Source organism: Salvia hispanica, chromosome 3, assembly GCF_023119035.1.
Source record: "Salvia hispanica cultivar TCC Black 2014 chromosome 3, UniMelb_Shisp_WGS_1.0, whole genome shotgun sequence".
NCBI lineage: Eukaryota > Viridiplantae > Streptophyta > Magnoliopsida > Lamiales > Lamiaceae > Salvia > Salvia hispanica.
The window spans coordinates 32313177-32381352 of record NC_062967.1 but is presented as its reverse complement, the minus strand read 5'-3'; the positions used below and the strand labels follow the sequence as shown (position 1 = coordinate 32381352).

The 68176-nt window shown below is 36.1% G+C and overlaps 10 protein-coding genes, 1 long non-coding RNA gene and 1 pseudogene across 22 annotated transcripts; 3 read left to right on the top strand and 9 right to left on the bottom strand.

Annotated features, from left to right (window-relative positions):
- LOC125210019 overlaps positions 1-3330 on the top strand; it is a 3437-nt pseudogene extending 107 nt beyond the window's left edge.
- On the bottom strand, positions 3105-6198 carry LOC125210020 (probable pectate lyase 5). Of its 9 annotated transcripts, none has more exons than XR_007174354.1 (4): positions 6066-6198; positions 5630-5981; positions 5464-5570; positions 3105-3486 (listed from the first exon to the last, which is right to left on the bottom strand). XR_007174354.1 is itself a non-coding variant. In XM_048109597.1 (4 exons), exons 1-4 carry the CDS (start codon positions 6176-6178, stop codon positions 3415-3417), a joined length of 603 nt encoding a protein of 200 aa, XP_047965554.1. In that variant the 5' UTR covers positions 6179-6198; the 3' UTR covers positions 3105-3414. The 9 variants fall into 9 exon arrangements, 6 of the variants coding, with proteins under 6 accessions (XP_047965554.1, XP_047965553.1, XP_047965556.1 ...); XM_048109597.1 differs by having other exon boundaries at positions 5464-5572; positions 5673-5981; XM_048109596.1 differs by lacking the exon at positions 3105-3486 and adding an exon at positions 4070-4236 and having other exon boundaries at positions 5464-5572; positions 5673-5981.
- Positions 6199-12472: 6274 nt separating this feature from the next.
- LOC125210604 lies at positions 12473-13799 on the bottom strand. Its single transcript, XR_007174380.1, has 4 exons — positions 13719-13799; positions 13505-13572; positions 12912-13361; positions 12473-12771 (listed from the first exon to the last, which is right to left on the bottom strand). It is a non-coding gene; the product is annotated as an uncharacterized LOC125210604 (long non-coding RNA).
- Positions 13800-14750: 951 nt separating this feature from the next.
- Positions 14751-20252, bottom strand: LOC125213581. Its single transcript, XM_048114205.1, has 6 exons — positions 20050-20252; positions 19677-19744; positions 19089-19608; positions 16569-18965; positions 15818-15860; positions 14751-15143 (listed from the first exon to the last, which is right to left on the bottom strand). The coding sequence occupies exons 3-6, from the start codon at positions 19567-19569 to the stop codon at positions 15020-15022; spliced, it is 3045 nt and encodes a 1014-aa protein (XP_047970162.1). The 5' UTR covers positions 19570-19608; positions 19677-19744; positions 20050-20252; the 3' UTR covers positions 14751-15019.
- Positions 20253-26988: 6736 nt separating this feature from the next.
- On the bottom strand, positions 26989-29601 carry LOC125212057. Of its 3 annotated transcripts, none has more exons than XR_007174606.1 (9): positions 29449-29601; positions 29333-29373; positions 29005-29250; positions 28494-28554; positions 28051-28175; positions 27826-27888; positions 27617-27741; positions 27374-27535; positions 26989-27290 (listed from the first exon to the last, which is right to left on the bottom strand). XR_007174606.1 is itself a non-coding variant. In XM_048112091.1 (9 exons), the coding sequence occupies exons 1-8, from the start codon at positions 29522-29524 to the stop codon at positions 27374-27376; spliced, it is 870 nt and encodes a 289-aa protein (XP_047968048.1). In that variant the 5' UTR covers positions 29525-29598; the 3' UTR covers positions 26989-27290. The 3 variants fall into 3 exon arrangements, 2 of the variants coding, with proteins under 2 accessions (XP_047968048.1, XP_047968051.1); XM_048112091.1 differs by having other exon boundaries at positions 27374-27506; positions 29449-29598; XM_048112094.1 differs by lacking the exon at positions 29333-29373 and having other exon boundaries at positions 27374-27506; positions 29374-29554.
- Positions 29602-35895: 6294 nt separating this feature from the next.
- On the bottom strand, positions 35896-44544 carry LOC125211984 (trans-Golgi network-localized SYP41-interacting protein 1-like). 2 transcript variants are annotated; one of them, XM_048111967.1, is made up of 9 exons: positions 44409-44544; positions 44089-44243; positions 42833-43129; positions 39545-42724; positions 38127-39129; positions 37401-38038; positions 36930-37080; positions 36776-36857; positions 35896-36263 (listed from the first exon to the last, which is right to left on the bottom strand). In XM_048111967.1, the coding sequence occupies exons 2-9, from the start codon at positions 44200-44202 to the stop codon at positions 36161-36163; spliced, it is 5568 nt and encodes a 1855-aa protein (XP_047967924.1). In that variant the 5' UTR covers positions 44203-44243; positions 44409-44544; the 3' UTR covers positions 35896-36160. The 2 variants fall into 2 exon arrangements, with proteins under 2 accessions (XP_047967924.1, XP_047967925.1); XM_048111968.1 differs by having other exon boundaries at positions 44089-44318; positions 44409-44531.
- Positions 44545-46899: 2355 nt separating this feature from the next.
- Positions 46900-50297, bottom strand: LOC125211695 (E3 ubiquitin-protein ligase AIRP2-like). Its single transcript, XM_048111600.1, has 5 exons — positions 49652-50297; positions 47818-47980; positions 47625-47691; positions 47322-47547; positions 46900-47235 (listed from the first exon to the last, which is right to left on the bottom strand). The coding sequence occupies exons 1-5, from the start codon at positions 49741-49743 to the stop codon at positions 47025-47027; spliced, it is 759 nt and encodes a 252-aa protein (XP_047967557.1). The 5' UTR covers positions 49744-50297; the 3' UTR covers positions 46900-47024.
- Positions 50298-55136: 4839 nt separating this feature from the next.
- On the top strand, positions 55137-56843 carry LOC125208923 (E3 ubiquitin-protein ligase AIRP2-like). Its single transcript, XM_048108452.1, has 4 exons — positions 55137-55272; positions 55699-55867; positions 56039-56105; positions 56203-56843. Exons 1-4 carry the CDS (start codon positions 55190-55192, stop codon positions 56595-56597), a joined length of 714 nt encoding a protein of 237 aa, XP_047964409.1. The 5' UTR covers positions 55137-55189; the 3' UTR covers positions 56598-56843.
- An 87-nt stretch (positions 56844-56930) lies between these two features.
- On the bottom strand, positions 56931-60561 carry LOC125211933 (protein WVD2-like 7). Its single transcript, XM_048111898.1, has 10 exons — positions 60269-60561; positions 59382-59882; positions 58934-59290; positions 58787-58845; positions 58587-58661; positions 58305-58407; positions 58152-58217; positions 57951-58046; positions 57735-57830; positions 56931-57394 (listed from the first exon to the last, which is right to left on the bottom strand). Exons 1-10 carry the CDS (start codon positions 60338-60340, stop codon positions 57176-57178), a joined length of 1644 nt encoding a protein of 547 aa, XP_047967855.1. The 5' UTR covers positions 60341-60561; the 3' UTR covers positions 56931-57175.
- Positions 60562-61669: 1108 nt separating this feature from the next.
- Positions 61670-63128, top strand: LOC125215544. Its single transcript, XM_048116987.1, has 2 exons — positions 61670-61903; positions 62812-63128. Exons 1-2 carry the CDS (start codon positions 61775-61777, stop codon positions 62923-62925), a joined length of 243 nt encoding a protein of 80 aa, XP_047972944.1. The 5' UTR covers positions 61670-61774; the 3' UTR covers positions 62926-63128.
- Positions 63129-63217: 89 nt separating this feature from the next.
- LOC125215543 (protein HHL1, chloroplastic) lies at positions 63218-64368 on the bottom strand. Its single transcript, XM_048116986.1, has 4 exons — positions 64228-64368; positions 64099-64146; positions 63630-63796; positions 63218-63479 (listed from the first exon to the last, which is right to left on the bottom strand). Exons 1-4 carry the CDS (start codon positions 64291-64293, stop codon positions 63467-63469), a joined length of 294 nt encoding a protein of 97 aa, XP_047972943.1. The 5' UTR covers positions 64294-64368; the 3' UTR covers positions 63218-63466.
- A 667-nt stretch (positions 64369-65035) lies between these two features.
- On the bottom strand, positions 65036-67963 carry LOC125209732 (probable carboxylesterase 16). Its single transcript, XM_048109316.1, has 2 exons — positions 67126-67963; positions 65036-65823 (listed from the first exon to the last, which is right to left on the bottom strand). Exons 1-2 carry the CDS (start codon positions 67788-67790, stop codon positions 65283-65285), a joined length of 1206 nt encoding a protein of 401 aa, XP_047965273.1. The 5' UTR covers positions 67791-67963; the 3' UTR covers positions 65036-65282.
- Between the last annotated feature and the right edge of the window lie 213 nt (positions 67964-68176).

Below are 68176 nucleotides of genomic sequence, written 5' to 3'. Positions count from 1 at the left end.
AGAAGGCCAATATCGCCGCCGGAAAAGCCGTGGCGCGGATCCTCCGCACCTCTCTCGGACCTAAAGGCATGGACAAGACGCTCCAGAGCCCCGACGGCGAGGTCACCATCAGTAAGCTCCGCCGATTCACCTCATTTGGTCCTTGTTTACGTGTTTACGCTTTTTTTGAATCATTCAGTTGTTTTGCCTTTAGAATTTTGTGCGTTTCTAATTGCGGAGCAACAATGCATGATTGTCAAATTTAGATGTATGTTGGGATGAAATTGATGTTTTTATGGTGTCAGCAAATCATTGATGTTTACGCATTTTTTGAATCATTCAGTTGTTTTGCCTTAAGAAGTTAATTGTGGAACAATGCATGATTGACAAATTTAGATGTATGTTGGGATGAAATTGATGTTTTTTTGGTGCCAGCAAATGACGGTGCCACGATCCTGGAGCAGATGGATGTGGACAACCAGATTGCGAAGCTCATTGTTGAGCTGTCGCGGAGTCAGGACTACGAAATTGGCGATGGAACGACGGGGGTTGTTGTCATGGCTGGTGCTCTTCTAGAACACGCGCAGAAGTTGCTGGAACGCGGAATTCATCCCATTCGCATTGCAGAAGGCTACGAGATGGCTTCGAGGGTAGCTTTTGATCATTTGGAACGTATATCGCATAAGTTTGAGTTTAGTGCGACAAATGTTGAATCTCTCATTCAGACCTGTATGACTACTTTATCTTCCAAGATGTAAGTTTTGTTCTATATGCAGGATTTTTGGCTATTCTATTCTATATTGAACTGTGTGTATATTCGTTTTAGTTGGGTCCCCGGTGTCTGGGATGAGTCCAGAGGGCGGGTTTGTTCATCTGTTTACTGGCTTCGGACCTCCATATCTTGTGCCTTAAGAAATTATGCTTCAAGTGTGTTTCGAGTAATAGTGCATCTCATGCTTTTGTTGTCTGATCTTGTCAAATGTTCTTTGCAGTGTGAATAGGTGTAAACGCAGTCTTGCTGAGATTGCTGTTAAAGCAGTTCTTGCCGTTGCAGACTTAGAGAGGAAGGATGTTAATCTTGACTTGATTAAAGTAGAGGGTAAAGTAGGTGGTAAGTTGGAGGATACTGAACTGGTATATGGAATTGTTGTTGATAAGGATATGAGTCATCCGCAGATGCCAAAGCACATTGAGGATGCAAAAATTGCCATTTTGACTTGCCCCTTCGAGCCTCCAAAGCCAAAGACTAAACATAAGGTTGATATTGATACTGTGGAGAAATTCCAAACCTTGCGCCAACAAGAGCAGAAATACTTTGATGATATGGTTCAGAAGTGCAAGGTAATCTCTTTGTAACAGTGTGTTACTATCTTTATGATGATAGCTTCTTGGGAGAAGGTAACTCATGTTGGAATTTCTGTATGTTTGCGTTATAGAAAGTGGCAGAGGTTTGGATGTTTTATAAGGACTTGGAACTAAGTTGAGATTGCTCCCTTCCACTTTCATTGCATTCTGTTATGAAAAAAGGGTTACTGAACGTCCTTTTGCATTTAATATGATGCATTTTCTATCTTAATCAACTTTTGAAAGACTTTCATTCATACTCTTGCGAATACTACCTTTTGCTTTGGAAAATAAAGGCGTTCATGTAATTTACAAGCCTCACTGTATTGAAGGATGTTGGGGCTACCTTAGTTATCTGCCAATGGGGTTTTGATGATGAAGCAAACCACTAACTGATGCACAGAGACGTGCCTGCTGTCAGATGGGTTGGTGGAGTTGAGTTAGAGCTGATTGCCATTGCTACAGGTTTTTTTCATCCCTGCAGTTCACCATTGTACTCTGTAATTTCTGTTACTGTTTTCGGTTACAGTCTCCAATGATATTTGTGTATTCTGTGAGGTGGGAGAATTGTGCCAAGATTTCAAGAGTTGACACCAGAGAAACTGGGCAAGGTAAAGTTCTAAATCTACGACTATCCGTCCACGTTTTTCTATTTTCAGTGTCCTATACACTCTAAAGTCCAACGCACTAGTACTTTGTAGTTTGCACATTATGCATTGTGTTCATGTGTGATTTTTTCCTGATCAAAAATAATTTTATGCATGATAGGCTGGTTTGGTTCGAGAAAAAGCATTTGGAACCACTAAGGATCGGATGATATATATTGAGCACTGTGCAAACTCAAGGGCTGTAACAATATTTATACGTGGTGGTAGGTTGATGTCCTCCTCTCCCCTTTGTTCAGTTTTGTCCTTTCTATAATCTTTACTTGTAATCCCTATTTTATCTTTCCTTACTTCAACAAATTGTAACTGTTGCTATCTGTAAACCCTGTACTCTTCCATCATTTTATGCAACAAACTTAAAGGGATTGTCCATGGACCTACCATAATTTCTCTAACTACTTTAAATCTGTGGAACTACACTTTCCCAACAGTTTTCTGTGAAATGTACTCTGCTTACCATTCTGTTCCTGTCGTAATGTCGTTGTCCAACGTTTTGGAACTAAGTGTTGTTCTGGGGCGATGCTTTAGGTAACAAAATGATGATAGATGAAACTAAGCGCAGCCTCCATGATGCTTTATGCGTTGCAAGGAACCTTATCCAAAACAATTCCATAGTATATGGAGGTGGATCTGCTGAAATTTCTTGTTCAATTGCTGTTGATGCAGCTGCTGATAAATACCCAGGAGTTGAACAGGTGAGAAACCAACCAGTACTTTTTTCTTACGCATTAGTATATTTGTATGCCTGTGGTATTATTTGCAATATGAGCTTACATTGACATGTTTTTCTTGGCAGTACGCAATCAGGGCATTTGCTGATGCATTAGATGCTGTCCCAATGGCATTGGCAGAAAACAGTGGTCTCCAGCCAATCGAAACTTTATCTGCTGTCAAATCTCAGCAAATTAAGGTAATCCAATTGTTTCCTCTTGTATCATTTTGGTTTTTATCCACCTTGTATTCATGTACGTGCTCCTTGTTATACTGGCTTCACTAGTTTATCTAAAAGGAACTGTATGATTTTCTCATCAGGAGAACAACTACTGCTGCGGGATTGATTGCAACGATGTTGGCACAAATGACATGCGTGAACAAAATGTCTTTGAGACTTTGATCGGGAAGCAACAGCAGATTCTGCTATCAACTCAAGTTGTGAAGATGATTCTGAAAATTGATGATGTTATCTCACCATCTGAATTTTGATTTTTTTCGTTGAGTTAGACACCTGATTGGAGAGCTGCCTTTTCTAGAATAGAGCCGACTAGTGCAACTCTGCTCATGGCTCTTGAAACCTTTACACATGATTCCATTATGGTCACTGTTGAGTGTAGGTGCAAACTCACATGCTTTTTTTGTCGGTGCTGGATGCGTCGTTTTCAGGCATCATGTGCCCCTTCTTCCTTCCTTCCTTCCTTCCTAACAGGTATTAACTACCATTGTGGTGTGCCCTCTTGGTTAAATGTCTGCAGCGGCATAGATGGGCCTTGCATTCATAAATCTGTCACACGACAAGGTATGAATAGTCATGGGGTCGAACGAACTTAGTTGAGTGAGATTAAGTTTGCATGCCCCTGTATTAGAACTTGAGTGTCTGATACTGCATTGATGTTTTAATGGTGAAAGACTCTTTCGCATTAGTTTGTGTTTTGTCGACATTCGTGGAAGAAACAGTGGGTCTGAAATGCCTATTTTCGATAGGGGTAGTTGTCATTTAAATCACGAAGTTGAGTTAACTCCTTGTTAGTCGCACAAGGTTTCAAATTTGAATTTAAGTTGCGAATTTTCAAATTTTCACAATTGTGTCATGATAAAATTAATGTTTAATTTTACTAAGGTATTGCTTATGTGGATTAGTTCAGATGATGTGGCTGATTAAGTGGCATGAACGTCTACTAAATGACGTCGTTTTGATTTTCACTCCCTCACCTCTGTCTATATCTCTTTACCCGAAACACTACCTCCCGTCGGACTGTTCGATTCTAGATCCATCATTGCCATCTCAGCTTCGATTTCACCAAATCAGAATGGTCCAGAGATATTGAAATTTCATGATTTAAATTCAAATTTAAAACCTTGTAACATCAACACAATTTTTGACATTGGTGATTTAAAAAGTAAGTATTCACATAAATAAGATGTTGGATCTTGTCGCTAAAGCTTGCAACAACTCATGCTTTTAGTTCTCTATTGCAGTTGAGTAGTTAAGATATGGTCTCTCATTTTCTCTAACTATACCGACTTTATTTCTCTGCAAAAAAGATCTATTGAAATTAAATTTTGATCAACATTTTGTCAAATAGGCAGCGTGACATCCTGCCAATTCTGTCCCACCACTTATTATAAATCTATTTTGGCTGCACTTAGATTGGACGAAATAAATTCCTAAAATGCTTAAAAATACGCTCTTCAAAAAATAAGTTAGTCTTCTCCAACTTATTTTTTCATGATCTAAAAAATCCATCTATTTTAAAAAATGGGAAAATTATAAAATACTAAATCATAAAAGATAATTAAATTATTGTCTGTCCCACACTTTAAAAAATGGTATTAATAGTAATATTTATAATTTTTGCAATTTTCAGTCTCTTTTCTTGCGAAAACCAACTACCACATCATCGTGTATTTTGTTGGAAAGAAGACGGATGGGCTAACTGCAAAAATTGCAAACTTCATGGTTTATAAAATTTAGTTCTTCAATATGTGGGACATACCGGAATTTAACAATCTTTAGTGATTTATTGGCAATTTACTCTTATAAAAATAGCTCTTCTATAATTTATTATATACATTTTCAGTTTCACCCCTCTTCTATTTTTTATTTATTTAATATTTATAATTCTCTCTTTTGTTTGTAAGTTCAATTATCCAAACACTTAGCACAACTTAGAAGCATTTAAAATAATTTAGCTAAATATCTCAACGTAACTAATAATCACTAAAAGTTAGAGAATGTCTGTCACGCTGATCTCAATCGTAACAAACTCTACCATCAAACATTTCAGTCCATCTAACTATTAAATTTCACAATACATAGTGTATTTATTGATCACCAATAATATTTGCTTTATTATCCATATATAATGTGGCTCCGGCTCCCTACACACTTTATACTTGAATTAATGAGTCATGTCACAATCAAATAATTTATCATAAACATGGATAATTCCACACAAAATAAATATAACTAAAATACAGACATTCAATAGAAATAGGCCCCTCCACAAACACATAACTATGCTTCTTGCTTTTAACATATTATCAAAAATTAAAATCATTGAATTCCATGTGAGTTAGATGGGCTATATATATACCCTTACAATCAATTAATATATATTAATCTATTAACCTCATTTTCTTCAATGTAAATACTCTACGATGTGAAGCAGTGATAAATTATTGGTGCCATTAATTCACACAACTCAACAAAATTCAGTGCAACAAAAATGATCGACAATGAAACATTTCTATAACGTACCTCCTTACTGTGGTCTGTATCGGGAGCGAGAAAGCGGTTGCCCTGGCTGTTTATCGTGGGGGATTGCGTACATTTCCCAATGCGTGTTGACCACGTGAAAGTATCCTGCCTTGAGAAATTAGAAAAACAGAGAATGATAGGAATTAATTTTGATATAAATATAGCTTGGCATTCTTTGAACAAAATGGTTGAAGGCAATGGTGACTTGCATCTTCTTATCCTGCTTGTAGCTGTCGCTGTGGCCGAGCAGCATCACCTTGTTGTGGTGCGTGAGGTAGTTGTTCGAGGCCGTCCCGGCAGTTGGAGAGGGAGAATATGGACACGCCGTCCCCGGCTTGCACTCGTGGATGTTGACCCCGTGGATGATCACGTTCGTCGAGTACTGGCCCGTCGAGCCCACCATCACCTCCTGCTTCAGCCGGATCACCATGTCCCGCCCCGTACCCCAGCAGTCGTCGATGGGGTTGCCTGTCCCGCAGGACAGGAACCCCAGATTCCTCCGGGATGCGTTGATTTTCCTGCAAAAGGAGAATGTGACACATTTGTTAGACTATGAGACTTAATTGAATGTATTTATGTTATATCAAAGTTTGAAATCATACTCATTAACTTCTTGTACTATAAGCTCAGGGTCAGGAAATGGTATAGAGAATGTGAATTTAGGAGATAATAATAATAATGGAAGTAGCATGAAAATGAGGAATTGAATTCCCATGATTATGTTGGGAGAAGAGATGAAAAATGAGCCAAGTTTGTGTTGCTTTGTTAGTGTGTTTGTATGTATATATAGAGAGAGAAAGAATATGAATCTAAATGGGGCCCACCTTCATTTCATGAAATTTAGAACAATGATCTGATTATATTTTTGGAGTATTATACTTACTATATTGGTGTACATGTATCTTAGATCTAAATTGTGCACTCGCACCGAAACAAATACTATATGTTGATGGTCATAATAGAAACTTTTTCTCTTATAGAGTCATATATATGTGTATGATATAATCGTAAATAATATAAAGGTTAATCAACAAGATTGGCTTTTAGTTAGCCTAAACAAAATTTTTTATTTATGTATCCATTTATGTATATATTGTTGAATGTAGTGGGATCGACTGACTCCACTGTCGGTGTTGGAGCACGAAAACTTTGTTAAATTTGGCCTTTTTGAATTGTTACCGACCTTTGTTAGATCATCATCTTTATCAAAGATTTTAGGATGAGCATCATCATTTGGTTCGCGTTGGCTTCAAGATGACGATAATCAGGCTTCTTCAACTAACGGGCAACCGGCGATGGTAGACTCCATCAGCTAAGACTTTCACTATATCTAATCCCATGAGTCTCGATTCTGAATTATCACATAATTTTTAAGCAAAAAAAAAAAAAAAATAGAAGGGTTGTCGGCATCATACATAATGATTTAAACATCGTTTCAATTAGTTAGCTGAAATTAATGCTAAAAGTTTTGATAGGTATGTTAGGACTTAGGAGTCGTGGCTGGGGATTATTACGAATTATTGATGATGGAAACTAGACCACTCTTATTATAATTAAAAAAATAATTTTAGGATGCAGAATGCTCAATTTACATTTATAAAACTCGACACACTTTTGAATATTTTGTTAGCAAATGATTCATTGGCAAGTTTTGTAGGCCCCCCTATATAAAAGTCAAAGTGACTATATGTGTAAATGAAGTAGTACTTTTTTGCATATAAATAAAAATTTAAATAAAAAAAAATCTATTTCAATAGTATTTTTGTCCAAGTTCCCACATGCATAAACGACTTCACCGACACAATATACTACACTTTAATTACCGTCGATTAAATCACCCACATATAAAATTGCTTTTGCACAAATAATAAACATACCAAATGTACTTTTTTTACACAATATTTGAACTTTGTAATGAGTCCATATCTCGAACGAGAATTATGGCTTAGCAAACGGCGGATCCAGGTGTGGTGGGACAATTCATTGTTAGTGAATGATGGCCAAAAAATTAACTTTATTAAATTCGAAATCTTTTGGGATTGTGGCTCATTTTTGCTAATTCATCCATCATTCATAATCAGCAACAATCACAATAATGATTCTATCTTTCGATGCTATGAATGATCAACCTAATAGATTTCGTTTCTTGGATTTGTTAATGCAACAACAAAGATTGGACCACCAATCAAAGCATAAGAATGCATGGTGATATTCTGAAATAAAATAATCTATTGGAAAGAATTGAATCATGTGAGTTCCCAAGCTAAGAAGTCATCACACAATGTGAATTTCGTACACTTCAACATGTAGATAAGTAGATGAATTAAACACAAATATTTAAGGCTACTATGTACATGTGACCGACAGCCACTACTACTAGTCTACTACTTGCCATCATTTATTAATATGAAAAGATTTTATTTTTCTATTATTAATATAGTATAGTAATTTAATTCGATTTGTTCCTCTCGGCAACAATGCTATACTGACAACTATTTAAAAGGCTTCTCTCCCAAAAAGATAATGGGGGAAAGGAATGGTAATAATTTTTCCCCTTTAAAAGGGGCAAAATTTAGTACTCCATTTTATCGATTTTTATCGTATTTCTATCTTAAATTTTAATAAATTTATAAATTATTATTTTTGTAAAATATCCCGCTATATGATATTGCATGGGAAGTTGATTCATATCGCCATAATTTAAGATTTATTTTTTAGTAAAAAAATAAAATACTACTAATAAGGATTGGTACTGTTATTATTATTTTAAATTGGGTGGGGTCTTAGAATTAGAAACTGAATCATAAATATCTATATACTACTATCATAGTAGATATTTAGATATTGAAATGCATATCCTTAGTTCTGTCTGTATAAATACTAGCATAATTTTGGGACGGTTAGATTTGTTTATAATTGTTAATATTATTAAATTATGTAAAACTATATTTTATACGTAGCATCATCCCATTATTAAAGGGCGCATTAAATCATTTTATGATAGGTAGGTGAGTATATTAATAGTGAACATGAGACTATATTGATAGTCTGGTTTATTTTTGTAGTTGTAGTCTGTAGTTTACTCTTTTCATATGTTTCTACATTTGAAGATTAATAGAGGAAAAATATGTAATTTAGAGTCGATAACACATAAATGAACTAATTAAGAGAAATGAATATAATCATAGAAAGTAATAAAATAATTATGCAAAACATATAATAATAATAATTATCTCAATTGAATTTTCAAAGCTCACTTGGGTATAACTGAAACAATTGATTGATGATACTTTAAAGTACGAAATTTAGTTAAGATAACGAATGAATTGCAGTTTAGTTGATTAAATGTTTCCAATATACTCCCCCCGTCCCCGATTAAGAGGCACACTTTGACCGAACATGAGTTTCAAGAAATGTAAAAGAAGTTGGTTGAAAAAGTTAGTGGAACGTGAGACCCATTTTTTTTATATTAGTTTTACAATAAAATGTGAGTGAATTGAGTTAGAGGAATGTGAGACCTACTTACTATTTATGATAAAAATAAAGTGTGACTCTTAATTGAGGACGGACCGAAATGAAAAGGTGTGACTTTTAATCGGGGATGGAGAGAGTATGTAATAAAGTTGTCGTAGTACTTATTTTTTGTCGTATAGGAAGGAGATTTTTTGTTGAGTTTAAGTTGATATCGTGTTCGTATTGTTGTATTGAATGATGTTGGCCAATTGCTTTCGATTCATATAAACCTATTCATTGCAATATTTTCCAGACCTCATGAAATATAGTAGTATGGAAAACGATTTGAATAGTATAATCATATTAAAACGTATGGGTGAGGTGATCTTTGTAGTTTTTGATTTGCGAGGATACATCTGTTTTCTTTTACATCTCTAATTATTTTGATCGGAAGTTTTTTTTATTTTGATCGGAAGTTGGAATCACTATAAACACAGAATAAACAGGGAATCACAACTGATGTACTGCTATTTTGGGAACCCATGTGCCATGTCTTCCACAAAGTATTGTTTTTTGGAGAATAATCCTAGCCCTCCATTTAATCTAATCTCGTGGCTTTAATTTTTTTTACCACAAACTCAATTTAAGCCATTAATGTCCAATGAAATTATCATGCATACTTTTGCTTAGCAAGAGATGACACTAATTTAACTATTCAGGAAATAATATCATGCATAGTTTACCTAATTTTCGTATAACTTCAGTCGAAAATGCCAAAACTATACCTCGATCTCCATAATTTTTTTGAGAAAGATGACATCAAACATTGTCGATTTAGGAGTAACAAAATTATGAAATTAGTTTTATCCTTTATCAAAGTAACAAAATCCTACTCCCTCTCTCATTCGTTAACTTCATGCTGCAAACCGTTTCCACCAAATGATTTTGCCTTCTCTCAAAATTATGTTCTGGATCCATCATTTAATAGTTCGTCGACTTGACTCTGTTACCACTTTAATCAGCTCTCACTTTTTGCTATTGTTATCTTGCATATAATTGTTTGTTTATTTGGATATATGAACATCACAAACTATTGGGTAGTTGTTTGGAAAGATCCATTTCATAATAAATTCGGAATGGATCATCTATATTTGGTATATTGAATTTACATCTTTAGATATAAAGCATTCAATTCATTCACCAATATCACCTCAGTAGTAAATGCAACGCATCACGCATAAAATAATCCAAAATGAGAGTGATGTATTTAAACTTTTCCTTGATAATTAATAAAAGCGATCTCATCATAACAATTAAAACAAATTAAAGTACTAATTCACGATCACTAAAATCTTGAAATCAAAACACAATTTAAATATGCCTTCACAAAGAATAATTTTGTCGTGTCAGATCATGTACTTTAAAATTTAGACCGACCTGAGTAGATTTTAAGTTATTTTTAGAGTAACAGCCAAAACTGGTTATGAACATATGCTCATTTTATGATTTCGGTCTTATATTTTATTTTTTGAATTTTTGCATTGTGAACATTTCAACTCGGATCACAATTGGTCCTACACTAACAATTCCATCAATTTTTAAACGGTTTTAACCCGATTTTGACCGATTTTTAAATGGTTTTAACTCAAATGGGACTGTTAAAACCATCAAAATCAGTCAAAATTGAGTTAAAACAGTTTAAAAATTGACGGAATTGTTAGTGTAGGACCAATTGTGATCCATATTGAAATGTTCAGGATGCAAAAATTCAAAAGATAAAGTATATGGCCAAAATTATAAAATAAGCATATGTTCATGATCAGTTTTGACCTTTAATCTTATTTTTATTATGTTATATTTCAATCAATCTTAATCTAGAAGTTAATTTCTAATTGTGGGTGGTAATATATAGTCGTATGATTATCACAATCACATGCAAATGCCATAATTGTCTCTTATTCAGGATAAAGTTGACTTTATTTGTTTAAGCAAATTGAAAATGAGTAGTTTGCTTTTGTTTTATTTAATAACCACATAGTATTTTTTAATTAATTTCCTTACGACTCAAATATCAAAGACACGGAGATAAAGAATAATTCGGACTTTAATTAATTATTATTTTCTCACCAATTTGATAACTTTTTAGATATAAAAGAATAATACTAATAGCAAAAGCATGAATGTTGAAGCTGAGTAAATGTCAACGCTAATGAAGGCATGTTCCTCCAACGATTTAGAAAAAATCTGGTATATATTTTAGTAATTTCATGTTAAAATCATAAATTTTCAATTTAATTGGTTAAATTTGAGAAAAAGGAACTTATCTCATGCCACATCTCTACCTTTTCAGTTTGTCTCTCTTCTTTATTATTCTTCCTTTTAAAGATTGATATCAAGAATTTATATAAAAAAAGAGGATCTTGGGAGATTGTTAAATTTCTATAAATTAAATTTGTTTCATGTTTTGATTTGAAAAAAAAATCTTGATTTAAAGAGTTTTAGAATGAAATGTCTAACTACTAGCCAATAAACAAAATAATAACATACCAACTTAGGGTTGAAATCTAAAAACTCAATCTTGAGATAACACACTTAAACCAAGTCATTGGAATCCTCCTCATGATTTGTATACAAGTCATGTGCAAAAAGATTAGAAAAAAAGAATTGACAATTATGGAATAGTTTGCATACATTGAATATTTTTTTGAATGGAGAATCTTACATGTTGAGTAGGTCATGATGTCCCAATTATCGCATATTATCTCCTCTTATTATTACTTTATCCTCAACTTTTCAATTTCATTAGATTTAAATGCACATGCCAAAATTCAACATTTTGATGATTATATTTGATACTTTAGTCCTTGAGCCACAAATAAATAAATGAATTACTACTACAATAAATAAATTCTTTATCTTTTAACAAAAATATCTCAACTAATAAATAATTGCAATCAAACATCAGATCTTTTAAATATCAAAGTTTGTTGACAAATCTAGCTTGAGTCTTATAAAGTTTGAAAATGAAATATTGAACGATGAAGTTTCAATTTTTCTCAATCATCTCATCTGTAGACAAAGTTATATATTTTGGTAATACTCAAAATGACATTTCATTAAAATGAAAATTCTTTTTATTTTCTTGTAACTTTTCTTCTTATTCAAATTTAACATCACTATTTTGACCATCACCAAAGATATTTTGTACTTAGTGGGACAATTGCGATAAAAATGAAACTACATGGTTTAATAAAATTTGTTCAAATTTCATAAAATGTAACAGAAATTTGATCAAACTTGGTGATTTAATTAGCTATTAACAAAAGTGTCCACATATAAAATCACTAAAGATATTATAAAAATGAAACTTCCAAAAACGGGAACCACCGGGTCATGGTTCAAAACAAAACCATATAATCTCTCACAAGTCGGTTACGGTTCATGTCCACCGAACACGGTTTCACAACCGTGAGCACCTCTAACAGCTAAACTATAGAATCAAATTAAACTGAATTGACTAAAAGAGCTCCACAAACATTTCATACATGTATTAGAATCAAAGTATACTTTGTGTGTGTTTTATTTCAAAAAGGGAGTCGCAAGTAACATATCTAATATAGGAAGAATTTCCCAACTCATACTCTACATTGCTACAAAAATCACTAGCTCTCTCTCTCTCTCCCTCTCTAGTTGTATACATTCTCACCTCCAATGAAATATACATGAATCCAAGTAACAGCCAAAGCTCATACATTCTTCAGCAACTGAGAGCCTCTCTCTGCACTGGCTCAGTTGCGCTCTCATTTTCTTCTCGAACATGTCGCTGTGCTTTAAAATGTAGCAAGGGGCTTAATCCTGGATATCAGGTCAAAACATGAGACAGAAAGTGAAGGATACCGTTAAACATACATAATGAATGAAGGGAAAAAAACAAATGTAAACCTATCCTTTTCGATCATGAAGAGTGGTGCAAGTCAAATCAAAACAGAAAGTACCTTCTCAGTATTTTTGTCCATAGGATCATCTCAAATATCAGGATTTTCTTCTGTATCAGCAGACGACCTCTCATCGTCCTTCGATTCTGGCTTCACATTATTAGCATTCACAGAGCATATACCAGTAAACGAGCATAAACGATGAGAGGAAAGGAAATTATTTGAATAGGACAAGTAGCACAAATGCTGAACAGCTTAGCAGTAGAGGCTTAAACCAGAGAGAGCAAAATATCCAATCATCAATGGTAGTAACTTTGTTATGGCTTGAGAATTTTACTTGTAAGAATTTTGGAATGACTAGTTTAGTAGTATGTGAGAAGACCTGTGGAGGTTGCATGATCTGTAGAGAGATGTATTGAGTAACAACTTCCCCAAGGTGATGGTGGAGTTTACCTCATCGGCTGCATTAGAAAGAGCTCTATAAACTCCAATCCATATGGGAATAACATCCTATAACAAATAGAATCACAGGAAAAATGAGTTTATACTAACATTAAATTACTCCACTGTTACAACAATTAATAATTTAATATTATTCTTCTCCATTTTTACTTTTGTGTTCTTCTAACAATTAACAGGAGGGATTTCACAACCTGCCAATGCATTTATTATTTATACCAGCTAGTTTGTACAGCCGAGCTGTTTCGAGTTGAATCCTTTCCTGCAAACACAGTTAAATTAACATCAGAGCAAATGTAAAAAGGGTACTATTTAAATAAGACTGAAAAGAATCCAACTCTATATATACTAAGTTGCTCTTGGAATAAGAACGTTTGGGAGAACTAATAGTGACAAAGGCAAAATAACCTGTTTCTTTGTAAAGGAAAATTAACAAGCACCGTCAGTAAAATGATATATGCAGAGTGGAAAGCCCATCTTTAAGAATCTGAAAAGAGGAAAAAGGTTTATAAACTTATATCATTGTAGAAATAAATATAATCAAGCTGAAACATTTGTTACACAACTACCATGTTTCAAACATGAAATATGTCTCAGCTTGAGACAACAACTAAGATAACTAATTGCCAAGTTCAGATTTCAACATATAGTTTAGTTTGTGTGAATCTTCATGCTTTTCTATCCGAACTAACAGATAACCTTTTGTAATTCAGATTATAGTGTTTCTGTTGAGATTTCCGAGCTCAACTATCAATGCTTTCAATGAATCTAATTCTGCTCTTGCAAGTTAACAGAAACAAAGAACAAATGCAAACAACTTGAATAAAACAAGAAATAATTCATTCATAATCCATCAAAATCCAAACTTTTTTTTTTATTTTTTTTTTTTTTTTTTTTTTTATCTCTGACAATTCACAATAATTCACCAGTCCCAATCTTCATGATTCCAACAAACCTCTTCAATGAATAACAATATTCATAACAAACCTTCAGAACAACTTCCATGGCATTCGTAAATCCAGAAAGCCAATCACTATTCTGCTTGGTTGTAGTGACAGCATCAGCAACTGTGTATAGAAGCGCTTCAGCTCTACCAAACAAATCCCTGATTAAGAAGTCAGCATTTTCCAGGTCAGGAAATGGAACCTGACCCGATCCCAAAATTGCGGCCCCACAGTGAGGGCTTCTGAAAACGGAGACAGTGCGGACATCATCAAAATTGTGTTTCTCCGCCTTTTGGCATGAAATGGATAAAGGTAAAAGGAAGAGTGAGGCAGTTGTGAAAAATATGCAAATGGAAGTTGGCGGGAGTTTGTTGTTGTGGTTTATGAGAGGGAAGTTTGGGAGCTGAAGAAAGGGAGAGTTTTCGCTAAGAAATTTCTGTTGCCCATTTCAAGTTTCACGAAATGGTGCCATTTATTACCTGTTTACCTTGCCACATTAACATACATATCCTTCATTCATCCACATCACCAATTTTTATACATATACGCACCAACTCAACAAAAAGAAAACTAAAACGATATCAATTGTGATACAATACATACTAAAGAAAACACAAAACGGACATTTCCCTCGCTAAAAACCCCAAAATTGCGAAGCTAATCCTTCCCAGGTATGAATAAAGTCTACGGCATCTTCCTCGGTAGTGAAAATATTAGTATTTCCCTTGCACTCAATTTTTTTTTACATCGATTCCGGCAACAAGGTTAAACGGGCTGACTATCAGGAACCAAATCGATGGACTGGGATTCTTCGATCTGGGTGGCGATCTCCTTCGCCTTCTTGAACCGCTTCGAGCTTCTTAGGATCACATCCATCGTCACATTCTCCCTGTTGCAACATGTTAACAGTCAATCAAATCCTAATCACAGTAGCAATGCAATACTACACCTATCACAAGCTTATATGCTGCACAAGCAAATGAAGATTTGGGAGCCCAATGCATGACTTTATAATATGGGTGATTCGAGGCTTCGAGTTGCACCTCATCAAGTTGGATATAACCTATTCCGCAGTTCGTACTAGCACTCGGGGGCAGTTTATGGATTAGATTTATAATTATCACTCCGTCCCTAAAAAATGAGCAAATCCCCTTTTGCCAGTTTGGTCCGTCCACCATAATTAGACGCTAACAATGATGTGGGTCCTACTATCTACTAACATCAATTCAACTACTTTTTCTCTTTCTCTTTCTCTCTCTTACTTTACTAATTTCGCATTAAAACTCATGATGTCTCCAAGTCTCCATTTTTAGGGGATGGATATTGCTTACAGGATTGGGTATCTGAAAGACAAGCTCAAATTTGCTCAGTCCATCAAAGTATCTTAATTTTTATTCATCCAATTCCAAACTATAACTGAAGTAAACATCTGGAATAATATAGGATTGTGCATGGACTATATAAAGAATGAGCAAAAGAAATAAAATATAGGCATTTCATGCTTTATAGAGCCTAAAATCATTAGAGAAACCTCAAGGATCAAAAAGCAGATAACGAACTTACTCTTCTAACATAGCCAAAGTTTTTCCTTTTGCAGCACTGGATCCTGTAATTACAGCATTTATAAAAATGTTAAGCATAGAGGCCAAGACAACACCAATAAATAGGCAGTCATCGGATAACATACAAACAAACTATACCAATTCCCGCACCTCTAAAACCTATATGAAGACATTTCTTATCACAATGTGAAATAAAAATCACATCACCTAAACATGCTAAGTTCATACTGTATCATAGCTCAAATCTCAACGCCGGTGTGTGGAAATAAAATGTAGTTGTTGTCGTTTGTTTACTTGTAAAATGAATAAAACAAGAGAAAAAATGTAGCCAGTAAATTCCTAAACTTCAAGGAAAAGTAAGTGTATCAGAAAATCATAACTGCATCTAATACAAACACATACCAACTTATAAAAGTAAAGCAGGGCCTAGGCAGGATTTTAAATTTTACTTGATTTTTTCTATTTTTCAAATTTTAGTAGAATTGTACAATAGATATATCGGTTTCTTGTAAGTAATATAGTTTGATCTTGACAACATTAGTACTGATTGATACTGTCTAAAGACTAAATAACGAAAATATACATTAAATTAACAGGGCTAGTTCTTAAACAGCAGTCGTCTAGGTGCTAGTCCTGCTGCCCCATGGGCCCTAGTGAAGATATAGAAATTACAAAATAAATGAGATACACATGAAAGGAAGTTTTCCTAACATCAAACATTATATTCAATTTTAGTGTTATATGAAGCATACCTTTGTGAGTAGAAATCTGGCTCACTTCACTTTCCCCTTCCGAGTCATCACCTGACATGGATGAACTATCCGATGAAGTGAGGGTGCGATCATCTGAAAACAAGGTTCCATTTTCATCCCCAGAACTTTCACCACTATCATTATGAAAAATTGTTCCCGACTTTGCCAACAAAATCTTTTTCTTCGGAGTCTTCATGGGCATCGTTTTTTTAACATGTGAACGCAAAAGCGTCCTTTCATTTCCCTTATTGTTGTGCAATGTCACGGACCTTTTCGAGCTTGATTTATCCAAAGATGGATTCTTCTTATGGGAGGATGAGGGAACAACAAATTCATTGGGTTTCTGACGAGGCATCTCACACAACTCAGAAGGACTAGAAGTTTTCACCAGTTCATTATCTTTAGCTTTTGAACTCTTCAACTTGTTTTCCTTTCTTACCTTGTTACTGATATCGACTTGATTCTGGAGTTGGTCAGCCACAAAGTATTGCTTGAAGTTGATTCCTTCACTGCCCTTTTCAGTATTTTCTTTGAGACCATCAGTGTTTAGGACAAGCTCGTAATTCTCATCTAACTTTTCTTCGCTCTTACGAGACAAAACTTGGGATGACTCTAAATCTCTGGCCGCGAGTTCAGAATTTGAAAAACCAAATGAAGTTTCTTTTGTTGCTAAAGGTTCAACACTAACCTGTTGATCCTCAACTGGCAAATTTTCTTGGACATCTGGTGCAGTGTGCTTTTGCTTCTTCCCTTTCTTTTTAGTTTTTCTAGATTTATTCTCAGTATTCTCATCATCCTGGTTCGTTTGATTGGGCTTCATGATGGTATTTTCTGTTTCGGCAGTGGGCAAAGCAGCATGGCAAACATCTGGAAACGTTTTGCTCTTTTCCATCATCATTGTATTTCTATCGCTCAAATCTTCCGAAATTCGCCCTTCTTCTTTTCTATTTACATCCCATACTTTTTCCTGAGCATCATTGTTAGAAGCATCCAACAGTGTCATCTCGACATCCATTCGTTCATTGAGCCAGGTGCTTTCATCCTTTCTGATTCCCGTGGTGATACGATCCCCTGATGGAGAAGACAAGTCCAAAGAACCTCTGGTGCCATTCTGAGTATCGTTGATGCCTGGATTCTCAATATTTGTGCTGACAGAATTCTTGCCAATCCTCTTTTTCTTCGTCTTCTTAATGCGACTGGAAACTTCAGGTTCCATTACAGCATCTGCATCCCGCATAATCATGGTATTATTTGTTTCAGTGGTGGGCAAAGCTGCATGGCAAACATCTTGAAAGCTTTTGGTCTTTTCCCTCATCATTTCATTTCTAACGCTCACATCTTCCAAAATTCGCTCTGATTGCATCTGTGCCAGATCTGCTTCTTTTATATTTACATCCCATACTACCTTCTGAGCATCATGGTTTGAAGCATCCAACGGTCTCACCTCAACATCCATTCCTTCATCAAGCCTAGTGCTTTCATCCTTTCCGATTCCCTTGGTGATATGGTCCCCTGATAGAGAAGACAAGTCTAGAGAACCTCCGGTACCACTGTGAATATCTTTAATGCCCGAATTCTCTATATTTGTGCTGACAGAATTCTTTGCTCTCTTTTTTTTCTTTATCTTCTTAACGCAACTGGAGATTTCAGGTTCCATTACAGCATCTGCATCCCCAATAATACTGGCCTCTTTCAATGCTAGATCCGGACCAACATGGTCAGGAGCTTTGTTATCAGCAGGCATTATAATTTCATTATCAAGGTCCAAAGATGCACCCTTTTCTTCCAACCTAGTAGTTTCTGTAAGAGGCTTATTCATTTCACCAATTTCAGTATGTGCCACATCACTTGTATGCTGGACTTCTGCAGTTTTGTGAACTTTCTTTTTCTTTCTTTTCTTCCCATCCGATTTCACCTCCCCTGTTCCGACTCCAGCATCCATTATTGTAGCATAAGGATCTGAAATGTTAGTGTTAACACCTCCTGAATGCATTGATGGAACATCCTTGCCTTCATAATCTATTTTACTCTGTAATGCATTGTCTTCTTTTCTCTCATCAGAATCTAAACGTTTATGGGAGTTCTGATCAATAAAACTACTCTTTTCTGCATTCTGCAAAAGGATTTCTGCCTTCGGTGATAAATCTGGAATAACATGGTCTGAAGCTTTGTTGTTTGATGGCATTAAAACTTCATGATCATTCTCTAATGACAAACCCATTCCTCCTTCCATTTTAAGAGTAGAGGGCTTGGTCGTTTCACCTTTTCCAAACTGCTCCATATATTTTCTATCATGATTGTTTTCTGCTGTTTTCTCAAATTTCCTTTTCTTTTTTTCCCCCAATGTGTTGACATCTCCACCTTCACAAGAGGCACCCCTCATTCCAGCTGAAGAACCTTGTACAAAATTGGAAACAACCTCATTGTCCAGTTCATTTACCACACTCTCAAACCTATTGTCCTCTTTTGGTCTATCAGTACCATTTAGGTTCTGGTAGTCCAAAATGCTTCCAAAATTACCTTTTTCTGCTATGTTGGGTAGGTAAGTTCTGTCATACAGAAGCCTCCCCTCATCATCATATTCGTCATTCTTTGGACCTGAGACCTTAGCAATTGAGTCGAACATATTAGGCTTCACATCTTTATCATTTGAACAAAACATGGTGTCGCCACCTTCGAATCCAGAATTATGACTTTCATCTTTTGTGTGCCTCACTTTACATTTCTTCTTCACAGGAGACTCGGTTCCCATACCATGTTCCTCTGCATAGATACTTCTGTGAGAATCAGTGGTCTGCGGAACAGCATTATTTTGAGCAGCACATGCCGGCAACGTAAAAAGAACAATTGCATTCTTGTTCCTATCAGATATGATACCGTTGCAATCATCATCAATATCATTCATAGAGCTTCTTCCTGAGAGATGTCTGGGGACAATGGAAGCTGTGACCGAAAGAAACCAATTTCTGTTAACCTCGCCAAACGCAGTCCAAACAAGCATATCGTCTGACAGATGATAATAGTTTGATCTCTGTTCCAACTACATAAATAGCAGAAAATCATCAGACGCGAAACTCCACCATCAGACCTCTAAAATAAAGCATGTACCTTCACAGAGTGGACCTCTATCTCACCAATTTCCGGAAAGGATTGCTTATGAGCCACAGTCACCTTCTCTGCGCGTTTATAGAATCAGTCAGCAAATGCCGGTGTCATACATTATCTCAGCAAATTATGAGCTCAATTTGCGGAATCAACAGAATACAAACTTCTCAACATTCAATGCTTATGCGATTAGTATTCGCCAAAAAAGGATTACATACACAAATTATGCCGCAATCGAGTTCATATACACAATGTTTGCGTGATCAATAGCACATATGATACATTCATGAAAAGCGATTAGCATAAATTAAATTGCTGACTGATTACAGAAATTGTGAAAAACAACGACGGAAATAGAGGTAGAGAATCGATATACTTTTTAAGTCTGAAACTGTGTCGGAGCTGCATATACGGATACGGCGATGTGAGTACCGAGGCTGGTGTCTATGAATACAGAGTTGAGCTCCGCCGTGCCTGCAGCTGCGCCGTCGTGAACCTGCGAACGGTGTCGTTTCGCCATTGAAGAAGGCGGGGTTGTCGTTGCAATGTTGGCGCTGAAGCTGCGGTTGTAAAGGTATAGGGTTTTAGTCTTATGGAATGTTTATCTGGGAATTGTGGGATTTATATTTATAAATTAAAGAAAAAACACTATTTACTTTCCCTAAACACGTTAAACTATAAACACTATTTCCAAATTTACTTTTAAAATTTGTTGGTTTTTTTTTTAGTTTTCAATTTTCAGTATCATTACTATTTATATAAATGGTCGGCTCTTAATAAATAATTATATCTTCGAAAGTAAAATAACTAAACTCCAAAACTAAAATCATAAAAATTCCGAAAATTTTCATTAATAATTAAAATACATAATTATTATATAATTCAAATATCGAAAATTATAAATCCAAATTAAAAATTACGTAATTATTCATTCATTGATGGGGCACGCTCAAGTTTCTTCGATGAGACTTTATTCGAATTGATCATGAATTCATTCTTCACAAACAGAAGCACACTAACATTAACATTATCAAAATTGAGCCAGGGCACGTAGGGATGAGTTGTTGCCAGGGTTGTCGAGCTATTTGTGCTTCGTCAACTGCCCATATTGTTGTGTTTTCTATCTCACTAGTGTTAGCCCACGCGCGTAGCGCGACACATAATATTTTTGTTCTAATAATTAAACCTTGTAAATAAACTAAATAAAATAAAAATAAATCATTAAATAATTAAAAAAATATGGTATTATAAAGTGACAATATGTTAAATAACTATAGATATAAAATAAAATTAAATAAATTTTAAATTAAACCAATATGAAAATAGTATTTGTTAAGTATGACACTTTTAGGTCTCTACAACGAAGAAAAATATCATCCTTACAAATACATACTTCAATATTAAAATGCTATCAACATTAAATTGATTAAAATATTTACAAAACAATTAAAAAACACACATATATAAACATTGGAATAATAAAACAATAGTTCGTAAGACATAAAAAAACTTATATGTGAACAACCTTAATTGTCAATAATAAGAATAACAAAATAAAGAAAAAAAATAATAATAAAACACAAACTCCAATATCTCATTTACTCTTCTCAGTCTTATTTTGCCCCTTAATTCTCAAATAAATGATTCATGCATATGCACGAAAACAAATGTGATAGTTTATGATATTCGTCTTCTTTGCTTCATTTCGTCATTTTGTTGTTTTAGTGTTTTCTTTGCGTGAAAACAATGGAGTGTCGAAGTTGACGACAAATGTGTAAAGTTGTATATTCAAAATATTATCGATAGTTAGAAGCTTATGTGATTTCTATATTTGTGAAAAAGAGATTATTATATCCTTGACGGAAAAATTAAAACAAAACTAACAAAAAAATAAAACAAACTAACATTAAGAAAAAATATAAATATGAACTAACATTAACAGCTAATTAATAGTATTATGTTTGAATTATAGTACTCCCTCCGTCCCACAAAAGATGTCACACTTTCCTTTTTAGTTTGTCGCACAAAAGATGTCACATTTCCATATTTGAAAAAGTTCTCTCTCACATGAATATAAAAATTATATTTTCTCTCTCCATTTAACACACAAAACAAAATCTTCTAAAATCCCGTGTCTTCCCACAAATGTAACATCTTTTATGGGACGGAGGGAGTACCTACTACAATTCTGACGGTTACACATTGTACTGCCGTTATTTTAATAATTTGTCATAATTTATGCATATAAAGGCCATTAGAAGGAATAAGTTATTCCATAAATATTTAGATTGATCTCATAATTTGTAAATATTCTAAAATAAGACAAAACTTATAAATATTTAAAAAGAAGGCCAAAACTCGTCTTTTATATATGTATAGATAAATATTTTACTATCATGTTACGCATGATAAAGCTTAAATACATAATATTCAATGATGTGTTTTTAGTACCATGCACATGTTGGATCTGTTGTAATCCCAACGTGCTTAGATTTCACTGAAAGTGCGTCCAACATCCTTTCGCAAAGTCTCTCGCCTTTGAGGAAACAATGCCCTTTTTGGCCAGTCTTTTAACACCCCTGAGTCAACTAATTGATAATCCAATAAAAAATTTCATATTTTTATACGTTTTTGTTTTTATCAATATTAGCTAAGGATTTTGAGGGTACTTATTTTCTTTTCTTTTCTAACTCTGTCCGTTTATTAGAAATGATTTCACTTTTAATTTGGGAACAAAGGCAGTGAGGATCGAATCCCAAATTTCTTCATTTACACAGGGAGGGTTCATCACTTGGATAATTTGTAATTCTAAATCAGTTATTATTTTATAAGGCAGTTTTAGATCATATTATAAAATTTAGATTTGAGGTCATGTTGATCATTTTAGGTCACCCTTACTATAATGACCTAAAAATAAGCTAACAATGACCTAAAAATGACATCTATATGTATGCTTAGTTCTGCATTTGCAATAAGAATGAGTTTCTTCTGGCTCTTTATGTTAGGTTTGGTATACCGAAAAGCATGTTTCGAGCAAGTTTCGCTCGAATAGAATCTTGCTTGTATACGTAAAACTCTATAATCCACTTTTAACCCGATTCAGTATTATTCGAGCAGTTTCGCACGAATAGAATCAGTATATTATTACATTGTGTTTGCTTGTGCATTTATAAGATGTTTTATAAACATTTAAATGTATATGAAGCAAACAAAGTCTAAGTCTTTTGTTTAGTAGACTGGTTGTGGGCGTCGTCCACTTTAAGGTAACACAGTCGGTTCTATGCAATCCTTTGCAAAAGAAAAAGAAGAATTTCACAACCCAGATAGGCTTAGACTACCTATCGTGAAAGGTTGCAATGTCAGTCCGATTATTTCTAAGCCATACTGAAATAAGATGACGTTGGTGTGGTATAGCACTGAATGGATCTAACAAAGCAAGACATGTCTTTATGCTATCTACTGAAAGACTAGGTCTTGATAAATAACTACTCCCTCCGTCCCACTTAAAATGCAACATTTGGGAATCGGCACAAGATTTTATGTAGTGTTGTTTTGTGAGTAAATGAAGAGAGAGTAAAGTAAGAGAGATGAAAAAGTAGAGATAGAGTTGTTTCCATTTTAGGAAACGTTTCATTTTTAATGGGACAACCAAAAAAGGAAAACGTTTCATTTTTAATGGGACAGAGGGAATATTTCTTAATCTACATACGTTAGCATTGAGCATACGGTATTGATTATGCACTACTTTGACTTATCAAATGGTGCGGGTTTTTTCGCAACCCAATAATCCCGATATATTGGGTAGTGGTGATTAATATCTAACGGTGTTAGGATTGCTATTATGTTGAATCGTGCGCGAGATGAGTCTCGCTTGATAATGTCCTCAAGAGAAGCTTGAACAAGGTTTTATTATTCGTGAAAACTGGTCACTTGGAGTTTTATCACTCTATGAATAATAAATAAGTGTTTCTTGCTAAGTCCACTCTTGGAATTAATAAGATGTTAATTAATTAAGTCCATAGCAGATATTAATTAATTAATGGACATTTATATCTTAAGCGCGGGAAATAAATAATATAAATAACGGAAACCCGGATTACTTGTAATTTCAGATTTGGATGGGAGGAAGATCTATGGTCTAGTAATGAAGATCGTCACGTGGAGAAGGCGCGAGCAATCGACGATTCTTTGGAGAATCAAATCGGTAACCCTAAATCGTAGAAATCATGTTTTAGGATTCATATTTTCTAAGCATGAATTATATGCGTTCTAGCATACAATTATCTCTTTAACATGTGAATTGATTAATTGCATAATCGGTCAAATAGATTAGTGTCTGATTTATTTGTTTTGTACAAGTCTTCCGTTGTGCAAGGGGCTCCAAACCCCAACACTTTAAACTCAACTTTGTCTTCAATCTCTCCACCACCATTCTTCTTCTTCACCGGCGATCCTGAATCTCTTTATCACACACGCACGCGCAGAGACGAATATGTATTCGAACACCGCAACAATAGAACGACAAAGTAAAGAAACAATAAGTTACTTGCAGAAGTTGGGATGATAGATTGTAAACCAGCGGACACTCCTATGGTACAAAACCATGGGTTGCAGATAATTGAAGGGGCAAAGTTAATCGACAGGGGCAGATATCAGCGGTTGGTAGGGAAGCTCATCTATCTTTCCCACACTCGGCCCGATATAGCATATGTTGTGGGAATAGTCAGCCAATTCATGCATTCACCACAAGAGGATCATTGGGAGGCAGTGTTAAGGATAGTCCGGTATTTGAAAGGAACAACTGAGCATGAGATTTTGTTCGAAAAACATGGTCACTTAGAAGTATATAGGTTCACCGATGCAGATTGGGCTGGCAACCCAAATGATAGAAAATCAACCGCTGGATACTTTACCTTCGTTGGAGGAAATCTTGTCACTTGGAGGAGCAAGAAACAAAAGGTGGTTGCACTCTCAAGTGTTGAAGCTGAATTTAGAGGGATCAAGAGTGGTCTCACAGAGATATTGTGGTTGAAGAGACTCATGACAGAGCTCGAACTTCAGTCATCGCAACCTTGTAGATTGTTTTGTGATAATAAGGCTGCGATTAGCATCTCAAAAAACCCAGTGCAATATGACAGAACTAAGTATGTGGAGGTGGATCGACACTTCATAAAGGAGAATCTTGAAGCTAAGATTGTCGAGTTTCCTTACGTCAAATCGGAAGATCAATTGGCGGATATATTGACTAAGTCTGTTAACTAGAAGTCGTTTAGAGAGGTATTGAGCAAGTTAAGTATTGGCAACCCCGTTACTTAACTTGAGGGGAAGTGTTGGAAGATATTCCGAGAATCATGGAAGATATTCTAGCAATAATGGGATTGATCCCTAATTGATCTTACGCAATCCCTGTAAATTAGGAAGAAATTAGTATTCCATATGAGAATATTTCTAGCCTATAAATGTATGACCATTGTATGATACAAACACAAGTAAATAAACACAGAATTCGATCCCTACAGTAGTTCAACTGTTTTAGTACATTGAAATAGGCTTCACAAAGGATATTGGTATTTTGTTTGTGCATCTCTCTAAACCGTCTAGTTTTTGAGCTACATCTCTTATTGCTTATATTCCTCATTTGGTGCAGTTGTGCAAATCATCGGTGATCATGTCCACATGACCGCATTGTCAGATGTGCCAATCGGCATAGTCTATCTTGATTGCAGTCGTGATGATAAAGGTAGCGTGAGCGTGAACCATCACAACTTCACTCCTGCTGCACACAAGGTCACTGATGCTAATACCGGTGGTGTCGTTGCTCTTGAACCGTTCTTTACCTTGCTGTACCGGCCCGGTCACTATGACATTCTGTACCCAAAATAACTTGTTTTACCAGTGCCAATAAGTTGGCTGGTAATAATGGAATTTGGTGCGATGATGTTTTCTTGATGGTGACTTTTTAGACATTAAGCGAAGTGGTGATGATGTTTTAGACTTTAATGAATCTGGAAAACATTGGAAACTCATACCTCTCTTTCAGCTTTTGTTACTTACTATAGTACTAATCAAGTGGCAAATTCGTCGCATATTTTATGTTTTAATATTTGTTGCCTAGAAATGAAGGATATTTTCTTTTATTGGGATATAATTGTTGCAACTACTTCTCCGTCCCGGATAATTTGGGTCACTTTGACCGGGCACAGGTTTTAAGAATTGTAATAGAAAGTGAGTTGAAAAAGTTGGTAGAATGTGGATCCTACTTTTAAAGTATTAGTTTTATAATAAAATGTGAGTAAGAATGAGTTAGTGGAATATGAGGTCCACTACCAAAAATAGTAAAAGTGAAATGAGACAAATTATGTGGGACGGATCGAAATGGAAAACTGGGACGAATTATCTGGGATGGAGGGAGTATAACACAATCCTTGAACTTGAAATACTTATCCTCCTTTCAGTTCAGGCAGCTTTCTCGCCTTTTAGGGAAACAATGCTCTTTTTGGTCAGTCTTTTAAATCCCCTTAGTCAACTAATTGAATAATATCATAGTTTTATTAGGGCTGGGGGAAAAATACCGAAATACCGAAATACCGGCCTTATCGTACCGAAAAAATATCGAAAATACTGAATTTTCAGTATACCGTGACTTTCGGTACGTATGATACCTTACCGAAATATTCCGGTAAGGTAACAGTATGAATTTTCAAATACCGCGGTATACCGCTGCATACCGAAATTCGGTATATACCGTAAATTAAGGTATATACCGTAAACTAAGGTATATACCAAAAAAATATAAACACAATTATATATAAAATATATTTTATATATTTTTAAAATTATAAAATCTATTGTCAAATATAAATATAATTATGAATAAATTTTATTTTTAAAATTATAAAATATAAATAATATTCTAAATACTCTAATTTTCTATTTTAATTGATGTTGAAAGTCAGGTATACCGCAAAAGTAAGGTATACCGAACTTCGGTACGGTATACCGAAAATGAAGTACGGTATCAGTATGAAAATTCGTCATACCGAAAATTTTGGTAAGGTAAAGGTATGACTTTTTCGCATACCGTATTTATGGTAAGGTATACGATATGGTGGTTTCAGTAAGGTATACCGTACCTACCCACCCCTAATTTTTATACGTTTTTGCTTATATCAATGATACAGTAGATAAAGATTTCATACAATTTCTAATAAACAGAAGATTTTTTTTTTATGAATAATTGTGGGATTTTCTTTCCTTTTTCTAACTCATCTGTTTATTAGAAATGATTCCACTTTTAATTTGGGAAAAGGGGCGGTGAGGATCGAATCCCAAATTTCTTTATTTACGCATGGAAGGTTATCACTTGAATATCCATAAAGGGATGCATAATTTGTTATTCTAAATTCTTGATAAACTAAAAAACATAATGTAAAATGTTCCCTGGTATTACCATTATCACTTCTCCAATTATGTGAATGCATTGATATCTTCTTCTTGCTCTTAAAACTCAACACATGTCTTCAATATCTCTACCACCATTCTTCTTCTCCGGCGATCCTGAACCTCTTCATCACAAACGCACGCGCAGAGACGGATATGGATTCGAACACGGCAAGACTAGAACGGCAAAGTAAAGAAACAATGAGTGATGAAGCAATGGCTCAAATGCTTTTTACAAGATGCATCAAGAAAGCAATTACCTAATCCGCGTCTGAAGAGAGACGCCAGCTAATGCCTCCGACCAAGTTGTTCAGGGCATGAGACGCCACAGGCACAACGATACTTGACGACAAACTTGTCGTGTAACCGTACACAACCCCAACAAAAGTTGCCCTGCCAAAGGTTTCAAGAACAACATCCAACTTATAGACCAGTCTGCGTGTTCCCAGTTATCGTTCAAGCATAAAAGCATCGAGTTTGTAAAGGTTCGTGTGTGAATGTACCAGACTGCAAATGAATATTTCCTGCCACTTCCGAGGTGCAGGACACCGAATAGTGCTGCAACCGCGAAGATACTCATCCAGTTAACGCCAAAGAGAGGCATTAATGCCCCACGGAAGAGAAGTTCCTGCTCGATCCCCAAATAGAGAAAAGCTGTCACTATTTACCTATCTCCAGGCTAACATCATGTAAAGAGGCGACAAGATTCTACCTCACTGATTCCAGGTAAAAATGCTACGACCAAGTAATCGAGAGGCTCCAAGGAAGTAAGAACCTGCAGTTCAAGAAGAAACGCATCGGCAGTTCCAATTAATGCTCCTTTCAGGCTGTTGATCACAAATTTATAGGCCGTAACTGAGAGAGCTAGCCGAGGGATCAAGACAAGTTTCCGGATATGACTTGTTGTAGAAACGAAGCAATGGACTAATGAATGTACCTGCTGATTAGCTGCTTTACTAGACTCGGCAAAATCTGGCCATATCTTCAGTAGCAAGAGACGACATGATGATACCAGGATTACTGATCCTATAATCAGCCCGAAATGCCATGACTCGACACTAACTGCACAAAATGCAGGGTTTTGAGTTAATTGCTGATGAGGGCTACCCTTCGTATCACCTATTCAATCTGGAAGAGGGCTACCCTTCGTGAACTACACTAGCAAAGGCTTTCCGATAACTATGTAGGTCTATTTATAGTACAGTCATCTACACGGGCATAAATGTGTTTACTTCTAAAAATCATCATACATGCTTAAACCCTGACTGTCATCAGCCACGTCCACCAAAATGCATATCATAAACGATAAACTCTACTGCCCCTGGTACATTTACTATGTTCAACACGATGCATATGAAAAAGAGTGACAATCAATCTTACAAGTTATATCCTCGGAACAGTCAAGAACAGGCGACCCCTCTCCCGACACAAAATGAGAAACCTACAATCCAAACCATAAGATGAGTCCATCTACGAGCACATCAACAAAATGCACACAATTCTCAAGTATCCAATTTTAGCAACCGAAGCATGATCAAAGCACCAAAAGAAATGATCTCTGGCTAATCAACTTACGAGGAGTCCACCACCAGCGATACGAACACTCAAGATTTTCCTCAGGACAAAATAAAATGTACTCACATCACAGTATTCTCACTTCAAGAAAGCGTAGATGCGCATTAACAAAATGCACACATTCTCAAGCTATCTAATTTTAGTAACCGAGCCACGATCAATGATGCACCAAGAGAAATGATCTCAAGCTAATCAATTTACGATGAATCCACCAACCATATGAACTCTCGTATCAAACATTATACGGGGTCCATCGAAACAACTAAACCACATGAGTTTGATAGTGTTTTTTTGAAACTAACAGAATGAAATGTACCTGCCTAATTAAAACCCCCAAAGCAGCTATGGAAAGAGAAGTGAAAGTGCAGGCTTGAAGCACACTACTCCTTGATGGGACCAAAACTGAAGCTTGAGCTTCATTAATTTCAGAAGACATCTTATCTTCATCTACACCTTCAGTTTCATCTAAAACCCCCTGCTTCTCCTTTTGCATTTTCTGTCGTTTTCTCAACTTTTTGACGTTATTCTGACCAGCCAAAGCTTTTGTATAACCTCCATGTCTCTTTACAGATGAAAATAAGCAATAAAAAAGGAGTGTTTGAATAATCAGCAGCGAGAAAGGGTCAGAAGAATTGGAAACTCACATAGTGTAATTTGGTGGGACAAATATGTAGTATATCTCTACCTGATAGTACAATTTGAAGAGCATATCAAATTCTTGAACAAGAGTGGTGAGTGGTGATAAAGAGAAGTTAGTTACCCAGGAATCGGGAAGGAGGCAACTTTTGAAGATGAGGAGATAGCCCAAGGCAGCAGCTTCTGTTGAGCAAATCCATTCTCTAATTAATTCTATTCGTTTTTTTGTTTGGAATTTCTCAGTGGCTCAAAATATGCGGTATAATATTATGCGGTGTTCAATCAACTGCACTACCACAAATGTTGTACTTACAAAATTACCAATTTTTTGTTTGATAATTTAATGCACTATATTAAAATTCACCACTTTCAAGATTCCAAACTACACAAATTTCATTTTTTTATTACAATAAATTACTAAAGTATTGTTGATTTATTAAATTTATATACAAGTGATTCAATACCATGTCGAAATCATAATATACTGAAATCTTGATTTTTTTTGATACGGTAATTATTTTTATTTTTTATTTTTATCCCAAATAGAAGTAGAGCTAATTTGAACGCTCAGCAAATAAGAGAACAAATAATAAGTTAGAAACCATAAATGTATATATAAAAGTGGAATTTTGGTAAAAATAATAAAAATGTCATTATGAATAATGGCAGTTTTAATTCATGTAATAATTGACGGAAGTGGATTATAGGAGTTTTATTTGGAATAGTGGCTATTGATTACAATTGGAAGTGGACCTTTTATTTTAGTGGGAGTAGTGGCTCTTAATTAGTCATGGAATATGGTAGGACGGTTAAACACTTGTCCATAAAAGGGACTATAATTTGATTTAGTTTGTTTCAATTGTTAACTTTGTCGAGTTGTTTATTCTTCATTTTCCATGATAGGTAATCAAAATTACTGCCGTTGAATTTTGACAAAAACTTCAAAGTGAATTAATTAGTAGTTGCATTGTTGGTTGCGATAATTTTCATGCTTTCAGTCACTAATTGTGTTTGGTCATTTTCTTTGTGTTTTTTCTTTTCTTCTCTTATATGTCTGTGCTTTTTAATTATGTATGTGCCTTCTTTCAGGGATTCTACTTCCAGCACAATTGATATGACACCAGAAGAAAGAAAAGAGCAACAGAAAAGGGAGGAAGCTTTGCACGCCAGCAGTCTCCGTATTCCTCGAAGGTATGATTTGTTCTGTCATCTAAATTTGTTTTGTTGTCCTTTGATTGTGTCGGGTTTAATGCAAAAATGTCTTATCCAGGCCACCATGGAATGCTAAAATGTATGCAGACGAGGATGTCTCTTCCTTGAGAAGAATCACCCCAGACACGCAAAAAGGCAGATCAGATGAGGCAGCTGGAGAGGTTCAATGTTGCAGGTGGTGAGGTTGCGATCGATGATGGGCTCGACATTAGGGGTGGCCGAAGGTGACGACCTTCTCAGCCAGGGAGAAGATGATGACACCGATCTCCACTCCACAGAAGGTGCAGAGCTCGCTGGCCTGCTTGAAGAAGCTGACTTGGTGGTGGTTTTTGTTCCCCATGCTAGGCTTCTTTGCCATGGTGTGTTGTTGGTTGCGTGATGAGAGATAGTGGGAGGTTTGTGTTGATTTTTTTAGAGAGAATTGAAGAATATATATAGGATTGTGGGATGGAGAGCTGGAAATTTGGATATAATGATTTTGATTATTGTGTGGATTTTGTTTTTCTGGTGAGTTTGTGTTTTAGTTTTCGTTATTGAATGTTGATTAATTGATCAATCGTTGTTTTGGAATTTGGAGCACAAATCAATCTCATATGTATGTTCCACCGTTAGTAATAATCTATTTATAAAGATTTAAAAAAGTAGTATGTAAAATTTTTAATATGCAAATCCAATATACTAACAAATGTGTGTATAATATTAGCGAAATAATAAATTAAATATAAAATTTCATCAAAATTTTATCACAACAAATTGGTGAAACATGTAATGGGATTGAGAAATGTATAAAAGTGGTGATTTAATTACCTACTTTTATAACTTATGAGATGAACCAAAAATCAATTAAGAAATTATGATTTAATTGACTAATCATAAAATAGATATAAATAATTTAATTAAACTATCATAATGTTAATAATAATATGTATGTATATTTTTGCCAAAATCACGAATCTATATATTTGTGTGTTTTTTTTCTTTGTTTGATTTTATATATTTTTAATAATTATTTTTTATTTTATATATTTATGATTTCAGATTTCATATAATGATATTTTTATGAATTTAAAAATTATTTTACATTATAAAATAAGTTGAAATAAAAGAAAATGGGTCGTGGGTGATACTAGTAATAATAAAACGAGTAGTATAATAAACGGAAAATAATTAACTAGTATAAAAAGAATACAAGAAAGAAATGATAGTAAATGATTAAATTCTATCCTACGTAGAAATAGTCAAACAATTAATAAAGTAGGATTATAACAAAAAGAATAGCCAAAGAAGCCAAAAGCAACAAAAATACAATAAAGAATAGCCAAACGATATCGCGCCTTAATTACTGTATGTCTGTATCACAAGGGAGCATTTTACCACTAGGCTATTCATAGTTTTGGGGATACAATTGTACCCCTGGTTCTTAATTGCATCCGCCACGTGCTTGAACTCAGTGGACACCGGCTCACAAGTCTGCTCTCTTGCTGAGTTCACACGGTTTCACTCACTCTCTGGAAGTACCCGTCAATGGTGAAGATGGCTGAGCTCACGGGGCATACCTCTCGAGTTTGCATCACTTGAACCGCATCAGATGATTTTGGTTGAGACTTGAGACACACCACACCTCATATATCTTTGTATGTACATATCTGTTTTAAAAGAGTGAAAATCATATACATGTGCCTGCTTGTTGGATTAGTCACCCATTGTGACAATCATAAACTTGTATCTAAACTATCAACAATATATCTCTTTATTTAGAAAAAAGGATGTCAGTCAACTTTGGCTGGATTCTGCAACTTAAAAGTGGTATTCAAAATTACAAATTTTACTAACTCTAGTAATTTTCTATCGGAGTTTATCTTGATACGTACTACTATTTTATCTAGGAAATCGAACACCATATTACATTTTGCAATGGAAGTTACTTAATACTTAGTATTTATCAACATATGTAACGCAGTTATTTGATGAATTGCATATTTCATTGATTATATTGAGATGGAATTTAAATATCCTCAGCCTTGTTTTTCAGTTGGTGATGGTGACATACTTGCTCGGTTTCTTGCACTCTCCTGAGCATTGTTTTAACTTTTAAATATACTCTTCTAAGCCTTGTTTTATATATACTTGCTCGGTCCTCATGGTTGTGTTGAAGATACACTGGGGATATTTATTTCCTTTGATCTTTGATGTGCATCATTCATATGTTTTGAAAGCAACACGCAACTCCAATTCGAGACCATAAGCACAGCCAGCACATGGTTGTTAAACTTATACCTAGTGTATTAGAGAGAGCTCACAACAAAAGAAAAAGATTTCTCCATAAAAGCTTCCTACTTTTGAAAAATTTACTATTGAAATGTGAAATTTTGCCTTGAGATCAGCTTTTGTTGCAAAAGGTACAGATGATATGTTCCTTTAGCAATTCCATCCTCTTGTAAGTGATTCAACATTGTTGTGTAATTTAACAATATTGCACAGAGTTCTTTACATGGATGGGTGCACGGTTGCTAAGCCTGCAGCTCATTGGCTCATTGAGACATGTATGTTGTAAATCATAGTACATTGTAACTAAACTATCAAGAATATATGTCTCATAAATTTATCTTTACGTCAAAGAAAAGTTGTTTCTTATGTTAATGTAAGAAATGAAGGATGAATCAAACTTTGATTTGCTGCATCATTGTTGTTGTCTATCCTGTTGAAGCGGAAATGGGGGAGAGCTGGCAAGGGAACTAGCTCAGCAAAGGATTCCCAATAATGACTTCACACCCTGATCCATGTCCATTAATCAGGTTCACTAGGTCTTGTCACTTTACCCTCTTCATTGTGTATTCCCAATAATTACTGTATGATTTAATAAAGTTGACACCACCTCGGCCCGTAAAACGGCAATATGCGGATCCTCCTCCTCATACTCGTACTCATCCTCGTCCTCGTCCTCGTCCTCGTCCTTCTCGCCGCCTCCAACACCGCTTTCATCCGCTCCGCCCCCCTTCTCGCCTTCACTAATTCCGCCTCCCACTCCGCTTGCCTCAATCCTACCGACTCCGCTAACCTAAGGACCTTGACTGCTTTGTGCATTTTTTGAGTTCACCGGTTATGGTTATGAGAGAATACGGATTACTATGTGGTAGTTCAGCCTATTTAAATGAGTAACATGTGTCCCATTTAACAATTATGGAATTAAAATTTCCACGCAAATACGGGAAAAATGCAATCATTTAAAAAAAATTAAAAAATAGCGGACGTCCCCCGCACATCCGCGGACTTCCGGTGTCCGCCGGGCTCGTCCGCATCCGCACCTCCGCGGACTTCCGGTGTCCGCCGGGCTCGTCCGCATCCGCACCTCCCACGCCTAATGGCAGATGTCCCGCGTGGACTTCTCGCAAGGCGGTCCGACATCCGCCATTGCGGATGCTCTTAAGCAATTTATCAAATTAATTTAATCATCAAAATTGTATACTGTATTTTATTATACGCATAAAATCATAGATATATTTTTACATTGAGAAAAGAAAATTAGAAAAATATATCTACAAAATTTATAACGACCGAAACTTTTTTAAAAAGAGTGAACTTCAAAAATAGTCCTTGGACTATGGGTTTATCTCGCTCATAGTCCCTGGATTTTAAAAATATCCTCAGACAACCCTGGACTAAACCTTTATCTCGAAAATTGTCATTTTTCACTGTTTTGGGTTGAAAATACATTTTTTAGGGGTTTTGGGGGGTTTGGGCAATTTGGTCTTTTTACACTTTTAACATTTTAAATCTGATATTATTTCAGTTACGTACTAAATTTGATATTATTTCAAAATTATCATTCTTCTTCCCTTTTGTCATTCTTCACTTTGTTTCTTTATTTCAGTATTAGATTTAATTTTATAAAATTAAATTTTAAATTTTGATTTTTAAATGTCAATGAATTTTTATTAATTATTAAAATTACTAGTATTAAATATTAATAGTTTTAATCAATATTTGATATTGTCTAATATTAAATCAATATGGTATCTTATTGATTTTTAAAATTAAATTTTAATTTTTGATTTTTAAATTTGTAGTACCTTATTAGTATATGACCGAATGAGACTGTTAAAACCATCAAAATCGGGTTAAAACCGTTTTAAAAAATGACATAATTGTTAGTATAAGACCGATTGTGATCCGAATTAAAATATTCAGGATGCAAAAATTCAAAAGATAAAGTATAGGACCAAAATCATAAAATGACATATATTCCGGACCAGTTTTGGCCTTTAATCATTTTAGTTTATAGTTTTGTTACATAAACAATAATTTAGAAATATGAATCAGATTATATTATGAGTAGAAAAATTGTTGCATGCATAATTACCCATGCTGATCTATGCATGCATGCAACCGTGCGATAGTAGCTATCATCTAAATAAGCCGAGTTGGATCGAATAACTGCACGTGACACATCCTAGCTGACATGTTGAGGTGGCGATGACGTGGCGAGGACGTGGAAAGTAAGGAAGGCGCGAAGAGTGTGAGACGCGTGATATTAAAAAGGGGACCACAGTCATTCTCTACGTGTGTGTCGAGTATTGTTGTTATTGTGCTGAAGATCGTGGATCTAAGGCAAAGGCTCTGTTTTCATTTCGCAATTCTGTATCGTTTCCGTTGATTACTTCATAATATAGTTCATATTGCTTTGATTCTCAAATTATACTTGTCATTTTGTGTTCGTTGTTGCGTTATTTTGGGTTGCATTGAGTGTTGCAAGCTAAGATAGGGAAGTCTAGAGGAAAAAGCGTAACAAAAATTGTATAAATTCGTATAGTTTTTATAACAGAATAATTTAACTAAAATTCATGATTTTAAGAATATTTTATTCCAAGTGCACTTTTAAGACCAATCTGCAAGATAAGCGAATGTTGTAGTGCTAAAAATTCATAACTACTACTCCTAGTTAGATTCAAACTCATGGAGTATAAACGATTAATTACTTACAAAATTACTATGTTTGTTCAAAATTTAATTTGTTCTACATCTTTCAAAATTTGAATGCCAAATCACGAAATTTTAAAAAAATCTCTATTGTCCCATCATAACTGTTTTTGGGGAGAGGAGGACAATTCGATACGGAGTAAACTGGTGCTTAGAGTTACCAATGAATAATTAAAAAAATGTGTTTTAACGAGATAAAATAGATGACTATTCACTAAACAACATCGTTTAAATTCTAGAAAGTATTTTTTTTTTTTTAAATAATAAAACATACGTATTTCATCAAAATGGGTCAATTGAGTTTATTTTTAACCTTGTGATGTGTTCTTCAAATTTTAAAAATCCCAAGCTGGACATTGCCAACATTGAATGAAACAATTACTGCCAACACAACAAAATGAATGACTAAATAAATGAGTGAAATTTTTTATGCTTCATACATTCTGAAACAGCAAATTTATTCCCTGACTGAAGCAAGAACAGTTTCTGGGCTAAAATCTCTGAATCCCTAATATTCGATTGCAGAGAAACAAATTAGGAGAGTGAGTGATGGAACATTTACATTTACATATAGGAAAGAGTCTAACATAAACCACAACTTAAAATCTATCCTACAATCACTGCTGTATGCTTTGCTTCCTTGCTTGTCACAATAATGTGCCGAATAACCAAATATGTAGGACGAGCCAATACGCAATGACGCCTAGCCTTCCTCTCGGATGACTCATCAAAGCTCGACTCCCATTCACCCTGAAAACATATCAGAATTCATAAAGACAAACACAATAGAATCTAGTCAATCTACCACTACATGTGGCGTATAATTCATCCCGTTTGAGTCACGAAACCAATACTTCGTTCTCTCAATATTTCCAATCTCCACAACCTCTCTCTCCCTAGCCAAATCTATTTAGTTAAAGGTATATAAGTAAGTGATAATAGTCATTTAAATCATCAAGTTCAGTCTCAATAAGGTTTGAAATCGGAATATTGAATCACGAAATTTCAATCTTTCTCAATTGCCCCATTTATATAGAAAATGGCATTTCTTGGTGTAATGTTAAAAATGATGTTATTTCATTAAAATAAGAAAACATACTTATTTTAATGGAACACATTGTTTTGTAATTGAATAATATTCCGAATTCAAACCTTATGGGACTAACCAGAATTAGACCAAACTTCATGATTTAAATGACTATAAGCCCCATAAATAATAACATGTGCAAACTAGAGAGAATATGTTGGGGTAACAGTTTTACCAGAATCCATCAATGCGATCTGCAACTGTTCTCCCCTGTCTAGGAATCATACCAGAAGTAACCAACGGCTTGAATGCATGACCTGCAAAGACGAGTTTCTGTTAATTCCAAGACCTTGGACTTCAATGGAGCAGAGAGTTTCTTGGGCACTCACCTTTATCATCCTCGCGTCCCTTATCATTAATCAACCATTCGGACTCAGACTCGATATTGATAGCAAGGTGATCGTTCGAACCCTTCCTCAACGGGCGCACATGGGCAGCAGATGAAACAGAAGGAATGTTGTTGCCCTTGCCAAGTCCTGCCTGCAAGTGTTCAGAGTAAGTATTTTGGATTACTCTATTCGAGCCACATACTTCAAACCCCGAAAAATTGCTATAGCTACACTTTGTATATTTTCCTCTGGAGTTAAAGAGAGGCTAGATGAGGTGGTACACACACAAACAGACCACAGCAAAAAATGAAGTATAGTTCAAGTCGGCAAAGGATAATTTCTGAAAGCTAGTATGATTGCAGCCTTTCTCTCCTTTATGCGTACGTAATAGCATATTCATTGTAGCAAAAGAAGGATAACAAGAACCATGGATCAGCAATACAAGAATATCAAGGGATAAAACAAATTTACCACATCTTGCATTTCTGCTATCTCCGTCTGAGTAGACAAGGAAGCTACGGATTTTCCTCTTTCCTGGTCTACCTCTGGTAGAATGGCTCTCGATTTAGTAGTCCCTTCTAGTAATTTTACCTTGTTCGACAAATCATCCACAGCCTTTTGGGCCCCGAGCAGTTTAGCACCAAGATCTTCATTTTTTAGCTTCAAAGTTTCAGATTCGTGCATCACAGCTGCAACTAGTTTTTCGAGCAAGGGAAGGAGCCATAATTCCCCATTTACTTTGGAATCATCCATCACATCACCGGCACCCAGCTTCTTCGCAATAAGCTGTAAACCTGATTCCAGCTCTAACAACTTGTTCAGCTTATCGGAATTTTTCTCATTGGACGCATGCTCTTCGACTTGCCTCTTCAACTGTTCCATGTCAAGTATCTGCTTATCAATGGTTGACTGAAGCTCTCCATTCTGATGAGATAGCGAGCTTACCGTCTCCATATAGTCACTAAAACTGTCTATCACATAGAACAGCTTTCTTACACTGGCTGACTTATCTGAATCTCCGAACGCAAATGCACCATCAGGGAAATTGACCAGTTTTATTTTATCAAGAACGGATTTAACTTGAGACGCCGATAAAGTCTCCTCCAGTTCTGAAACAAAACCATAAAAAGGGGGTAAATTACAGAGTTACTAACAAGGAAATTGGAGAGAATTTGAGATAGCTAAGGGATCAAGTACCGTGGAATTTGGATAAGGAAGAAGACAATTCTGCTTCTCTATCGCGAAATTTGGATAATGAAGAAGACAATTCTGCTTCTCTTTTCCTCTGATCTTCTAGCTTGATTGCTATTTCATTAATTTCATCTTGCTGTGCTTTCATATCAGTTTCTGATATCAAGATTTTTTCTTTGTACAGATCTCTTTCTTCCAAGGCTTCATCACAAGTTACTTGAGTTTCTCTCAGTTTGCTCCGCATATCTTCTAGTTTGATAGTCATCTCATGATGCAAGCTTTGCTGTTCTTTCAGATCAGTCTCCAACTTCAAGATTTTATCTTTGAACAGATCTCTCTCTTCCAAGATTTCATCGGAAGTCTTCTGAGCCTCTTTCAGTTTGTTCTGCATATTCCCTGTCATATTCATCAACTTACTTATAGCATCCTGAAACACCATACCAAGATCTTGATTCCGTCTTGCAGCAAGTATTAGCTTCCGAGCCGTCTTTACATGGTCAGTAGCAAGTGTTATCTCTTCATCATCATTATCTGCTTCCGAATCTATGGGAATTCTGCCATCTAGATTTACCAACTCATCAATAGATATCAGCTTGGACACAGCTTCCTTATTATTCAACTCCAATCCATGAGTGGCATCGGTACAGGCAGACACCAAACTTCTGATATCACGTTCCAGTGACGCTATAGTATCCTCCTGTCTCTTCTTATCTGTTTCAATGTCCTTGACTTGATCTTTGAGAGAGGATTTATATTTCATGGCATTGACTATTTCGTCCTTCCTTAAGTTTAACCCTCTCAACAGAGCATCCATAGATTCATCAAAAAGTGTGGACAGCTTATTGAAATTATCAGCCAGAATTTTGCTTCTCACGTGATATCTTTTAACCATGTTCTCAATGTCAAACATGCTCTCACCATCGACTGCATTTCCCTCACCATTCAACATTTCCAAGTTTGGAGCAATATCAGTGTAAGACGGGAAGGTAGTTGAAAGGAACGAATCATCCTACCAATGTAAAGGAGACATGCAGAAAGCTACCATTAGGTAAGGGAAAAAAAGACTTAAAACCGAATGCAGTACATAATCACACGTGAAGGATAGCATACCAACGGAGAAACAAGAGAGACATGCCTTCAAAAGGAATAATATAGAATAAAAGATATGTATTTTCCGTAAAGAATCGTCAGGGAAAAAAAAAGCCATATACCAACTAGAAGATTTCAGACAATGAAAGTCATAAGTTGGAGTAGAGTGGAAAGTATAGACCTGTAAACAACACTCTTCTCTGAGAATATTGTTAACCTTTTGCCAAAACATATGGATGTTTTCCAGGACAATAATTCAGATATTGCGCATTCAAGCAAAAAACATGGAGTCAAGTAATAATAACACAATATGCACATAAAAGCAGGAAATATACCTTCACGATAGGACTGTTTTGCGGCATTTCAGAGTCCATCTCCAGTGAACAGTTCCAGATCTCTTTAATTAGAAAATCTAAGCTCTTTAGGCTCTCAAATTTTCTCTGGAAACATTGCCCATGCAAGGTTGAAAGCGTCTCATCTTTTAGAAGTAACTGAAGACTGTCAATCTGACCAGAGAGCTCTAAACTCCGACTCTGTATGCTACTTTGGTTGCCAGATAACTCTTTCATACAAGATTCCAGTTTAGAGGTAAGTGAATTTATCTCTTTCTCAGCATTTTCTTTTTCCTGCACCAGATCTGCCATGTTATTCTGTGAATTTAGTAATTCTCCCTCAAGCGATTGGATTGTTATAGAGGATTCAGAAAGCTTGGTAGCAAGCAAGTCAGCTTCTTCTCTAATTCTCTTTATCTCACCATCCAAATCAGCTTGGACAGTTTGAACTTTGCTGTTTTCTTCAACAAGTAGTGAGGCATTCTTCTGTGCCTGAGACAATTCATCTTCAAGGGACAGAATAATTTTGTCGGCGTCGTCCAGTTTTTTAACATTGACAGAGAGCATCTCCTTTAATTTATTAAGTTGCTCTTCAGCAAGAGATTTGCTTTCTAACGCTACATCTCTCTCATTCGTTAACCTGGAAACATTCTCCTCTGTTATTGACAGAGTATCTTCAAGAGCTTTTGAACTCACAAGAAGCTCATCATACTTGCTTGTATATGAAGAAGCGTTCTCTTTTTCCTTCTGCAGCTCTTCCTCCAAGAGAGCCTTGGAAACCTCAAGTTCGTTCTTTTCATCCAAGAGATCAGACCTGCTTTTTTCTACAACGGATAAGGCATCTTCAAGTGATTTTATCATTGCCTGGGCTTCGGACAATTGGCTGGCCAACAAACTGGCTTCGTCGTTTACACTCCTCAGTTCTTGTTCAATTTGTGTCTTTGAAATTTCACTATCACTGAGATATTCAGCGAGCCATCTCAACTTTTCTGCGGGCTCGTTGAAGAAGAGATCAGTCGGAGTACTAATGCCTTCAATTGACTGTGTAACTCTTTGTAGCATATTGTTGCTCTCTGTTAAGAACTGCTCAAGTTGATCTTTTTGTTCCGTGGTAGAGGCTAAGTCTCTCTCCAATAGAGATATACGTTCTACATCAACTAACAACTTCAAGATCTGTTCCTGGAATTCAGCACATTTGGCCACATATCGCTGCAGTTCAGACTTCAAATTATCAATTTCAGCATTCTTTTCATTTATAGAACATTTCAGGTTTTCCCGTTCTTGAACGAGTCCCTTGCCTTTTTTGACCGCCATAGATAACTTCTCCTTCACTAAAGCACATCTATCCTCTAACTGATCAAGGCTTTTCTGCATGGCGGCTTTCTCATCCTTGAGTGAATTAAGTTCTAGAGTTTTCATTTTCAACTCCTCCGACAATTGACAGACCTGTTCCCTTTCTGATGTACCTTCCTCCATTATTTGCTTATATAGAGTCATTTCCAGATCTCTGACATACAGAAGACTTGTTAAGCTTTCAAATAACTCTGCTTTTGCTAGTGAAGGTTCAGCAGCAGATGCATTTTCCCTAATCTTTGCAACACAATGATCGATAATGGTGCTCGTATCAGTGTTCTCTGGATGAGCCTCTCTGTGATCATCATTCGCAAGTCCAGATGCTTCCAGCAATATGCCTACTATCTTATCCTTCTCCAGTGAAACCTGATGTTCCTTTTCCACTACTTTTTCGTATTTCTGTCTCAGGTTCTCCAGTTCCTCCTGAAGATGGCCCTTCTCCTGTGATTCCGCTAAAAGAGACGATGTTAGGCGCTCAATCTCATTGTTTACAGACTGCTTAGTTTCAGCTATCTCATTTTGTGACCTTTCATGAGCTTCATGATTATTTCTTAAGGCCTCCACTTCTGTTTGAAGATCAGTTTTCTCTTGTATTTCAGCTAAAAGTGATGTGGTAAGATGCTCTATCTTCTCGTTTGCAGCCTCTATTGCTTTAGCTAGCTCCTGTTGCAACTTCGTAGCCTCTTCTTTAAACACAAAAAATGATTCTGCAAGCCAATGGACACGCACATCTAATTCACTTGAAGCCACTACTTCAGGAAAATCAAAGGACGATAACGCATCAGTCAGTTTATGATATTGTAAAGATATATCCTTGAGTGATTTGTTTTCATCTGCAAGCCATCTGATCGTTTCAGCGATATCCGTTGGCTGAAGTTCCTTAGTTTCCAAACTCTCGGATAATATTTCTCCACATTTCTGAAGAATCATTTCCTTCTCTGCAAGAGACTCTTGCAGCGAAGCAGCTAATTTTTCGCTAGATGCAACCATTTCCTTTGCCATTTCTGCAGCCTCTAAGGCAGTTGACTTCTCTTGGAGTTCGATTGTGCATCTATCAAACTCACTAGTTTTCTCTTGTAACAACTGCCTTAGCGAATCTCTCTGTTGTACCAATGCCTTTCCTTTTGTCACAGCCATGCTAAGCTTCTCTTTTGTGTTTGCATACCTGTTCTTTTCTTGTTCAACTTCGGCACTAAGTCTTTGAATTTCTGCATTCACATTTTCAAGAGCTGAGTTTTGTTTCTCTAACTGTTCCCCCAAATTCCTATTTTCATTTTCTAAATTGCTAAGTTTTTGGTGCATATCCTCTTCATTTCTTCTGAGTTCGAGAATCTTATCATGGGCCAAGGAAAAAGTTCCGATTTCATCAATGTTGTTGAAATCTAATCCTACCTCATTTAAACATCCCTTAAGCTGTTCACTTCCAGAAACAAGAATACTATACTTTTGAACCACAAATGCGACAGATTGCTCGATACTATATACCTTTTCTATGAGCGACCTGTCCCACAGTTGACCGTGATGATCCACCATGGGAAGGGATGATAGAATCCTGTTTACAGTTTCCTCAATATGCCGATCAGTCTCAAGCTGCACGCTCAGTTTCTCCTCGGTCTGCTGACGCTCATTGGTAGTGATTTCAAGCAACCTAGAGCAATCACTTATAATCTCATGCAAAGAGGAAACAGATCCCACAGTTGTTGCATCCCGAGTCACGAAGTCATTCTGATAATGATTAATGAATCCATCTGCTGCAAGGCGTTGCTCATGCGAAACCTTCAGCTGGTGAAGAAGTTGGGAAAGTTCTTGTGTAAGCACTGCTCTTTCACCCTGCAGAAGGAAGACAAGAAAGAAAATGGGAGGCATTCAGGAAAACTTACTAACCGATAAGTTAAATAATAAATGAAGAAAAGAAAAAAGAGGCATCAAAAGGCCAACCTCGTAGTCTTGTGCCAATTTCTCTTTCTCAGAAACACTCTTCTCAAGCTTATCCCGCAACTGTTCTATCTCATCTATCATTTCAGGGACTTTGATTCCACTATCTGATTCATCAGCTTGATCAGCTTGTAAATTATCCTTCTCCTCAGAATTCTGTTGGGCTTCGGAAACTTCTATTTCATCCGGACAATCAACAAATGTATCTTCCTTTACCACATCCTCTGCTACCATTGTGTCTTTTGGTAAACTTTGAAAAGAATCTAATGCAGATCCCTCGCTTGGGGTGACGGGATCTATCTGCATGCCCAAAACCCAACATAAGCAACTGCGCTCTGTCATTGTTATTTTTAAATACACACACACACACATATGACTATCTCTCCATGTGTGTAAATCTAGCATCTATCATGTCTACAATAAAGCAGGAGGAATTTTTTTATAAGTGCAATATGAAGAACGCTGATTACATCCTGAAACATGATAAACATCGTGTTTGAGAAACAGGAGCCAATGCAGATAGATTTATTCTCAAGTTTCTGTACGAAGGAAGGACGTATGTAATCTTATTACAGGATAAAAAGCTAGGTCCCAGTGGTCAATTTCCCTCTAGACGAAGAACATCAATCTTTATTCTGACATCAGTAAGTATAACGCAACAAATATATCAAGCTAGAGAATGGGAAACAAGCACTAAAAAATCTCATACAATACTATAATGGTTACAAACAAAATGTTTGTACAAAGACATGACCAGATACTATAAGGCTACAAACAACTTGAAGATCCTTCATCCAAAATTCTCTCATTTCTAACACACACACACACACACACACATGCAAATCAACATAAAATGGCTACAAGTTGTACTCCTACCCTATCCCAGATTAAGTAAAATGTTACTGTCAATTAACAACTTTGGCATTGTATTCCTAGTTCATCTATTGAACGAAAAAGTTCCAAAACTACTCGTGCCTCGTGGCATAGAAGCACCCGTGCAATGACAGTAGAGATGATCCCTAATCGTCAAGGGAGCTAGAATACAGCATTGGGGGAGACAAGTCAACCGACATTTTCTATTTCCATGTTACAAACTGGAAACCTTACACTACTAAACTTCCAGCATTTTGCATTCTATGAGTTCAGAACATAGCATAGTATTGGATATGTAAGACGTCCATCCAAATTTCGTTCCACCCTAAATCTATGCTCCACGTTCAAATTCTTGAAATTTGAATCACTGGATTAAAATTATTTACCTGATCAACTGAATCGGCAGCTGTCTCAGCTTCTGTTGCATCGACAGAAGCAAATCCCTCTCCTTCCCCAGCTGATGGAGAGCCTTTTCTCTCGTCATTATCTTCCATTTCCATCAAACAAGACTCCCGCTGCCTATTTCACCCAAGGCCCAGATCTGAAATCAATACAAAGATTCAATCTTTCTTCCACCCAAGATTCATTCTTGAACTATATCATACAATCACGCACCCTGTCGCATCCAGGTCCACAACAAAACAAAAGGAATAAATGGGAAATTTGAAGAGAAGAAGAAAACGAGAACGACAGAGCAGGATTTTACCTCGAAAGGAGAGGTGTGATAATTGGGTTTTTCTTGAAAAAAAAGGAGGGATCTTGTGTTGCAGTTGGAACGGTGAGAGACAGAGGTGTGGAGAATTGTGCATTTGTTTGTTACTGCGAAAAGAGATTCATGAATTATGGTTGATTGGTATCGCTACGACGTCGTGCAGAGCCCGGCCTGGCCAGATCGTTTTGCACGAGCTATTTTACCAGTGGAGAATTGTGCATTACTTAATTAATAATGCCTACAAAATAGTGAGTTGGACAATCCGGATGACGTGTAAATCAGGTATTGGGTTAGGGTTGGAATGACGTATAGTAGCCAATAAAATGGTTACTCATTTGTTCAAATTCTAATCGATTCAGCCTATCATTATAAAATATAGACTTTAACGGAATGCGTTATAGTTATATATTCTATAAACTCAAAACTCTTCAACACAGTTTCAACATAGTTTCAATACAATATCAACACAGCGTAAAATTTTTAGATTTTAATATTAACACGGTATCAACACAGCATCAATCATTGACTACCGTTGAAATTTTGTTGACATTTTCCTGTTGATGTTTTTTTTTTAATTGTTGACATTTTTCAATAGTTCTGATCATAGTTTTGAATTTGTACAATATTTAGAGTTTTCATTTGATCACATTACATGCATTATAATACTAAATTTTCTTAAATTGCTAACTCGTCAAAAGTGTATTAAAAATATTAATACAATCATATTAAGATGTTAATATAAATTTGTGTTGATATTTTAAATATCAATATCAATATAATGTATTAAAATATCAACTTAGTTTATATGACAATACGATCATGTTGACATTTTTAATACATTGCGTTGATTAGTTAGCAGCGTTAGCAGCTTAAGAAAATTAGCAATGAATCACACCTCAAGGACGACATATGTTCTAAATAACAAAATTGAATAAATATGAAATAGTTAAATAGAAAAAATAATTTGATAGATGTAGATAAAAATAAGAATGATTAAAGTATTCTTAATAGAAAATGAAACTCATTTTATTAGACCGAAAAATTATTAGAAATAAAAGTGGACTAATTTTGTGGGACTGTGCACAATGACAAGATGAAACTATTGTTTGAGAATGAGATAATTATTTATCCACAAATATATTAATTAAAAAAACTCGAACTTAAAACTTTTAATCTAAATACATGAATTTTGAAAACATTTATCCTTAGAAAAGTAAATAAAAAAAATCTCAAAAGCTAGTGATTTTCTAGCAAAAGTACCTTGTATTACAACAAAAATTACTTTCTTCTATTAAAATGACATCGGTTTAATGATCGCCATTTTTTTACACACTAATATTTCCGACGAAGATGTTGGCTTTATCTTGGAGATTTTCATTTTGGAAGAACATAAAAATAGAGTCTGGGAAAAAAATCGTAAAATATTGAAAGATTCATGTACTTACACTCTGATACCCCTTTTAAAAAGCAGTAAGAAAAGCAATAACATTTGAATGTTGTTCGCAATTAGAGCATCCGCAACGGTGGTCCATAAGACAGGACGCCGTCCGTGCCGACGGTGCGGCAGGCGATGTCCACCGCTGTGCAGCTGTTTGTCCATGCCGACAGCACGGCGCTGCTCGATAATAGGAGCACGTCCATACCGCTGAGTAGGCAGACTGAGCACGGCGCTGCTCGATTGGCAACAGTTTAGCCTATAAAATATCAGCATTATGTATTTTAAAACCAAATTGTTTATTTATAAATAGATGAGATCGTTTAGACCATCTCCAACCATACTTAAAAAATGAGTTTTAGTGTAGAAATCTTCTCCAATCATACACCAAACTCAAACTTATTTTTTGTGCTTTTTGTGAAATAACACTGAATATGGTGCCGCAAACGTTTTGTGAGACAAAAAATAAAAAATTGTGTAAATTTTGAATTTGGTATAAATGGTTGGAGTAAAACTACTTTTTGATTTGACGTGTACTCAAAAATAGGTTTGAATTTGGTGTAAATGGTTAGAGATGGTCTTAACTCGCCGAAAATAATATCCACTATGAATTCTCTAATATCACATCAAAAAGTTACTTAAAAATTAAAGTTTGTATATTTAAATTCAAAAATAAAATTTAGAAAGAAAAAAATAAAATAAAAATGTTAAAATTGTATATATTTAGAGTCAAATAATTTTTTAAATATCATTATAAAAATCATAAACTTTGAATTTATATGCAATTATCACAAATAGAAACCTCGTTTGCCTACATGTTATATATTGTTGATATTTTTCAATCAAACGACATCGTTTTTCTACGAATAAATGACATCATTTAATTCACCGACATTAACGTCCGTGTATAATTTCCAACTACAATATAAACTCCATTTTCACACAAAAAAATTGCCATACAAATCCAAATTTCATAATTTTTCTAGTCCAAGAAAGAATAGAATTGTGAAATAGAAAAGGAAACACTGTAAAATCTGAGAAGAGAAGAGATGCTTAAAATTTTGATGTTTTTGATATATGAAGCATGGCCTGGTTAATCACATACATAATGAGACAAGACAACAACCGGACTCTATTTACATTTGAGGTCGGCTTCTTCTATCTCAAACATACCATCATATCAAATATTCATAATACATCAAGAACAAAGCATCTGGTATATCTTTAGGCAGATTTCTGATATACAGGTAGAATCGTCTCAAGTCCTCCGTCGACACGGCCCCACGCTCGATCACTTCGTCCTTCCCAGTCAGCACCCACAGGTCTCTCGACTCGACTCGTCTCAGACTACCCCGGCAGAACGGGCACGACTCGGACCTTGTGCTCCTGAAAATCGACGAAGAGGAGGATTCATCGTACCGTGAAAATGTGAGATAAGCAAACGTGTTCTCTTAGTTACGAGTACTACTTACCAGTCTCGGTAGCAGTTGATGCACATCGCGTGGCAGCAGTTGGGCATGACCATCTTCGTGCAAGCCTCCAAGCATATTCCGCATTCGCTGTCTCTCTCTGAGTCCGAGGTCGCGTCTCCTTCTGATCTCTTGTCGCTGAGGCTTTTCCGAGCAATGCTTTTGCAGTCGGTGCCGTCCAGCTCTACCAAGTCGTAGTGGAGCTGCTCGAGGGATGGCAGTATCACCGCTGCAATTTTGAGCGATGGTTAGAAATTGTAACGTTTCCGTTACTTCAGGTGTAAAGAATCGGATGCAAGAAACAACCGTAGAAGTCTTTGATGGTCGCTTTTCGCCCAATGGTTGAAATCTTTGGCCTTCCGTCTGTATACACCTGCCAAGATTACACGAAAGAATGAACAATCGTAAGAAAAAAACAATCTTGGTTCGAACAGTGTTTTGACTGGTCCAGATTCTTGATCAAACCAACTAATGGTGTGATATTCGACTAGATCCATACCTTGTAAATGAGTATGTGATAAGGATTCATGATTCTTGGCAGGAAATACGCGCAGGAACAGTCGAACCATTTTAGTAAATACAGAAACAGAGGCGCGAGGTGATTGCAGACCAGTTTCATTTGAAGACGTGCACCTCCCTTCGCTTTAGGGATTGCAGCAGCCCTAGAAAGCCATAAATTGTGAATCAATCAGACATCGGAGTCCTCATACGTTGACATACATAACAGTATCGGATTGAGATAGATATGACACAATATCAACATTCAAACGTGGAATATCATCCAAAGACGAGCCCAAACAGATCACTTTGGCTGACACAATCAATGGCCACATAGTTTGGGGATCATTTTAGTCTCTATGTTTTCTTCCTGATTGGGGATTCGGGATTCAGGTTCACATCAATCATCATATTCTAGATTACGGAGACGCTATCCATATCCTGCCTTTGATAGTTTGGCCTTCCAAATCTATAGCCTTTACACATCTTCTTTTTCAGCACACATAAACATGAAAAAGAAAAGGCACTAGCTTGGTGTACCCGAACTGATTTCTAGTCGTAATGCAACTGCGAGAAATTCTCAAGCAGCAAAATAATTACACACTGGAGACTTGCAAATTAGGCTTAAGACACTAGGTGAATCTTTACCGCAAAAAGGATTTCGCATAAGGTGAATCTTTAAACGGAGGTGAAATGACATAAAGTATTGCATTCCCAGATTGATTAACCAATGCAAAAGCTAATATACATTACCCTTGTAACAATGCATCATTTAATAGTCTACAAACAACAAAGAGGATTTTCACATTGGACAAGATCTTATTGCTCTTATCAACAATCATCCAAATTAAAATACTTACTGATCTGGATTCAGACTACGAAGACACTGCCCTATCCTGCCTTTGATAGTTTTGGCCTTCAACATCTATAGCCTTTACACATCTTTTTCGGTAACATAAACATAAAAAAGAAAAGGCACTAGCTTGCAACTTAAACCGATGCCATTTGATTGGGTACTGATTTCTAGCCGTAGTGCCACTGCGAGAAATATTCAAGCAGTAGTTTACACATTAAAGGCTTGCATCATAAAAAATGAGACTGTTTTTAGGCTTAAGACACTAGGTGAATATTTACCACATAAAAGGATTTGCAGATAAAGAACGCCTTCGCTTGAAAAATGTTTCTTTAAACGCATGGGAAAATGCGGAAATGACTTAAGTATTGCATTCCCAGATTGATTATCCAATGGAAAAGCTAATATATGTTCCCCTTTTTGATGGATAAACAAACAGAAATTTTAAAGGCCGTGTCCCGAGAGCTTTGGCCTTAGGCATTAAACACACTCACACATATACATTCCTCTTTTAACACCACAACATAGCATAAAAGGCCTAAACAACAACACATTGGATAATAATCAAACAGTCATCCAAATTAAAAAACCACAGGATAAACACACAAATCTTTCCATTTCAGCAACAACAAAACTAACAATATAGCAACATTTAACAGCCAAATATAACATGTAAAATTTATGTGAAGAATCCAAGTAAAGCAACAATATCTTCACATGGGCCTCCAAAAATACACAATCCAAATCACCAATGCATCATAAGACCTAACAAATTGAATTGCTACAATCCAAGCAAAAAAAGAACCCATGCCTCAAATTGAATAAACAGCACAATCATTGACTCCTCTGCTCCAGTACTCATCCACAAGAAGTAAATTACACAAAAATCAAAGCCCAAAATTGCCAAAAATATGCAAGAAGAAACTAAAAAAGATAACTTTTATCAAAAGAAAAGACAAAACAAGGTGAAAGGAGAGCTTACAAAGCATTTGCATGCTGAATATCAGTCTCCAACAAACTCAAAGAATCCTTGTAAGAAGTCCTCCCCAATTGCTGGTAATGCATCATCTCCATCTCTTTCCCCCCTTTCCCTCAAAATTCTTTCTTTATACGATTCTGAGCTGCTTTAATCAGCAAGAAAACAGCTTTTCTCCCCCAATAAAAAAAAAGTTCACAGGCAATAGAAAAGAAGTCTTTTTCAGAGGAACCCTCCAAGTAAAGAGAGGCACAAAACTTGCTCTTTTTTCAGAGCTCAAACATTCATTACAAGACAACAAAAAGCTCAGAAAATATAATATATAGAGAGAAAAGAAACCGAATTTCTCTTTCCCCTTCTCCCTCTGTATCCCTTTATTTCCAAGAATCAAACTTTATCACCACTCTCTCTCCCCTTTTCTTGAGTGGAATTTGAGCTCGGTAGTTTAGTGGTTTTTGATGGGGTTTGAGAGCCAAATTTATGATGTAAGGAAAAGAGAGTAATTTCGTTTCCTTCTTGAAATCCTACGATGAATTTGGTTGGCTTTTTTGTTGTTACCAAAAACAAAGAGTAAAATATGATGCAAATTCACATCATCATAACATTGCTTTCATGAGTTTTCTTTATTCTCAATAAAGATTAAAAATTGAAAAAATGGAAGTTAAGAAGGGACCATAGAATATAATTGGGGATTACTATTATTTTTGGGAAATTGATTAATGATGAAAAGCAACGCAATGTAGGGATTGTGTGTATTTAAATTTTTGAAAACAAGATTCTACTTGGTATATTAGCAAAACGTTTAATAGTAGTTAAATGATTCGGTTCTTGATTAATTTATTGTGGTTTATAATTGATGGCTTTATTGAAAAGTCAAATTTTGAGGCAGTTGGTAGGCGATTAGGTTATTAATTGTTGTCTATATTTTATGGTGAATATTTTACCAAGTTTTTTTGGTATAATAATATTGTAAGAGTTAGGTATTCGCTTGCAAAGGGCTATATTGTGCCTATGGTCATCATTATTTAATTTTGTGGCCTTGAATAATCAACAATTTCATTTATGTTCGTGGATCTTATTAGACTTCCAAGAAATATCAAATGCAACTTTTTTAATGTACCATTGCGCTTACTATGTTATTACATTTAATTTTAGGGTAAATCATTGGAAAAACTATTAAATTTAATTAAATTTTGGTATGCTTTGTAATTTTAAAAATTAGTCAAAAAATCATTGAAGTTTTCGTATTCGTTGAGGTTTGAATCCAAAACTACGGTTTTATTCAATAGAGCAATGTATTCATAGTAGTTTAATTATATAATTTTAATGAGTGGAAAGATTCACAATTTTTATAATAATAGATATTTCAGGTAGATATTAAGTAATATAATATTTTAATTTATAAAATATTAAGAGCAGTCTCACACGTCGGCCTCGGTGGAGGACGGAGTTCTCTGGCGATTACCTTCTGTCATTGCATGATATGGGGATGGTCGATCTCGGGGACGATGATACTCCCGATTCGAGGGACGCCGGCCGCGCCGAGGAAGAAGACGAGGGGAAGGGGAAGGGCAAGGCGGTCGGCGAGTCATCGCAGCCCACTGCCACCGGCCGGAGGAAGTGGACGGAGGATGAGTACGCCGCGGTGGCCAAGGGGTGGTTGGAGGTGTGCGACGATCCAGCGGGTTGCGAACAACCAGCGGGTCGTCAACATGTGGGCGAAGATCGGGCTGCCTATAGGAGGCAGTTTGCCCGCAGCGGAAGGACTTCGGCCCAACGAGGAGGTCGGAAGGGGTGGGGAGCGCACCGGGCCGCGGTGGGCCGTTTGCGGCGAGTTGTACGCCAACGCCCTCCGTCGGCTCGGAAGTGGGCGGGCGGGACGACGCCGGAGGATAGCCGCGGGCTTGAGTCGGTTCCTTGGAGGGGAAGTATAAGGAGTTCACCTTATGGGAGTGCTTCTTGTTGCTGAAGGACTCCGAGAAGTTCCGGCGGGGTGCGACGCTGGGTGGCCGAAGAAGCGGCGACTTAACTATAGCGGCGACTACGGCGGCGGCAGCAGCGGATCCCAGCGACCCCCCGGATGCTTTGAGGAGTTTCCATCCCCTTCTTCATTCTGCGGTCGCCCCGCCCGGTTGGACGAAGCGGGCGCGCTGGCTGCGAGGGCGGATCCCCTATCGCCCCGCGAGGTCAGGGTCCTCCGCCCTCCCGGCCGCCCCACTCGAGTACACTCTCCATTCGCGTAACCAAACGCGGGCTCAGATGTTACAGGTCTTCCGAGAGTGGAAGAACGCCACTGGCCCCACGGAGAAGAGGTTTCTTTACGAGATGCTCGAGAGCATGCGTGTTGATTTAGAGATCGCGAGGTCACGGCTGGGGGGTTCCGACGTGGGCTCAGATACCACGGGTGGCGGCGGCGACGAGGAGGGCGACGGCGACGGCGATGAGGAGTAGAGAGTGGCGGGGCTCGGGTGTTGAAGCCCTTTTTTTTAAAAAAAAATCATGTACTTTTTTTTTTTAAATCTTTGTATTTTTTTTTAATGGAATGGATTATTTTTTCCGTATATGTGTCGTAAATTTAATTCCGTATATCGCAATTTTAATTCCGTAAATGTAGTATATTTTGAATTATTTTTATTGCGGCTGGCCTATGGCTGGCCTAAATCTGACGTGGCAGGTGGTTTTTTTAGTGTTGCTTTGACGTGGCAGAGAAGAGAATGGCTGGTCTATGGCTGGCCTAAGCACCATTGCGGATGCTCTAATGTAGCTTCTCAATCATAACAATTTTTAGGTCACATCATCTACATTCTACAATACGATATAACATTATAGACCATAGTAAATTTATGAATCACGTGTTTTAACTCATAAATTAAACTGCTAAATTTTATAGTAGTATGTTTTATTCTTGAAAATAATGTATAACTAATTGATTATATATTAGAGAAAATTTGGCACGAACGTATTTGTCGAGTAGCAAACGAAAACAAAAACAATTGATAAGTTTAGGTCAGTTATTGAAGGATACATTAGGGTGTATTTAAACATTTACTCTATTATAATTCCATAGAAATAAATAATAAAATAGGAAATGTAGAGAAAATCCAGTAAACTATTACCAAAACTGGCATTCTTTTATTTGTTTTACATTACCAAATTACAGCGCGTATGAAATAAATACAGCATATGATTGCACTTCAAATTTAGTAAAAATCCAGCTTATCAATCTTATCAAAACTTGTCTACTTTGTTTCACTTAGTGACAAATTAGTTTTGTCATTTTCTTATAATTTTCGAAAATCAGGATTAACTTATTTTAGTTAGATTTCTATTTTACATAGTTAACCCTTAACCCCTTTCACCGCAATAATTTTCTTAAAAAAAAAGTGAAGTTGTCGTTCTTGCATATTCTTTCAATTTTTTTAAGTTTTCCTTGACACATAAAAAAATATACTCCTATTTATGAATAATAGTTTCTTTCACTATTTTTGTCTGTCTCATAAAATTAGTTTATTTTCCTCACCGATTTCTTATTAAAACTTGTAGCTATTTTAATAAAATTTTTATTTTTATGTTACGGAATCAGGGGAGGAAGTATGAAAATAGGTATTGCAAAAATTAGAATTTCCCAAAACATTTGAAAATTATGAAATGTTTCGAGAAGGATGACATGGCGTCAAATCTTTTATGCTGGACGGTGCATTCCAATAATTGCACTTTTTGGCTAAGGTAAAAAATTCAACTTTCATCAATTCCATACACCCTTTTCTTCAACGATGTCATTAATTTTGCCCACCTATATATGTAGTTGTAATTGTATTTTTTGGTAAATAAAACGTACTGTTTTGTTGATAATTTTGGTAGCCAATATATAGATGACTATTTCATTCACATAATTAATGCACCCCTGACTTGACTATTTCAACTCGAGATAAGTTGACTGATGCGACAATTTACTTAGCAAGAAATAATAATACACCAATCATTATTCATTTATGAATGAGTAGCCATTTATTGGTGTAAATGTAATCTTTGTGAACTGTTACTGTTAGGACCGTATGATCTTTGTAATGCCATGTTATCTATACATGATCCTCAATGTTCAATAACAACGGCGTACTATTTTATTATATTTGCTCATTACTAATAGTTATTTTTTTAATTTGATTTTGGACCATCCATTAAAATCAATCACTTTCTAAAATTTTGGTAAATTTATCTCACTAATAAGGTCGGGACTTTCGATGTCTTTAGAGAATTGTGAGTTTCTGATGAGAGATATCGGTCGCATGAGATGACTTTATTAGAGTTTTTTAATAAGAAAATAAACAAAAGATAGAGTTAGTGTTTAAAAAAATATCATTCTATTTCATTGCTCATCAAATAAAATTACATAAGTCCACTTTATACATGTTTCTAAATCAAGTGGGATCGTGGCGATCGATCCTACTATAAAAACTTCATTAAAATCGGTGAATTGTCATCAATCATATTGTGATATCTGTTGAGGCTTGGTGAAGAAGTAATCAATAAATATATGTTTTGAGTTGAGAAAATACATCACACTCAGAAGTCAGACCAAGCAAAAGCAGAAATCAAGATTGATAAAAAAAAATGTGTTAGCTTTGCGGTTTTGATGGCAATTTGAATTTCTTTTCTTGACAAAGTGACAACCCCCCCCCCCCATAACACTTTGAAAAAGTGTAAATATTTTATGTCTAATCAATGGTTATATTGATTTAAATATAATGGTAGCTAGAATCAATAGTCCCTTTATTTTTTTACAAATTACCAAAAAAAATCATTAATTTTTGATAAATTCTCATCTACTATTTTGCAATTTTGAAAATTAGCAACATTTTCAGTTTTCCCATGACAAAAATAAAAATCAGAATTTCTATTTGTAATATGTTATTGATTTGGTTCACACGTGTTGCAATTCGATGAGCAGTTGGAGTTATTTAAGTGTTTTTAATTTCACGAGTGGTGTTGTCATCGTCGAATTTTCGGATGTCACATTAGATAAATCCACCTAAACTAGACATTGTACACAAATTGAGGAAATTGTTAAAATTCTTTTGATGGTTGATCTTCAAAATTGCATGGCGAAACAAAAAATTGACCAAAATTCATGATTTTTTCGGCAATTTACCTTTATCTTTTGTTTCTTTTTCTTCACAAATTCTTCACATTCATATCATATCCCATTTTATTTACTTTTTTCTTGTATATAGAATCAAACTTGAGTAGTGCAATCTATATATGATGATTGTGAGGCAAGGAAGATAAAAATGTATACTAATACTAGAATTAAGGTAAGATAATGTTGACAAGGAAAGATATTCTTTTCTTGTCTTCAACAATCTAGCTAGGACAAGTTTCAACACCAAGCAAACTCCATCTCCTTTAATTTCTTTCTTCTTTCAATACGCTCTTTACATATATTCCTTCCACCAAAAAAGCTCCCTTTTCAATTGTGTCATCCTTTTAAATTAATTTGTCTTATTTTCTCATCTAAAAGTTAGAAAGTTTTTTTGAGTATCTCGAATGTGGCAGAGACAGATTAGAAGATGTTCTCTGAGGGAATCCATCAATGCCGTTGAAGCCGATATTCATCATGCCAACACTTTGTAAGTTATAATAATAATAATAATAATAATAATAATAATAATAATAATAATAATAATAATAATAATAATAATAATAAAAGAAATATTGTAGTAATTTTTTTGTTGCTATGGGAAAAAATACAACTTTTCGTCAATTTTTGGTAAATTCCGCAACTTAAAAAAATAGCAGATTATATCATCTTAATTGTCCTATAACCTCGGTTCTGTGGAAAATCATGTATATAGTGATAGACGAAAAATATTGTATGAACAAAACGTTCTACTATAGTCAGTCACGTAGCATGTCTGGGTTTTTTTGCCATAAGACGATTGATAAAAATGACAAAGTTTGATTAACTAACCAAAAATTAATTGACAAAAACTTATTAATTTTTGTTTTGACAATTTGCCCTAAAATAAATTAATGTATTTGGATTTTGATGATAGGGTGGCTGCTCTTCCAAGAGATATAAGAGAGGATAATTGTTTTATTCAAATGAAATTATCATCGAGTCCATTTGCACCATTATTGATGTTTGTACTAGAATGGATGGATTGCAGCTGTTTCGACACTTTCCTCACTTGTTTAGGTCTCTTTCACGTCCTTGTCTACCAGGTGAGCTACCATTCATGTAAACTTTATTATAAATCATATATTTTAAAAATATTTGAAGGATAATTTAAAGAAAATTGAGGGTCGTGTATGTGAATGAGAGAGAAATAAAATATTTTTTAAAAATTAAATTAAATTGTGTTGGACAAGAATCACTAATGAAGATAGTCTTAGGTCTACGTTGACGACATGCCGATTGCAAACCCAGAAGAAAGGCGAGCCTCCCTCCGCGAATTCTACGGTAAAATCAATCTTGCTCACAAACAACATCTACTACTCAAACACCTACAAACATCATGACATGTTTGATGTTCAATTTGTCTTGTCCAAAAAAATAGCTGTGATATACCCCATGCTAAAGCAGCTCGAAGGGAATCTCGAGGGACTAACGCGGGCGCCAGACGACAATGAAAATAAGGAGGAGGACGATGAAGAGGAAGAATGTGGGATATGCATGGAGATGGACTGCAGAGTTGCACTCCCCAATTGTGGCCACTCCATGTGCATCACGTGCTTCGAGGAGTGGTACGTGAGGTCGCGGTCGTGCCCCTTCTGCCGAGGCAGCCTCAAGAGAGTCACATCGGCCGATCTCTGGGTTCTAACAAGTAGGTCTAACGCGGTCGACGCAGCCACTCTTGCTAAGGACAGCCTCAGGAGCTTCTACCTCTATGTTCAAAACTTGCCTCTTTTGGCACCCCAAGATAGCTTGCTCATGTACAATTATCTCATCTAGTTGATTTAATGTGAATACTAAGATTATGTACAGATTGCTATTAGTGGCGGATCCAGAACATAATTTTAGAAGGGGCGTATCAATCAGGTGGAAATAGTTTGTAGCTTGAAGTAAACCAACAAGCGATAAAAAATTTTAACATTGAGGTGTACGATTGTAATTTCACAATTTTAGAAGGGGTGTATTCCATCTTCTTCTTCGTTAAATGGCGGGGACATTTTCGGTCAAACGCTTCAAACGATGGGACGAGTGCTTCTAAGATGGTGTCTTTTTTACTCTATGATTTGATACAAATGGATGTAAATCTACTTTTATTTAAATGACAAAATTCCATGACTGCAAAAGTAAAAACTATATTTATATCTCCAGAAGTGTCTTGGATCATCAATTCTCACAACTTATAGAAACATCTTATGATATATATTAACCCAACTGTCAAATGCAACTAGTAATTACACACAAACCTTCAACTCGTTCCCATTTCCAGATCGTAAAGACTTACTTCCTCTCTATGCGACGCAGGCAATGCGCTGCTGTAACTAATTTCTCCAGAGAGCAGCAAAAATGTGCTTCAGCAGTCAAAGCTGGATGTTTGGACAAGCATTTTCATTCATGATCTTCTTTGGCTGACATTTTGTAGAGTGGCTTGGCGTCCGGCTATTCTTCGCAGTAAAATCCTTGGATCCTTCTGTCTTCGCCGAGAATTTCCAAGGAGGTCTCACAATGTTACTGTCCTGAACTTTGAAAGCAGCAGCTCTTTCTTCTATTTTTGGAAAAAAAGGTCTTGCAGTTGGAATCTACATGGAACATCATGACTTCTTTAAACAAAGATATCATATCATGTGATGTACACTAAGCACTATGAGAAATATATAACTACAGTTACATCAGTTAACGAACCAAGCAAAATTGCATTTCGTATTGGGCATTGCACAAGATCTTAGCCGCAAAATAACAAATATTCATATGGTGCGGAAGAAGCTAGAAAACTGGTAAATAACGTAGTACGGAGTACTTTTTTTGTTAGGTTTCTTAAGGGAGCATAGTGACAAATATATAACCAGTATCTTAGCCGCAAATAACAAATACAATATTATATGGTGCAGAGGAAGTTAGTAAACTAGTAAAATAAAATACCTTTTTTGTTATGTTTCTTAAGGGAGCATCCACTCCTTTGGATGTTTCTAGTGTAATGGAGTTGCCAGCATCCTTATCACTATTTCTTCCAGTGGCCTGAACCAAGAAAAATTGCGTCGAGTATTGAGCATTGCACATGATCTTAGCCGCAAAATAACAAATACTTATGATTTTATATGGTGATGAGGAAGCTAGTAAACTGGTATGATAACATACCTTTTTTGTTATGTTTCTTAAGGGAGCTTCAACTGCTTTGGATGTTTCTAGTGTAATGGATTTTCCAGCATCCTTATTACTATTTCTTCCTGTGGCCTGCATAACAAAAGGTGATTAAATTTCGTTGTTTATTTTTCCTTAGAAACCTACACTGTAGGTTTGTGGGATGAAGGTTCTTGCAAGATAGCATCATCAGATCACCTGTGGTCTTGCATGCATTTGATGTTTCTCCTTCGATTTTGCCTTCTGCTCGAGCATCAGAAAAAACTGAAGGATAAATGAAAGCAAATGCATTAGAATAAGAGAATAAATCGGATATATTTTGGTGAAAATGGAAACAACATAATGACTTGCCTCTCTCCGTTTTACTGCTCTTTCTTCACTCTTAAAAGTGAAGGAAGAAGGCACAGTTGGTAGCCGTGCTTTGTTTCCAAATAAATTTGAAGACTTGGGGTATCTAAAGAGGGAGAAAAATAAAAATCAAATTCTCATATCAACTTTCAGTTGCATCAACATAGTTACTATATATGACCTGGAACGTGGTTATTTAATGATAAACCAAAATTAAATTTAAAAATTTCATAACCAGAATATCACTTATGCCATCTTTAGACATTAACAAAACAACAGGCTTACTTTGTGAATGGGGACTGAACCTTTTCATCTGTTGTTTTGGTTTCTGGGATTGAATCACCATGTGGTCTCACAGTCCTGTAAAATTATTAATCAGTCAAAGGGCGACACCTCAATAGTATATATATAACGAAGCATATACATAAAAATGTTTTCTGGATCCTCTTGAAAATGTTTATTATTGAATTGGAAACACAATAGACCTTCCGTTTTCTGCTGTAGGTGCCACTGAAAACTGCTTGATTAGACCATTCACAGATCCCTGCACATTGAAGATGGAATGATATGTGAGAAATCACTGAAACGTAATAACCAGGTGAGGGAAGTCACACCAAACAAAGATGCATTACACTAGTTGAAGTTTGAGGAAGCGCGCTGTTTTTATATTTCTTTGCTGGAGCTCTGATGACTTTTGAGTTTTCAATCTTTGGTAAACCTGAAGATGTATCATTTTGGGTCACGCCTGGACAAGAAGCCAAATTAATGGACATGTGAAGGGATGTCATGTAGGATCTTCTTTTGTTGCTCGAGCCTGACGAACTACGATTGCTCTCTGGTGGTGATTTATCACTATTATTGGCCTGATCAGGCACTATCGGTTCCACTGAAGGTGGACGCTTGGAAGCGAACCCTTCTGTCAACATCTTAGCAGAAGGAGCTCTGGGTATCTTCCCACCTGCTGCCAAGTTTCTTATAGCAACATCATCCTGGAACAAACACCAGCAAGCTCAGTTCACGATAAACTAAAACTCGGTCACTAGCTTATGTAATAAAGGCAGAACAACCTTAGTGACTTACCTTGATGCACGTGTTATCCTCTTTCTTCAACACCGTATCACCAATGCACACATCATCTTTAAGATGCTCAGCAAGTGTCGCCATGGCTTGTGCAGTTTCTCCAGGCTTGGAATCTCCCATCGTTCTGATAACTGAAGTATCGTCAACGTCACCACTCTGCCCACAAGGAACGATTGGTATGCTACTCTGAATCTCTGCTCTCTGTACATGGCTGAAATCAACGGATGAATTGTCTTCAATCTTATTTTCTGCATTTTCTGTTTCAGTGCGGGTGCAAGCTGCTACATTTTGCTGCTCGAGCAATTTTGCTGCCCTCCTTCTCTTGAAATGTGCTTCAAAGTAAGCTTTCTTCGCAGCAACAGAACCAGGCTTCGTATACCTTTCAACTTCATCCAAGTATCGGTTGTTATTAAAAGCTGACCATTTCCCCCAGTCTAACGACTCAGACATGAACCTTCCGAACGATACTGATGCTGTCAGGGCCCGATCTATCGGATTCCTCTACAAAAATATCAATAGCATCATCCAAAAATTTGCAATTAGTGTGTGATGCTTAGTAACACATTGATTAAGCATCATAACATTCAACAATATATGCATGAATTTTAGATAAAGGCTATGCTCATGATTCACGAAAGAGGAAATGCTTCATAGAAAAGTAACAAAATCCCCAATATTTCCTGATCACATCACGCCTAAATTAGGTCGATTACTCGAATTTTTCCTTCGAATTAGGTTCGGATAATTCAATCAACACCAATAACAGCATCATTCACACGAAACCTACAGCAATTGAGCTAAAAAATGAACTAAAACAAATCTGATTAAACTACAGCACATTTCAAAAGCAAAACAAGAGGCGCAATGGATCTTGAGAAAGAAAATACCATTTTTTCTTCTTCAGATGTAGGAGAAGGCTGAGAAAATGAGCGCACGAGGCACGCAGAAGATTCCCCCATTGATCCTGGAAGCAATAACAATCAAGAAATATTTTCACAAATTGTCGGCCAAGGCGGTACAGAACCTCTGGTTGCGGAAACTCTGAACAAATTTCTGATATTTTAGTTTTTAAACAGAGTTTCAATTTGATTCAGGGAGGAGCCATTGAAGATTGATGAGCATGAGCTCTTTGAAAAGGGCGTTAGAAAATGTGAAGAACTGAGAGAAGGGTTTCTGGTTGTTGAATTAGGCTCTGCTTCCAACGGCTAGTTTTCCATTTCCCTTGTCTCGTTACATATACTAAATTAATCAATTTTTAATTTGAGATTACTATACCTAAACGGCTAAAACAATTTGACGGAATAAATTGAGCAAATACATTTTTTATTTGACATTGCTATAAACGGGTTTTGAATTGACTTACTTTAGTTGGTAAGTTGTGAAAATCCTCGACACAAATTAATTTGCATGAATAGTGGAAATATAAAAGGAAATATTGTTACAAAAATACGATTATTAGCGGTGCTTTGAATATCTAACTCCGACTGGGATTAGATTTGGTTGGACGGGATCCTATTTCTCATATTAGGAATAATTAATCATTTTGTATTTTCTTTTTCAAATAATAGTACTATTGATATGTCTTGACTTTTCATAATTCAGTTTTTCAATAAAAACTGAATTATGTTATTTATATGCATCACTTTTCATCTCTATATCGTAAAGATAACTACTCCTCTGACATCCAGTATAGTTCATATTCTACTTGACATAGATTTTAAGAAATATGAAAAAATTTGAACAACATGATCGAGAACAATCTAAAATTTAAATTTTTCTGACCAATTTTTAAAATTGTAGGATTAATTAAAATTTGATCGATTTTTGGTTTTGGATCTTCCAAATCATTTCCGCAGTAGATCCAGACCCTTTTTTTCCTGATATTTAGATAAAAAGATTCATTCTCTTCATAAAAAATAGGAGGTAAAACCAATAAAGATTTCTTTTTAGATTCATCATTGGCCTCATTGAAGAATTGTTTTTGATCCAATTTGTAGGAATCAAAGAAAAATCCCTTATGATACACCAGATCGGGCTCAGTTATTGATAGAATGAATATATCTGCCATTAGCTTCATAAATCTTTTGGACAATTTAACAATTTTTCTGATTGATTTTTAAAATTATACTCTTTATTTTTTTATTCTATAATTTATTACTCTCACAAGCGGGAATAACAAGGCCCAATTAGATGCTTCATAGTGGGCTTCAAACTTCTCATAACTACTATTGGGCCTGGCCCATAGAGAGCTCATTTGAAATTTGAGATAGCGAAAGGCTCTACGTATCGCAATTCATACCCTTCTCTTTTACCTCAAGCGGTTTTTCCGCAATTCAGCTACTGATTTCTATATCTTCACCCCAAATTATTTCTGCTGAATCGGATCAAGAGAAATGTCGTCTTTGGGCACATCGAAAGGAATTTTGGAGATTGCGAAATTTGCAGTGTACGTCACTGTTCCAATCGGATTGATGTACTTCTTCGCTAGCAATACAAAGAATCTCCAGAAAGTTATGAGAAATGTATGAATTCTTTCCATTTTCATGACCTATGTTTTTGTTCGCCTATGCGATTTTTAATTTTTTATATGCTATTTAGGATTTTAGTTAATTAATCCTGAAAAGAGAAGGCATTGATTTGGCGATAGAGTGATTTCATGAGCTGATTTTTCTGGATTTGAGATACATTTTGATATTTTAATCGTGCTTAAGATGGATTTTTCTCATTTCTGACTGTTTTATTTGGTGTGTAAATCTTCGCTTTGCGGTCGAAATTAGGGTTGAATTTGGGAATAAACTGACTGATTTTTAAGGATTTGAGCTACATTTGTATCATTTCTGAGTGTTCTATTTGGTGCTTTTAGTAATAAACTGACTGATTTTTGTGTAATTGAGCTTCATTTATGATGTTTAATCGTGCTTCGGATGATTTTTTCTCATTTCTGAGTGTTTTATTTGGTCTGTATATGTTCGCTTTTACTGCTTCTGTTGGGTTACGGTGGTTGGAAATTGGAATTAGGGTTTAATTTGGGTAGAACCGAGTAAAGGTGGGATATTTAAAATCTCACTGAAGTTACAAATTAAACTAGTAGTAGTACTAAATTTGACAGTGTTGAGGTTGGTAGTTTATGGTGAAGCTTCCATTATCATTAGTTCAATTTATCTTGCCATAACGAAAAAGGTTATTTTACATTTGACAATGTAGAAGTTGACAGTTTATGATGAAGCTTAGTTTATCTTCCAAGTCAACAATATTGAGAAATGAATGATGCTTCAGCTTCAATTCTCTTCTCTGCTTTTGTTAAACAAGCTTTGATTTGCTGCATCATTGTACAAATAGTAGAATATTGATCTTGATCAAGTAGGTATCAGTGTCAGGAATATGGATGGACTCTACCTTATTTTCTCGTATGTTTTAATGTATTTTGTAGCGCGAATATGTGGTCTATCCTCCTGAAGCTCAACGGCCCCCATCCCCGGAGGAAATGAGGGAGATGGCAAGGGAACTAGCTCGCCAGAGAAAAGCAGCAAAGGATTCCCAATAAGCCATATACGGTCGTAGCCATAATGAGTTCAGACGCTACTACACTTATGACCAGATCCATGTGTGGGTGATTCCGTTAATCAGGTTCACAATGTCTGTAAATTTGCTAATTTGTCAATGTTGTTACTCTACTTTCCTCTTTGTTCATGTATAAGGCGACATCGTGTGGTGCTTTAATAATAAGTTGGTTTGTGTTCTGATTAATCAGTTTTTGTGAAGTTGTGACAAATAGATATATTGCATCTGTGGTAACTTGCACACATGTTATTTTTCTATATTCAAAATCCATACAATATTCACACACTTGATTCGATTTCTATATTCAAAATCCATATAATATTCACAACACCATAGCATGTTTCCCTGATCAAATCAAACGGTGAATATGCCAAGAAAAGTCATCTCAAAGTTATAATTCAAGAACAAATCTAAAACTAAAAGATGACTGGAATATGAAACTGTTCTATATAAACAAATGATGTGGTGATTGTTGTCCATGCCTCTCTGTAAAGTCTTCAACTTCTTTCTCTGGCAGAGTAGATTCAGCTCTTCACCCTGATAAGAATTCATCTAGACAGTCACGACGAGATGAGGATATAAAGAACACACAAAATTGTGTAAAGACGGGTCAAATATCCGTATTCAAGCTCAACCACCATCATACAGGATAATTTACTCTTGAATATACAGAATTTCGAGACTCACGGGGATTTCTCCTTGGATTTTTCTTTAGGAGCCTCTTTAGTAACTTCGTCTTCTGACGAATCATCTCCGGTGTCCAAGAATGTCATCTTCCCGAAAGATTCTTTGGCGTCGCCAAAGAAGTCCTTCACCTTGTCAACAACGGTTTTGAGTTCTTCTGGTCTGGGAAGCTGCAAAATTACCCCCCAAAACACGATGCTTGTTAAGAGGACTCACACGGAAGAATACAATGTGCTTGTAGCAAGTGGCACATCATTCGTGCCACATAATTTAAGAGCTTAGTATAAATCAACTAAAATTATAGAAGCAGAACAGCCATGTGAAATCGTTTTCATCGACATCCAAGGCTGAAGAGTTCAGATTTGTCAGATCAATTTCCGCCCTCTTCTATTTGTTACGCGAAACAGTTCTACATATATAACCGTGTGAGCAAGAAAAGGTGAAGGCGGGCAGCTAAGTACTATATATATACCTCGATTACATCATTCGCAGCAAGTGCGGCCCTCAAATTGTTGTTTTCCTAGCATGTTAGTTGCAAGAGTTAGAACATTTCAGGTAGCATTAGGATCTTGAGACCGAAACAAGAGATTCGAATCATTACAACAAGTTTGTAGCCGTATCGGAAATCTGTGGCAGACCGCAATACACGAAACTGTTTCTGTGCCATCTTCTGTATTTCCTTTTCATCCTGTTACCATGGAACACACATTGTGCTTGCTTTATTTTCATCATCAAAATCAAATTGCAATAACATAATATATGACTCTTGATGATTTATGTGTTTTCTAAACTGCATAATCTAATACTATGATCATATCCACTTAGGACCCGTATCGGTTCTTACTAGTATTACCTATGACTAGAGGCCATGTCTATTTTTATCTCTTGTTCGGTTGCACTTTTTCTCAAAAACTTGTCCCGTGACCATGTATCTCGACCCTTCTCCACAGTGCTATGATTACACTGTATCTCACGATTATCCATCCCACACTCATCATTTAATATCATCTGGTCTAATGTAGACCAAACTTCACCTCAATGGATGAACAAATTCATCTGATTTTGTGATTTAATATTTCATTTTCAAACTTACGTGACTAAATAGTATTCCATTTTCAGAACGAATAACTATATTGAAATCCATATGTAGCTGTATTTAACAAAGTATCGTAAATCTCTTAAAATTAACATTTATGGATTTTGTGCTCTAATTATTTGTAAAATGATTTTGGAAATTAAAATTTGTGATTGGATTTACATTTCAAAACTAGTGGCGTGAATCATTCTCAACCAAATTGAGGTATTTACATCACTCATAGACCATAGTACTACAAAATATTTCATTTTTTGTTTTGTACCAAGAAGAAACATTTGTATAAACTGTGTAATACTATTATCTACACAACAAAGATTTTAATGTAAAAATAATAATAAAATAATTTATCCATCCAAAACTAATGTACACTGGAATAACTATTGCACAAGAAAGATTATTACTACTACAAGGAAAGAAACCACAAACCTCACTACTCAAACCTGTACAAAAATGTATAGCAGCTCTCAGCCTATCGATCATACAATCAACCAGCACCATTGATTCATTCCCCACCACAAAATCACTTCAAATCGTGTGGCCTCAGTTCCATCTAAATCTTGCTAGTAAGACAGCTCGTTGCCTCTCAGAGATATATACTTCTTCATCCATATAGCAATGTCCTCGCAGCAAGCCTGAGCCTGTGGGGTCTTGAGCAGCGCATCTAGCGTTGCAAACTCATGGATCGAGTCCTTGTAGTCGAGAACAGGGGCGTCTATCTTGACCTTCCGAAGCTCGTCTGCATAGGAAATGGCACGGTCGCGCATCCAATCATGCTCGCCAGTGATGGTCAGAGTCGGTGGCATGTACTTGAGGGCCACTTCCCGAGCGTGGTTGAGAGGGTTGGCTGCGGGATGGTCCAGGCTGAACTCGCCCTCTGGTAGAAACAGCTTCCACGCGAGCAAGGCCATGGATTTGTCGTAGAGGTATGAATGAGACGACAGTCTGATCTCTGATGGAGTGGGGATGCTTCCGAGGAAGAAAGGGTACATCAGAACTTGAGCCACCACTCTTATCGGGTCGAGAAGCTTTCCTGCCTTGGCGGAATATTGCGCGACGTAGTTGGCAATGTTCGCACCGCAGCTCGCTCCAAGAACAACACACCTGGTTTCAAAGATGTACAGAAATCAGCATCTCTTTATAATAAATGTGCATTCAAATGAAGCAGCATTAAAATTGTTAATCTGCAAATCATGAAGCATAAGCAGTCATATTCATACGCATTAAATCAACAAAATCAAACGCATTGGCAAATAAATAGTCTCGATTTCAAGAATATCGGCTCACTCAACAGAGAAAATATACCTGGATAAATCACCATGAAGCGTAAACAAACAGATAAATAAATTCAACAAAAATCAAACGCAAATTGGAAAAAACAAGATCAGCTAAGCAAGCATTAAAGAAACACAAAGTTTCAGTCTCCACTTCAAGAATCTCAGCTAAATCTGAGCTTCAACAGAGGATATATACACCTAGATAAATCTGCATCAGTTCATTGAAATGAATAGCATCACCATATCCAAGAAGAACTGCATCAGTTCATTGAAATCACTTTCAATTATCTCTTTTAAGTATCACTATCCCACAAAGGAGGGAAATAAGCAATCATATGCATTAAATTCAACAAAATCAAACATAAAAGTTGCAAAACATTCAAGATCAACCAAGCAAGCATTAAAGAAGCACAAAGATTCAGTCTCCATTTCAAGAATCTCAGCTAAATCTCAGCTTACACAGAGGAAATATCTAGATGAATCTGAATCAGTTCATTTAAATCAGTTCCAATATTCCCCTTTAAGTGATCTAGTATCACAATCTCACAAAGGGAGGAATAATTGGAGCACATTAAACAATCATATGCATTAAATTCAACAAAATCAAACACATAATTAAATTTCAGGACTAACTAAGCAAGCATTAGAGAATCACAAAGATTCAGTCTTGATTTCAAGAATCGCAGCTAAATCTCAGCTTCAACCGAGGATTTATCTAGATAAATCTGCATCAATTCATTGAAACCACTTCCAATTTTCCCTTTTAAGTGATCTAGTAATACAATCCCACAAAGGGGGAAATAAACGAAGCACATTAAACAATCATATGCATTAAACTCAACAAAACCAAACACAAAATTGGCAAATAATTCCTAATCAACTAAGGAAGCATTAAAAAAGCACAAAGATTCAGTCTCCATTTCAAGAATATCAACTACGCAAGCACAAAGATTCACAATCTCACAAGAGGGGGAAAGAAATGAAGCAACATTAAACATGTCAATCTGCAAAACACGAAGTATGAACAATCATATGCACTGAATTCAACAAAATCAAACACAAATTGGCAAAAAAAATCACTCTCAATCTCATGAATATCAGCTTAAGCTTAAACAGAGGATATGTATACCTAGATAAATCAGCATGAGCAGCCAACCACGGCTCAGCCATGGAAGCCCCAAATCCATCAGCAATCTGCAACCTCCTCCCATCTCCTCCACCACTCCTATTCCCCAACGACCGCCCCCACTCCGCCAAATTCGCCTGCTTCGCCAGCCAATTCAACACCTTCACACCATCCTCGAACGGCGCCGGATACCGACTCTCCGGCGCCAGCCTATACCCCACCGCCACCACCACCGCGTCGCACGATCTCGCCACCCTCCTGCAAAACACATCGTTCGCCACCGTGTCGCTCCCCCCGCTAACCCACCCCCCGCCGTGGAATTGCAGAATAACCGGCAGCTTCCGGCAATTCCGCCCGCTGCTCTCCGGCAGATACCCGCCGTAAACCCCCTTCGGAACCCTAACCCTAAGGTTGGGGACCGATTTGGGGGAAACGACGGCGGAGTCCGGGAGGAAAATTCGCAGCGAGAGAGGGGTTAAGGGGTCGATGTGGAGGTCCTTGGTGGCGACGCCGTCGTCGGAGAAGCTGGGGTTGGCGGCAGCCACGGCTTCATCGGGGCGGATTGCGATCCCGTAGGGGTCAATTGCGGCGTCGATCAAGGTGAGGAGCTTGCGTTTGAGGAAGAATTTGAAGAGGACGCTGTACAATTTGACTGTGACGGTCGGCATTGTTGATTCACACGCAGAAATGGAAGCATTTATCGAAGGGAATTTTCTGCGTGTGTGAAAAAAGATTTGATTTTTACATGGAGAAAGATGCTAGATTTGAACGAGACTGATTCAATTCCATGGATGATGATGATGGTGATGATGGTGATGATGAGAGAGCTTCTAGAGAGAATATTTTCTAGAGTTTGAATTTATTTTGTTTATATATAGTACTAATATTGTTGTGAAAATGTGACTTGGATTCCAACCTGGACTTTGGTGCCAGCATTGATTGGTTGCACCATTGCTGGAAGGTACAGCGGCTGTCAATAATAGTCACCTTATGTTGTTTTTAAATTAAATTATTGGAGATTCTATTGAGAATTTGGTCATTTGGGGCGGGTTGA

What these genes read in the sequence shown, in the direction of transcription:
- LOC125210020 (XM_048109595.1), bottom strand. Translation starts at nt 6,178, where the DNA reads ATGGGAATTCAATTCCTCATTTTCATGCTACTTCCATTATTATTATTA. An exon ending in ATAGTACAAGAAGTTAATGA is followed by an intron (nt 5,982 to 6,065) that starts GTATGATTTCAA and finishes CTCCTTTTGCAG; the next exon opens with GAAAATCAACGCATCCCGGA. An exon ending in TACAAGCAGGATAAGAAGAT is followed by an intron (nt 5,573 to 5,672) that starts GCAAGTCACCAT and finishes TAATTTCTCAAG; the next exon opens with GCAGGATACTTTCACGTGGT.
- LOC125213581 (XM_048114205.1), bottom strand. Translation starts at nt 19,569, where the DNA reads ATGCTTGTTTGGACTGCGTTTGGCGAGGTTAACAGAAATTGGTTTCTT. An exon ending in CCAGATTTCTACTCACAAAG is followed by an intron (nt 15,861 to 16,568) that starts GTATGCTTCATA and finishes CTGTAATTACAG; the next exon opens with GATCCAGTGCTGCAAAAGGA. An exon ending in ACTTTGGCTATGTTAGAAGA is followed by an intron (nt 15,144 to 15,817) that starts GTAAGTTCGTTA and finishes ATGTTGCAACAG; the next exon opens with GGAGAATGTGACGATGGATG.
- LOC125212057 (XM_048112091.1), bottom strand. Translation starts at nt 29,524, where the DNA reads ATGGATTTGCTCAACAGAAGCTGCTGCCTTGGGCTATCTCCTCATCTT. An exon ending in GTCCCACCAAATTACACTAT is followed by an intron (nt 29,251 to 29,332) that starts GTGAGTTTCCAA and finishes TCATCTGTAAAG; the next exon opens with AGACATGGAGGTTATACAAA. An exon ending in CTGTTCCGAGGATATAACTT is followed by an intron (nt 28,176 to 28,493) that starts GTAAGATTGATT and finishes CATTTTGTGCAG; the next exon opens with TTAGTGTCGAGTCATGGCAT.
- LOC125211984 (XM_048111967.1), bottom strand. Translation starts at nt 44,202, where the DNA reads ATGGAAATGGAAGATAATGACGAGAGAAAAGGCTCTCCATCAGCTGGG. An exon ending in TTCCTTATCCAAATTCCACG is followed by an intron (nt 38,039 to 38,126) that starts GTACTTGATCCC and finishes GTTTTGTTTCAG; the next exon opens with AACTGGAGGAGACTTTATCG. An exon ending in GGGACGCGAGGATGATAAAG is followed by an intron (nt 36,858 to 36,929) that starts GTGAGTGCCCAA and finishes TCGTCTTTGCAG; the next exon opens with GTCATGCATTCAAGCCGTTG.
- LOC125211695 (XM_048111600.1), bottom strand. Translation starts at nt 49,743, where the DNA reads ATGGAGATGATGCATTACCAGCAATTGGGGAGGACTTCTTACAAGGAT. An exon ending in ATCACATACTCATTTACAAG is followed by an intron (nt 47,692 to 47,817) that starts GTATGGATCTAG and finishes TAATCTTGGCAG; the next exon opens with GTGTATACAGACGGAAGGCC. An exon ending in GACCATCAAAGACTTCTACG is followed by an intron (nt 47,548 to 47,624) that starts GTTGTTTCTTGC and finishes TCAAAATTGCAG; the next exon opens with CGGTGATACTGCCATCCCTC.
- LOC125208923 (XM_048108452.1), top strand. Translation starts at nt 55,190, where the DNA reads ATGTGGCAGAGACAGATTAGAAGATGTTCTCTGAGGGAATCCATCAAT. An exon ending in ATTCATCATGCCAACACTTT is followed by an intron (nt 55,273 to 55,698) that starts GTAAGTTATAAT and finishes TTTTGATGATAG; the next exon opens with GGTGGCTGCTCTTCCAAGAG. An exon ending in TTCACGTCCTTGTCTACCAG is followed by an intron (nt 55,868 to 56,038) that starts GTGAGCTACCAT and finishes AGATAGTCTTAG; the next exon opens with GTCTACGTTGACGACATGCC.
- LOC125211933 (XM_048111898.1), bottom strand. Translation starts at nt 60,340, where the DNA reads ATGGGGGAATCTTCTGCGTGCCTCGTGCGCTCATTTTCTCAGCCTTCT. An exon ending in GTTCAGTCCCCATTCACAAA is followed by an intron (nt 58,408 to 58,586) that starts GTAAGCCTGTTG and finishes CTCCCTCTTTAG; the next exon opens with ATACCCCAAGTCTTCAAATT. An exon ending in TAAGAAACATAACAAAAAAG is followed by an intron (nt 57,831 to 57,950) that starts GTATGTTATCAT and finishes TTCTTGGTTCAG; the next exon opens with GCCACTGGAAGAAATAGTGA.
- LOC125215544 (XM_048116987.1), top strand. Translation starts at nt 61,775, where the DNA reads ATGTCGTCTTTGGGCACATCGAAAGGAATTTTGGAGATTGCGAAATTT. An exon ending in TCCAGAAAGTTATGAGAAAT is followed by an intron (nt 61,904 to 62,811) that starts GTATGAATTCTT and finishes TGTATTTTGTAG; the next exon opens with CGCGAATATGTGGTCTATCC.
- LOC125215543 (XM_048116986.1), bottom strand. Translation starts at nt 64,293, where the DNA reads ATGGCACAGAAACAGTTTCGTGTATTGCGGTCTGCCACAGATTTCCGA. An exon ending in GATACGGCTACAAACTTGTT is followed by an intron (nt 64,147 to 64,227) that starts GTAATGATTCGA and finishes CTAACATGCTAG; the next exon opens with GAAAACAACAATTTGAGGGC. An exon ending in CTGCGAATGATGTAATCGAG is followed by an intron (nt 63,797 to 64,098) that starts GTATATATATAG and finishes GTAATTTTGCAG; the next exon opens with CTTCCCAGACCAGAAGAACT.
- LOC125209732 (XM_048109316.1), bottom strand. Translation starts at nt 67,790, where the DNA reads ATGCCGACCGTCACAGTCAAATTGTACAGCGTCCTCTTCAAATTCTTC. An exon ending in GCTCATGCTGATTTATCTAG is followed by an intron (nt 65,824 to 67,125) that starts GTATACATATCC and finishes CTTTGAAACCAG; the next exon opens with GTGTGTTGTTCTTGGAGCGA.